A 72,089-nucleotide genomic window follows, 5' to 3' on the forward strand; every position below is an offset into this window, starting at 1 on the left:
AAGTTCACTTTATGCTTAAAACCAATGAGCCACTACCCAGATAAGCTTTCTTAATCTTGGTTGTGCATTTGTACTTAACGACGTTTTATCTTTTATTTCCCTCATGAAATGTTTTCCCTTTGTTGTTGCAGCCAGTTTAGTTGGGGATTATGCAGTATTTCAGGTAAAACTGAAAGAAAATGTATACAGGGCTTATATAGGAATCTTTTGAGTATTAGGAGAAAAGTAATGGCTATAAGATATATGACTCAAAACTTGATATGCAGTAAGAGAGATGATAAATGTCATTAATTGTGAAAAAACAGCACGTAAAGATACATTTCTTTAAAGGCTGAGTTAGAAGACATAATAAAAACATCCATAACCCTATCAACATATCCACATAAGATCATCTCAAAGAAAAGTGACAAAGCAAACTTCCTATATATTATTTCTTACAGACAAATCTCAATTATCCAGGTGAAGGATGCTTGCTTTTCTGCTATCCACAAAATCCAAGAAACTACCAAAACTGTTCTTGGTCTTCAACTTGCACATTTCACCACCACTTGTATCCTAAATTCATAACTGCTACCAGAGGGGAGGTGGGTGGGGAGATGGGTGAAATAGGTGATAAAGATTAAGGAATGCACTTGTGGTGATGAGCACCGGGTGATGTATGGAAGTGCTGAATCACTATACTGTATACCTGAAACTGATATAACACTGTATGTTAACTGTACTGGAATTAAAATATACTCAGTAACTCCAAGCTAAGAGAATACCACCTAACTTTAAAATTAGCTTAGGGAAAAAGCACTCAGAAGCTCAACTTGCTTCTCCCTCAAAAAATATATTCAGGGGGCGCCTGGGTGGCTCAGTCGTTAAGCGTCTGCCTTCGGCTTGGGTCGTGGTCTCAGGGTCCTGGGATCGAGCCCCGCATTGGGCTCCCTGCTCCGCGGGGAGCGTGCTTCTCCCTCTCCCACTCTCCCTGCTGGTGTTCCCTCTCTCGCTGTGTCTCCCTCTGTCAAATAAATAAATCTTTAAAAAAAAAAAAAAAAAATATATATATATATATATATATTCAGAAAAATACATTCCAAACATTAAAATGATTTGAGGGATTATTCCCTTGGCCTCATGCAATCCTCCATTAGCATGGACAATTCAGAGTTGCCTGTGTGTTCTCAGGCTACACTAAAACACAGCCTTGGATGAAGGATAATGACATGCCAGAGGAGGCCACATCAGATACATCAGAAAAAGGACATGAAATTTGTGAATAGGAACCACAGTTGAGAAAAATACCTCAAGCTCAAGGGCTTACAGGGCATATTCACTTAAAGTTACTAAACTAAGGCAATCTCGCAAAGATGGAAAAAGACAACTGGCCCCCAGGTAGGAGAGACCACGTGAAATGGAGTGCCTAAACCCAACCTAAACGGAATTTCTGGAACTGGCAGTTGCCATGGGTAAAGCCACACGCTCCTATTTTACAAAAAAAAAAAAAAGAAAAAAAGTTGTTAACGAGATTTTTATGAGATTTTAAAAAGAAAAGAAAAACAAAACAAAACAAAAAACCAGCTGGCAACCAATTCAGATTTAGAGGATTGTGTTAGCCAAACCAAACTACAGGCTAAATCAGTATCCCGGGCCACAATTTGCAACTTTTGGTCTAGGGATTCAGCAGGCAAAAAAGAATAAAGAGAAGAACACTGGACAAAGAAGTAATGCTGATTGATAGTAATTAAAATTAAGGTGAAAGAGTTATGCTGGGAATCTGCCTAGAACGCCGAAATGAGTAGCTTCCTTGAAGGTTTGAGAAGTGGGGGCAATAATAAACTCTCCAAGGAAAAGTGAATGAGAGCAAGGGCGGGAAGGCAGTTCTGACTAGCAAGTGCCTTAGTAGGTGACACCGAGGACGGGAGCCTTTCTCACCACATGCTACGGAAGTCTGCAGTGCTTCAGATCCCGCGGGGCTGCGCCTGGCTGAACTACCTGCAGCCGCAGGGGTGGCGGCTCCTCTGGGGCTGGGGCCAGGTCCAGCAGCGCCCGCTGAGTCCTTCTCTCGCCCTCCTCCGGCGCCGCGGAGATGGATTCCATCTCCTGAAGAAGGGGCCGCGGTGGCCCGTCCTCGGGCTCGGCCTCGGCCACCGGCCACCTGGCGCCAGGAAGCTTCCATTCCTGCAGAGGAAAGGAAAAAAAAAAAAAAAATGAGTGGAAGGAGCGTGAGCGCAGCGGGTGCCGAGGCGGGGAATTAGGGGCAGTGGCGGAAACCAGTACGAGCGGCGCAATGAGGAAGGTCCCCGCAGGGCAAGGACCGGGTTTGAGAAGGTCGCGGCCCTGTCACTAGGAGGGTGAGTCCCCGCTAAGCCCAGGTTTTGGAGATGGACCGGAGAGGCAGAGGACTAGGCAGAGAAATGGACCTCAGGGCAAGGAGCACCCAGCTCCAGAGTGGGAGAGCCCGGGGAAACGAAAGCGCCTCCTCAGCCTCAGGGGGCGCGCGGTGCAGATGGAAGTACAGACTGACCGCTCGGCTCCCGCCGGGAACCAACTGCAATAGCGGACCCCAAGGAAATCTACGTCTCCTTACCGACGGCGCCCGCTCCCGGCGACTACAACTCCCAGAAGCCCGGATGCTGCCCGCAGAACGCGTGGCATCACTGGCCACTTCCTTATCCGGGAGTGTTGGGGGTGGGGAGGGGGACGGTTAGCGAGAGGAGCTCAGAACGCGTGCGCTGACTTGGACCGAGTCTTCGGAAACTACAATTCCCAGCGTGCTGTGGGGCTTGGGTGGGACCGTCGCCCAGAAAGGGTGGAAGGTTGGGGAGGTGGGCGGACTGTAAGTGTTCTCGACTCCAGACGTTGCTGGGGCTTCCCTATGGATACCTTAAACCCATTTGGGTGTCAGGATTTTGTCAGAGTAGCCATAATTGACTGTCCTCCAGCTTTAGCATTGACCCGAGCTTTCAGGTGGCAGGAGGGTTCTCATTGACGGAAATAAACAATGAAAACACTTCGGGGTCGGGGAAGAGGGAGGAAGAGCTGGGGAGTATTGCGGAAACGTGGCTGGAGTGGAGAAAGCGCCCTTAGGAATTGCTGAAGCGATGTAGAGGATACGTCTCTCATAGTTTGTATAGTTTACAATAAGGTTTTCCTGAGGCAGGCCGATTTTTACCTACGTGACAGCTCCCTGAAGTAGGTTATATTACGGAAAGTAGTTGAGAGCCATGACCTAAAGCTGACTTTGCCGACTTTTCCAGTAAGATATGGATAAGTAAATAAATTTCAAAAAATTGGGGGTCTGTCTGGGATTGAGAAATATATTGATTGCTGTTTGGAACGACACAGTCTTTATACAACTCTTCAACTTAATTTCTCTACATTAATAATAAATACCTAATGTTTAAATAGCATTTGCTAAGTGCCAGGCACTATTCAAAATGTCTCATGTATTAACTAGTTAGTTAATTAGTTATTCACGATAACACTATTCCCGTTTTACAGCTGAGAACACAAAGTACAGAGAAGTTAAGTAACCTCCCTTGCTCATATAGCTATTGTTATCATTGATACTATTTTTAAACATGATTTTCTTATTCAAAATCCTAGCACAATCAGAATCACAACTGAGTAGTATGATTCCTGGCCTATATTTTTAAGCACCATGCTATATAATTACTGTATAAATGTATTTAATATTTACCTAAAAATTCCAGTTACTTTTAGAGGACCTAATAAGTCATATTAACTCATAATCAGAATTTTCCCCTGCCATATTATACAATGAAAATTTATAATCATAATAATTACTTTGGAATCAGAAAGAATCTTATGTGTTCTCTGAATTAGGAAACTGTTATAGTATGACAGTAAAGTTTTGCAGTAAAAAACTGTGTATCATGTAGAAGCATAGGTAAATTGAGAACATTTTCAGAAGTGACCATTGCTGTTGTTTTTACTTTGAAATTTTAGATAACATTTGGAAGAAACGAGGGTTTTTTGTGTGTTTCTCAAAAGGGAACATGAGAAATATAATTAAATATAAAGATATAATTAAAATTATAAAGATTGATAAATATTATTGTGCAAGTCCAATTAATTTTAATTCTTAAAAAATAGTACTCAGAGGAATAGCTAAGAAAGGCTGACAATACCAAGTGTTGGCAACAAGAACTCTAATACTTATTGGTGGAAGTGAAAATTGGTTCAAAGACTTTCAAAAAATGTAGACAGTATCTACTAAAACTAAACACAACCTACTACTACAGCACCATGACCAAGCAATTCCACTTCTGTATACACACCTAAAAGAAATAAGTGCATAGTCCACAAAAACTCACATTTAAAGCAGCCTTATTCATAACAGCCCAAAATTAGAAACAACCTTAATGTCCAGGAGAATAGAAAAATAAATGTGCTGTATTCATATAATGAGTATATATATGTATGTTCATTATATATACCTGGATGGATCTCAAAGACATCATATTAAGCAAAAGAAGCCAGACACAACAAAGTCCTTACTTGTGGTTCCAATTTCATGAAGTTCCTGAACAAGAAATAGAAGCCAGAGTAGTACTTGCCTCTGATGGGGGTAGGACGATTTTAACTGGGAGGAGGAGTGAGGTATCTAAGTGGTGGAAAAATTGTATCTTGATCTGGATAGTAGTTTCACTTGTGTGTACACATGTAAAAACAAAAAAATATACATTTATGATTTGTGAGATTTACTATACGTATGATACACCTCAATTCTGAAAAGAATTCTAAAATAAATATAGAAAAAATAAGATATCTGAATACTGCCATTGTCCGGCCACTTGAAAAATGTGATTTAATTATATTTATTTGTCCATTACTGATATATTATCCTAATGTGGATTCTTTTTTGCCAGAGTATTCACACAAAATCCCCCAAATACATTTACCCTTGACAAATACATATATACTTAGGTAAACACTGTGCCAGTTATCAATTTATTGCCTCTCAGCTCCAATTCACCCTTCAATATGTCCTCTGTAATAAAAGACAGAACTCTTTCAAGCATCTCCTCTGAGAGCGCCACCTTATGTTTTCCCAGCAGAGGGTGCTAGAGAGACATTGCAGGAGAGAACTGTTTTGGTGGGTGTTTTCTGCTACTAGGGGTTGGGTCAGCAACCTTGCAGCCTCTGCCTGGCCTGCAGTTAACCTTCTGGCCAAACCTCTCAACATGGAAACTGGCCCCAAGGCCCTCTGCTCATTCCAGCGCCCTGAGTCACCATTTACTTTGCAGCCAACAGCTCCCATGCCCTACACCTGGCACCGTTCTCTGTAGACCACGGCACAGGTCCCCTGTGCCCCAGCCTCCATTCTCTCTGCAAGCCCACCTCACTGGTTTCTGATCAGCTGCACTCCAGAGGGACTGCAGAACATCTGTGTCCAGAACAAACCAGCAAGCTCCTCTGCTATCCAATGAGTTGAACTATACCTTCTCCAATAAGATCTGAAACCAGCCTTGGGGGAGGGGAGGCCCTTCCAAGCTTCTCCTTTTTTGGATATTCTCCCTCAGCGCTAGAATACCATATATGGTTTCCTTATAGTCATTATTTTATCAAAGTTTATTCATTCTTTGTATTAAACTTAACCCACTGCGTAGTTTCTATTCCTGACTGGGCACTAAGTGATACGGGCACTGTAAACATTTTAGATCAGCTTTCCTTGACATACTGGATATGACCCAATCAAACTGACAGCAACAACAACAACAAAAATCCTCTGGAAAACAGGATGGAGGTTCCTCAAAGAGTTAAAAACAGAACTACCCAGGGCGTCTGGGTGGCTCAGCCATTAAGTGTCTGCCTTTGGCTCAGGTCATGATCTCAGGGTCCTGGGATTGAGTCCCGCATCGGGGTCCCTGCTCAGCAGGGAGCCTGCTTCTCCCTCTCCCTCTGCCCCTCCCCCTGCTTCTTCTCCCTCTCTTTCTCTGTCAAGTAAATAAAATCTTTAAAAAAAAATAGAACTACCCTACCGCCCAGCAACTGCACTACTAGGTATTTGTCTAAATGATACAAAAATAGTGATTTGAAGGGGCACATGGACCCCAATGTTTATAGCAGCAATGTCCACAATAGCCAAACTATGGGAAGAGCCCAGATGTCCATCGACAGATGAATGGGTACAGAAGATGTGGTGTATATATACATACACAATGGATTATTACTCAGCTATCAAAAGAATGAAATCTTGCCATTTGCAACAACTTGGATGGAACTAGAGGGTATAATGCTAAGCGAAACAAATCCATCAGAGAAAGACAAATGCCATGTGATTTCACTCATATGTGGAATTTAAGAAACAAAACTGATGAACATAAGCAAAGGGAAGGAAAAATAAAATAGGATAGAGACTCTTAACTCTAGGAGACAAACTGAGGGTTGCTGGAGGGGAGGTGGGTGGGAGGATGGGGTAACTAGGTGATGGGCATTAAGGAGGGCACTTGATGTAATGAGCACTGAGTGTTATATGCAAATGATGAGTCACTAAATTCTACCCTGAAATTAATAATACACTATATGTTAACTAACTTGAATTTATATTTTAAAAAAGGAAATAAAGGATACGACACAGAGTGCAAAATATACCACCAAAATAAGTAAAAAAAGATGTTCTGCCATATGTAGGATCAGAGGAGAACTAGAAAAATTAATAATCAGATTGTTTTCCTAGTCAGGTTAAAATGTATATAACTTTAGGGAACTGATTCCTTTTTTCCTTTTGTTAGTAATAATCAGAATTGAATAATAAAAATAGTACTATATAATATGAATTTCATGAAAATGAAACTAATTTTTTTACCTTTATCATTTTACTTTTTCTAGGAAAACCTTCATAACAGAGACAAAATCAACCAAACATTTATTCATATTTAATGTAAGCTGTTTTCAAATATTCAGCTTAATAATCCATCCATCGATCAATCAATATTTCAATCTAGTGGATATCTAATACTGTCAGGTACTGGACATATGTACTCAGAGATGGGAGGGATTCACTGTAAGTAAAGTACCAAGATAGGAATGAAGAGGCTCATGAAGACCCTAAGAACTAAATGAATTATTAAGGTCAGGATAAGATTTGAACAGGATGGAAAGATGCAATCTGAGTGGTAGGGACACAGCATAAGCTCAGGTTTAGAGTGAAAATAAACATGGCATGTGTTTTGAACCAAAAAAGAGAAAATTCTGTTGAATCTTAAGGCAAGGGTCATAAATAAGGCTGGAGAGCACCTTGAAAACAGAAGGAGAAAAATCTCAATGTTGGCAATACGTAACCACTATGAGGTTCAAGAAAGAGGAAATGATATCAAAAAAGGAATGGTGTTTTTTAAAATCTGATTTGGTTTTTAAAAGATCACCATGGCAACTCGATGGAAATGGACTATTGGGGTAAGGAGAGCAAGAGTGGAATTAGACACTGGTTAACAGTATACTGTAGGAATTCCGGTGAAAGATGGTGGTATGGATGAGCAGTGGATGTGATGCGTTACCGTCACATTCAGGATGTATCTTGAAAGTTGAGCTGACAGCATTCACCGACAGATTAGAGAACAGGTTTGAGATGAAGAGTCAAGAAAAGATGACTCGACTAAGTTTTTCACCTGAGGACCTGGGTCAATGGCAGCGCCATTTTCAGACATAGGGAATACTGGGGAAGAAACAAGTCTGAAAAAAAAGTCATGAGTTCTGCTTAGGACACATCAAATCCTCACTAAAAATAAAACCTCCAGCTTCTCTCTATGCACAACGACACTCTGGCACCAGATGCGTAGATTCTTCCACACAAAATAATTCAGTTTGCGGAATATACCAACGAGGTGTCCTACATGTAACCCAGTTCTGACACTAACTGCCTGGAGAGCCCAGGCCCCACAGGTTAAGAGCTCAGTCCTACAAGACTGTCCCCCACACACACTTCAGACACCAGTTCAAGTCTCATGTTGTCACCGGTACTTGTGGCAAACTAGTTATAAATGGGAGGTCCCCGTGTCTGTCTCCTCATGTTCTATAATTGGCTAAAATGGCTCACGGAAGCCAGGGACACAGTCTACTTTTGATTATTGATTTGTTATAAGTAATACAACCCAGGAATAGCCACATGGAAAAGATGCATAGGGCAAAGAATGTGGGAAGGGACACAGAGCTTCCATGCCTTCTCTGGGGGGCACCATTCTCCCAGCCCCTCAGTGTGCTTACCAAGCCAGAAGATTTCCAAACCCCTTGAATTAAGGTTTTATTACTAAGGCTTCATTACATAGGCCTTGTTGATTAGATCATTGAGTGTTAGGGATGAACTCAACCTCCAGCCCCTCTCCTCTTCCCAAAGGTTAGGGGCTTTCCAAAAGTTACCTCATCAACAAAAACTCAGATGTGGTTGAAAGGCACTTGCTATGAATAGCAAAAAAATGCCTTTTAAAATTTTTTCACTCTGGAGCTGTCTCAGGAGCCAGTGACAAAAACCAAACATAATAAAAGATGTTCCTAGAGCTCTTATCACTTAGGAAACTACAATGGTTTTTAGAAGCTTGGGCCAGGAACCAGAAAAAAAGGCCAAAATATGTGTTTCTTATTAAAGCACATCTACCAAAGGAGATACCAAGTGCCTAGTTGGATACTTAAGTCTGGAGTCCGGAGGAGAGCCTGGGGTTATAAATTTAGGAGTCGTCAGCATATAGATGCTTATAAAGTGGCATGGGATATATGAGCTCAATTAGGGAGTGAATATTGTGGCCCTGGGACACTTTGGCCTTTAAAGATTCAATGAGGAGGGGAACCAAGGGAGATGGAAGTCCAGAGAAGTGACTGAAAGCCAAGTGTCTTGAAAGGCAAGTGAAAAAAATGTTTCAGGAAAGGTGGTGATTGTCTCTACCTAACACTACTGAGAGGTCTAGTAAGTCTTGGACTCAGGACTGACCATTAGATTTGGCAAAGCAGGGGTCATCAGCGACCTTGACAAGAGGCTTCAGTGGAGTGAGAGCAGCAAAACTTAACTGTGTCGGGTTCAAGGAAGAGCAGAGAAAGAGGATCTGTGAAGACAGTCCTAGAGAAGAGTTTTACGGTAAAGGAGAGTAGAATGTGGTGTTGACTGAAAGCAGATACAGGGTCAAGCAACAGATGTTCTTTTAAGATCTGAGCCATTGCACATTGAAGGGGACAACCAATCCACAGAGGGTGGGGGGGGATGATAAAGCACGATGGGGGGGCAAGGGAAGGGGGAGATCATTGTAACAGCAAAGTCCTTGAGTACAAGAGAGGGTCTAGGGACCTGTGCACAGGGGGACAATGTCATTTCTCAGACAGGTATTTGGAGTGTTTGTCCATTGTAACAGACTTAGCTCAGACATTCTTCAGGCTTGCTCCCATGCCTGATGCTAGAGTGAGTGGCAAGCCCTAGGGTGTAACATGGGGTCAGTGCACTCTTTGGGGCATGAGACTCTTCTGGAGGCTAGGCACTCCAGGTCTGGGATCCAGCCCTCCCAGTGTTCAGCTTGGCCGTGTCCTCTGAGGGACTGCTATAGCCTTGGGGAGCACTCACGGAACCAAGAGATTTTTTTCCTTCTCTCAGCCCAGAGTTCAAGTCTAGCAGACATCCTAGTTCCGAGCAAACTCAAAACACCTTGTAAAATGTTGTTGCCGTTCATCTGTGATCTAACAAAAGGTTCACTATTTCTCTGAATATGTTGAAAGGAGATTGTCTAAAACTAGAAGAGAAGCCCCTGAAAGTAGAGTTGACATTTAGATATCACCTTAAAAATAAAAAAGATAATGCTGGGTGCAGGATAGTTCATTAGTTTATAATGGTCTCAAGAAACAATGGATTTATCTAGGCAGGTATCCCACACATGGGATATATATAAATTCAGGGGTTCTATTGCTAAGGAAAGAAGATAGGCATTTCTGCTAGACTTTAATGTTATATCATATATAACATTATATACTAATATATATTGTTTATATTTATATTATTTTATATTATATACAATATAATTATTTTACATATATTTTATATGGGATATATCATGTATATGATATAGTATATCCCATAGTAAAAACTATGTTGTTTCAGCCTCTCTCGCTCTTAGGTGTAACCACACAACCAAGTTTTTGTCGATGAGATGTAAGTGAAAGTGGAAAGTGTCCTGAAGGGAAGCACAACGTACTTCTTCCTGTCTTCCTCTTTCCTGGTGCCTAACGTGCAAATGGGATGGCAGAAGGTGGATTAGCCATCTCAGACCATGAGGTGATCTTGGGAGAGGAGACCTAGGGAATGAAAGGCAGATCTATAGAAACATCCAGAGAGGAGCTAATTTCCCTGAGGACTTCTTTGGAAAATGTCATGGCAGCCCTGTTCTGCCTGTGTCTGGACTTGAGCATGAGAAGTAAATATAGATCTATCATGTTTAAACCACAGTTCCTGAATTTCACTAAGCCATGATTATCTTCTGCATGCAACTGAACCTACCTCTAAACTCCTACAATACACAAATAATCCAGTTTTGTGGAGGAAAGTTGATAATTCCATTTCAATAAATTTTATATAGATCTGTAATCAAAAGTCATTAAAAGAATTTGAAAAACTTTCCAAGGGTAATGAGATGGTTGTCAGAGAATCAAATCATCAGCTTAAAAGAAATGATAAAATTTTAATTCCTTGAGGCCTTTGAAAGTGCTTAGAAACTATTCTGTTAGATATTACTCAGGTGAGCTCAGCAATAATTAACTTAACATCTGAAGATCCTTCCCAGGCTTGTTATTGGATTATTCTGTTGCGTTTACTTTTCCAAGGTTTGCATCAATACTAGAAACATGTTAGTTAGTTCCTAATATGGAGTGACAGTGTGCCAAACAGCGCCTAATGCTCCTAAAGTTAGTAGGAGAATTCATTTCCACAACCACTGTGTTCTCTTGAAGAGAAAAATAAAATCTGAAAATCCTACTTCTGAGTAGATTCGAGGCACCTTGCAAAACGTTCTTACCATTCATCTGTGATCTAGGAAAAGACTATTTCTCTGAATGTGTTGAAAGAAAATCTTCTAAAAACTAGAAGAGAAGCTCCTGCAAATGAGTTTGACATTCAGATATCACTTTAAAAAAAAAAATGATGGAACCATCTGGCAACAAGGTAATTCATCCGTACATTATGGTCTCAAGATATAACAGGCAACCACTCTAAATAAGCTATGTTTCATTCCTAGTGACAGCACTGTGAGGAATTATTGTCTTAATGTTTTACATAAAGAGGTTTCCAGAACCTCCACTGCTGTGCATTTTTCCCTCTCCTTCCCCATTACATGATTCTCCTCACCTCTGCCTATTTTAAAGTGAATTCCTCTTCCAGGCAATCCTACTTAACCTTTTCTGGAAGAGTGCTTTTTTTCCCCCAAACTGCCAGTAATGGCCCATTAATTAATCATGAAATCAATTTAGTAATTGGCAACAAGCATTTTTTCAAAAGAACTAAAATAGGATAGATGGAAGAAGTCCTCGAATACACTGCATGTTTGAAGGGGAAATATTCTTTTCTGAAAAGTTACAGCTGCGAGTTTCGTGGATCGCCATCAAAACGCATTTTATATGGGCCATTTATTATGGTCATAATCAGGGAAGGTTGAACAGATTGCCCTAGAAACAGTTACCCTCATTATTATACCTGGCCTTTCTCAGAGCAGAAATATTTTTTTTTCTTTTCCTCAAAACTCTGCTCAATAATTCACTTCTAAGAATCATCAGCTCCCCAAGGAGAAGAGCCGTCCCGGAGCTTTGGCACCACGTTATCTGCTGTGCGACTGGCAAGTGCAGCAAACACTCAGGAAAGTCCAATCAGTAAAGAACATCAGAGGCTACTGGATCACTCTGTTTATCTTACCCTTGGCTTCAGGACTCGATGAGCTTTAAGGTCTCTTTCCACTGTGAGACTAGATGTTCCTTTTCTCTTAGGCATCAGGGACAGGTTGGGGAATCATCAGCTTCTGAAAGCACTTTGTAGATGAATTCATCCATATTAAGTCTCTCCATGCTCTTAATAATCATCTAGGTGACTGTTTGTTGTTGCTGTTGCTGTTTTTTTAAGCATATTTCTCTCAGCCTTGGTCTTTCTGGGCTGGAGTCCCACATTCCCTCCGGCCCCTCCATTCATTCACATGTCACGCTCTTACTCATTCTTGAGAGCCCATCCACCTCTAATAAAATATATTCAGGGATCGCTCAACAGAATTGCATACAATTTTCTAAGTTCAGATGCCTCGTGATTTTCTACAAAGGCAAGAAAACGATACTTCCTAAAACTTCCTAAAGAAACCCAGCCTGTGATTTTTTTTTTTTTTTTTTTTTTTTTTTTTTTTTTTTTGTTAATTCCTCCCTGGAACATTACAGGCTACAGAACTCCTTATGTAAGACTTTACTGTATTTGATTGCTTAAAGCCAATTATTTAAAAATTTATCATTTGAAGTATTTGACTCCAGTGGAACTTATCTCTACTGAAGCTCTTCCATTGGTTTTAAGATCATATTTAAACATGTTACGTATAAGTGGTCCCATCAGGATCAGGACATAGAGAATCTATTTACCCTTACCATTTATTGTGTGATCTTGTTCTAAACGTCATATATAATTTAATTAATAATCGTCATTGTTATGATAAATTTTTGAAAGTTCAAATAAGTGATATTTACTGATTTCCTTTTGTCCACAAATCTACATACAGCTCAAACAGATGATTTAGTTATGGCTTCCTGTTCTCAAAGATCGCATAACCTGAGGACAGCGATCTTAACTGGGCTCAGGAGCAAACACTCTATCCACGTTGTCAGTACCTTTGGCATACTATATTTGATTGCAGATAAGTGTTTGAAACACGGTTAAGCTATATTATGTATTTTTAGATCCTTTGTGATTTATTTTTGACCACCCTCTCTGAGCTACAAAGAAGCAAGGCTTTCTGGTTTGGCATAGAGGCCAGGAGAGCAGGCGCCCTCTTCAGGTAAAACAGGGAAATGAAACTAGGTCAGTGGTGGGAAACCAAGAGGTCTATATTCAGAGATTTAGTACCAATATTTTAACTAAGAATTTCTTCTTTTTCTTAAAGATTTTATGTATTTATTTGACAGAGAGAGACACAGCGAGAGAGGGAACACAGGCAGGGGGAGTGGGAGAGGGAGAGGCAGGCTTCCCACGGAGCAGGGAGCCCTACGTGGGACTCGATCCCAGGACCGTGGGATCATGACCTGCGCCGAAGGCAGACGCTAAACGACTGAGCCACCCAGGCGCCCCTTAATTGAGAATTTCTAACAAGAGAGGAAATAGTCATTATTTCAGCTCAGTAAAAAACAACTCTCACTTTTCTGTCGCCAAAGAGTCTTGTCTCTCTTTAATCAATGAGTTTCAAATGCCCGATTATTTTAGACCTAAAAATAAAAGAAATATAATTGAAGTATATTTCATGTTATTTTATTGCGGCACGTTTTCTTGGTAATTTTATATATTTTGTGCTTTGGGGGCATTTTGAAATTATATGTGAATGGAGCAGTAGAAATACCTATAATGTAGATCTATTAATTATCAGTAGTTTTTGCAAACAAAAGAACTAGGGGGAGTGACTTATTACATTCAAAAATGGGTGGGAAAAAATTGCATTCCTGTTCTAGAGCCTCCTAGTAATGGTAGGCAAATGTTCATCCCTGTGTCCTGGGTGTCTCACTGGTCACTCTTTCTGCCGAGAATAAGCAACAAGGCCACTGGAGGATATCATGGAACACCATGGATTTTGGTGCCACCAGAATACTGTGCTCCTGGGCATCATGAATCTTCGTGACAAACCCAGGAAACAGGCTCAGTGATATCTGAAGAACTAACCCAAGTAGCTTCTTGGACTAAGTCCAACTGGCTAAAGCTCAACCCAGATAGAATAAAAATGAACCTAACTAAAAAGAGGAGAAATTGGAGATCTGACAAGAAACCCAACATTGTCAGGCTAGTGAGTAATTTTGTGGTAAATTGCTATTTTCAGAACCCCAAAGGAATGCATTGGTGAAAAATGCATTCTTTCACCTCTAACTCATCAGGAAACCAAGAGCCAGACATGAAGTGTAATTCTAGAAAGTATTGTCTCAAATTTACTCAGTTTAAAGTGAAAACATACAGAGAACAGACATGTTATCACCAACTAGAACCCCATAAAGCACTCACCTTGGTCTGTGTAGAAAGCAATCAAGTACAACCTTTATAGTGAAGTAAACACTGAACCAAGGGTCAAAAGTCCAGGCTGTGTCACTAAACTAGCTGTGCGGATTTATGCTTACCTCCTCTACTCCTCTTTTCTCCTTCATTTGAAATAGTGCATATATACCAAAATTATAGAGAGACTGCATGTATTTGTACCTAGGTTTGTCAGATCTTAACATTTGGACTTACTTCCTTCAGATTGTTTTTAAAAATATGAAACAGCAAAGACAGTTGAAGTCCTCCGAACGTCTCACTCTCCTCACCCCGCACTCTCTCCAGCCCCACAAGTGTAAGCACTGTTCTGATTCCTGCTATCATTCCCATGCCTGTTATTAAACTGTCACTTCAGAGGTACAGATCCATAAACACTACTCAGGATTGTGCTGTATGTTTGTAAATTCCGTACAGAAGATACGATGTGTACATACAAAAGTGAGCACGAATGCCAAGATTAAGGGCAGGCACTGTGAGGCCTCACTGGGTTCAAACAGCAGCTTACTGTTTCCTTCCCATGGGCCTTGGGCAAATTACTTAAACTCTCTATGCCTCCCTTTTAAACAGAAAACACAGTGGAACCTATCTTATAAGTTATCATGAGGATTAAACGCATCCAGAAAGTCCTGGTACAGTGCCTGGCACAAACTAAACACTAGGTGTTATCTGTTATTATTCAAACATTTTACAGTATTCCATTATATGAATAGATTCCAATTTGTGTAACTGGCCTCCTCTTGATGGACATTTAAATTGTTTCCAATTTTTTACTATTATAAACATTCTTCAACATATCTCCTGTTGTATGTGTGGCCAATTTTCGGTAGTGAATGAAATTGCTGGGTTTTAGATGAGCCCAACCTTGGCTCTAGCAGATAATTAGCATATGACTCTCCAACATGTGGTAAAAATTCTCACTCTTACCCCAAGTTCCTATATCCTCACCAATTTTAGTGTTGCCTGATCATCATTTCTGTATTTGTAAAAGGAGGAGGGGTGAATTAGATGATCTCTGGAGTCTTTTTGCATTTTATTCTCTGGTTTCCTTTCCATGCATTTCCCACTTTCTCCCTTCACCTAGAAATAAACTAGTCCAGTGAATAGCAAGCTTTTCTTTTGAGTCTATAAGCCTGCTGTTTGGTATTTTATATTCCGAACAGTCTATAAATGAAGACATCCAAAAATACCATTTCTGTAGTCTTGGAAGAATATTACTTAAATTGACAGTGTTTTCGCCAAGCATACTTCCAACACTGTTAAAACAGGTCAGTAGTTGCCAAACTTTTTAAAGCAATGGACTTCTTTTTTTTTTTAATAAAAATATAACCTGAATTTCAATATAAATGCTGCTTGCTCTTTTTTTCTTTTGCTTACCTCTAATACATATCTTACGGAGTGGCAAGAGCTTGTAATGTAACTGTCACTATTGCTTTGTTGAACTCTCTGAAATTAAGAAATACTACGATGCTTCAATTTGTCTTGTTGCTTTATCCATTAAATTTGCATATTAAATTTTATTTGATCATGTTTTTTTAAAGATTTTATTTATATATTTGACACAGAGAGAGCACAAGCAGGGGGAGCGGCAGGCAGAGGGAGAGAAGCAGGCTCCCCGCTGAGCAAGGAGCCCGATGCAGGGCTCGATCCCAAGACCCTAGGATCATGACCTGAGCCGAAAGCAGACGCTTAACCGACTGAGCCACCCAAGCGCCCCTTGACCAGGTTTTAGTTTTAGACTGGCATATAGTGTGCTATGCTAAAATCTTCTGGAAATCTTCATGTTAGGAAAAAAAAATGCCCATTATTGTCAAAGAGCTCCGATTTTACTACTACCTATAATTTCTGTGAAGAAAAGTAAGTTTCCAGCTTTGGAGGTTGTAATAATAGACCAATATTGCCACCTAATGGTAAGAAGTTGAATCACATCATATTTCAAGTTGGAAAAGTTCCGGGTTTTTTTAAGATACATGCAAAACTCTGAAGTGATCTCTTCCTATGAGAACATTACATTATAGCAGAGTTGGGGGGGAGGGTGCAGAGTAAACACTTATCAGACACGCTTTCAAGACTAGCTGATTGGGTTTCTGCTCCCTCATTGATCTGCCATCAATGAGTCCCAGAATTCTCTCTCATCTGCTCTCAGATGCAGTTACTAAAGATCTCCAAATTTCAACCAGCCCTCCCTTGTCCTTATATCAAGCCTGTCCTAATCTTAATATGTTAAGACAGCCAATTGGAGTCTGGAATCAGTCTGGAATATGGGTGGTTTTTGGATTACTAAAAGGCAAGTTCCTGCTTTGGCATTCACCTGTACCCAGGTCGGCATCCTTACCACGAGTCTCCCCAAAGCCCCATATTTCTTGTTTCCTTAAAAGATTTCCGTATGAAGCCAGAACCCAGTTGTGAACCTCTGCATTGCAGTCCAGGTGTCTAAACTGGAACCCCGCCACCACCTGTCAGAGCCTCCACCTGGAGGACTCATGGAAAAGGAGTTGGCTAAGTCTTCCTGATTCCAAGTCTTTGAATCAAGAATCTGCCACCTGTCCAATATAAAGCATCAGAAAGACTCATAGAGCCGGGGGTCAGAGTTCCTGAAATCAGAACCCTTGGATGGCTCTAGCTGAAATCAGACTCAAAGTACCCACCCTCCTGGGTGCAGTGATGGGGGCTGCTCTCCTCGGGATCCGGGCCCTGGGCCAGGTGTGTAACTCACTCATCCCTACCTTAGCAGATCAAGCCTCTTCACAGTGTCTTAGAGGTGTTTACAACAGGCAACAAACAGAACAAAAAATAAAATGCGTGTGAGGGAGAAGGAAGAAGAAGAAGAAAAAGAGAGTTAAAAGAGCAGTTGTCTCGGGCAGAAACCATGTTATATATTAATGACAACCCACTCACTCCAGAACTAGTCATTTCCTCTGTAGTGGAGAAATACCTGCTAGCTGATATTGAAGAGATAAAATGTAAAATGCCAACACGAGACTGCAAACACCATGTACAGTTCCATGAATATTCTATTGGTAGAACAGAATATACTCTACCACAGACATACACTGATCAAGGTCCATAGAAATATCTGAAATGTCAAATTAACAAGATGTCATGTTAAGTCATATTATTATAGGCAGAGATAGAAATTTTATATCAATTCCAGTGATCTCTGTTAAGAATTTTTTTTAACCACATCTGGGTTAAGTAGTAGAAAGCTGTATGATTGATTAGCAATGTCTTCCACAACCACACACTTGTCATACAGTTCCCTTTTCTGAAATTTCTAGAACAATCCCATTAACTCCTTCCTGGTTCTCTAGTTAGGTGTTTCTCAAGCTTTAATGTGGGTGTGAATCACCCAGGGGTCTTGCTAAAAAGCAGATTCTAATCCAGTAGTCGTGGGGTAGGGCCTGAGATTCTGAATTTCTAAGAAGTTGCCTGATGATGCCCACGCTGGTCCATAGAACTTACACATCTCCTTTCCAGACATTACAATAATTTCCTTTGTTAATCGTCCAGCAATGGAATTATTTTTATATCTTTTCTTATTGCTGGCCAGTCAGATAAGGAAGATAGTAGCCATTGCTATCAGGCCTTAATAATCAGAGAATTTGAAAATTTTATTATAAAAGTACAAATTGAGGGTTGCTGGAGGGGAGGTGGGTGGGGGGATGGGATAAATAGTGATGGGCATTAAGGAGGGTACTTGTAATGAGCACTGAGTGTTACATGCAAGTGATGAATCACTAAATTCTACCCCTGAAACTAATACTACACTATATGTTCACTAACTTGAATTTAAATAAAATCTTGAAAGAAAAAATTCACTATAAAAGATTCCTACATTTTATGATTTTTAATGTTACATATTTATATATAAGCATAGATATGTGAAGTCTGATTTGTCACACTTTCATTGTGAGAAGTTTCTCTTCACCACCCTTCCTAAGTCCTAGACTACAATGATTAATGTCCTTAAAATGACCCTAAAAGAGCCTGAAAAGGTCTAAAAGACCTTAAACTCCCTACTAAATTATCAAATAAATAATATTCACTATAGTTTTAGGACTTACTTTACTTTATTGCATTCTAATTCTTTTTAAAATGGTATCCTGAACATGATGTACATGGTAATTCCCAGTTGCTCCTCCACAATGTAAAATGCCTGAAAGTGAGGGATACTTGTTCACTTTTATAAAGAGTATTACATAAAAGGAGCATATATGAAAAAATCAGAAGATATAGATACTGACAAGTTAATCATTCTATATCTTTGCACATTATCCATTCTGAAAAATCCTAAGGACGATGATCCTTTAATCACAGTACCTCACAAGTGAGTGTGTGGGCCTTGTGCCCTACACCCAAGCACACTCTCCTTATGGAAAAATTCCCCCAGCTGAATCTTCCTCTTCTTCCAATTTAGAGTTGCTTAATCACATCACCAAAAGGATCATGAGGCATGTCCTCCTTAATGACCAGCTTTTCAGTCCTGTGTGGAGTCCAGGAGCCCACTTTCAACTCCAGATCCTTCAAGATCTGAAAATTCTGTGTCAATAAGTGGTTTCAGAAATCTCTCAACTTTGGTTAGTCTTTGCTTCAGTTTCTGCTGCATTGACTCATACTCAGCCAGGATCCGAGCAAACCTTGTTTGCAAGAGGTCTACTGACCCCTCCATTCGGGTGACCTTCTCTTCAAGATCTTTAGGATCACCTCCAGCATTTGCAATATTTAAATCCAGTAGACCATCTTTCATCAAGATTTGCTTTCCCTTCTCTTCTAGCATAGTTTTGGCATCTGGATACTCAGTGAGAGCTTCCATGAGGTCATCTTTGGAGAGACAGAACAGATCTGAGTAGCCAATACTTTTAATATTGGCTGTTCTTCGATTGCCAGCTTTGCTACCTTTAATGTTAAGGATACTGATCTCACCAAAGTAGCTGCCATCACTCAAGACCACAAACTGAGTGATTCCGTCATCTGCCACCACGGCGAGTTTGCCTTCCTTGATGATGTACATCTCTCGTCCGATATCCCCTTTCTTGCAAATGTAATCTCCAGGACTGTAGACTTGGGGTTGCAATTTCAAGACCAACTCCACCAAAAGACCAGCTTCACAGTCCGCAAAAATACGCACTTTTTTTAAAGTGTCTAAGTGAACGTTGATGGCAATCTCTGCTCTCAGCTTATCAGGGAGATACTTCAGGACTTCTTTCTCATCAACTGTTTTTTTGTTGGTCCACAGATAGTCAAACCATTTGATAACTCTCTTTTCCATATCTTTGCTTACATTTCGAAAACGCATATATTGCTTGATCGCATCGATTCTTGCTTGAAATTCAGCTCTGGCAGCATTCATGTTGGAAATCATAGAACCTATGTTACCAACGATGGTAGCAAAAATTAACACTCCAATTAAGAAATCAACCACCACAAAGACATATTCAGAATCCCTCACAGGAGGTGGTGTTTCACCAATTGTGGTCAAAGTCAGTGTAGACCAGTAAAGGCTGTATACGTATTTTCTAGCCAAACGGCCAAATTCAGGATCATTAACATCAGGATACACCCATGTATCATTTCCAAATCCAACAGCTTTGGAAATAGAGAAGTACACACATGCATTCCAGTGGATAATGATGACAATATACATAACAAGGTTAGAAATCCTGAAGATGTTTGGGTAGTTTGTTCTTGTTTCTGTTCTCTGGAAGAACTCAAACATTCGAGAGATCCTTAACAGTCTGTTTAATCTAATTTCTGGATAGTTCCACCCCAGCTTAAAATACAGTAGATCAGTGGGTATCACTGATAGAAAATCAAGTTTAAATTGCAAGTCTGATTTGTATTTCTCTATGAGTTTAGTTTCTTCCTTCACCAGCAGTCCTTGTTCTAAGTAACCTAAAATAGAAAAAAAAAAAAAAAACACACAATTTAATGTTTTTTCATTTTTATGCCATTATGAATTTTTCTAAAGTAACCCTAAATGACCTTCACTGAGTTCAGAACAAGAGTTCACTTCCAATAGGGGCGCCTGGGTGGCTCAGTCAGCTAAGCATCCGACTCTTGGTTTCGGCCCAGGTCATGATCTCATGGGTCATGATCTCATGGGGCATGAGATTGAGCCCCTCACTGAGTCCCGCATCGGGCTCTGCGCTCAGTGGGGAGTCTGCTTGAAGATTCTCTCCCTCTGCCCCTTCCCTCACTTGTTCTCTCTCTCACTCTAAAATAAATAAATAAATAAATATTTTTAAAAAATAGTTCATTTCCAATAAACATGCTTTTAACAATATAATAAGATATGAGTACTGATCAACATATGGCTATGGGAAATAATCTCTTGAAGAAATAAAAAATAAAATTTTGTAAGTGCAAAAAGTGAGAGCTTATATGCAATGTACTCATACATTGTATATATACAAATCTCTCTAGATCCAGTTCTCTACCCAGGTAAAGCCATTCCTTTTATGAACAGTGTTCTTGGAAATCTCTCTAAACACCCTGACACTGTACCTAACGCCTCACGCCACTCTCTTGTCAGAACCCCAGCCCCACCCTTGAAGTTTGGGTACCTGCCTTACTGCCTATTATGTGTATTCTTGCCTTGTCCCTTCAATGTGAAGAATAAATGTCCTTCAGAAGTTCGTTTTCTCTCTCCTTTTTGTCCCCCAGACTTCCTTAGTCATCTGGGATCTTCCCTTCTCCTACGTTGCCACAGTGGGCCTTGAATTTCAGCATTCTGATACATTTCACTGGGGAAAGAATTTGTTCCTCTACCTATACCAGCTACCAGAGCTGTGAGTAGGACACAACAATGGGAGCATTGCCCCAGCACACAGATATATAGAGCATGTCCCTATTTTACATAATGATTCTTTAATGCTATTCTCTGTACAGCGGTTACCTTTGCACACAGAGCGCAGTGTAGAAACAATAAGCTTATCTACTTACCAAGAATACGTAAGGGGAAGCTATCAGATCCTGCCCCCTGGTCAACAATGCCTCACCATGACCACAAAGTTGGATTAAGGATTTGTGTACTCTTACAAAATTTCTAGCACAGCTCTGCCGGACACAGTGATATCCCCCCATGCCTCTTCATGGTATCTCTCTGTTAGGTAGCAATTACCCTTTCATCACAGAGCTGGCAGAATATTTCTGTTCTCTTTACTCCTCTCACATGGCACTAACCCAATGGACAAGTTAATGGGAGAAAGCTACCAATCCACATTCAAAGGTTGCCTAATAAAGTGAATCGGTTGTAATGACCTAAGCTTGTGGGTAGGCATATGGTACTCTTGCTCTCAACAGTGCCTTTTCCTCTAAAATAGATTTTTGTGAGTTTACTTTGAAGAATACTTGAATTACAAAATTTCAAGTTATACTATAGAGATAAAAGCACAAAATTACAAAATATCCAAAGCTGAACATATTTACCTGTCCTTATTCGTACAAACATATCAAGAAGATAGATTATGTCTGAGAGGTAATCAAAAATGAGCCAACATTCTAGGTAATCAGACTGAAGTTCATCAAAACATGCTCTGTAAAAGAAAAACTTGTGTAATTAAAATGAAATGGGGGCGAGTTTAAGTAAATGTCCTCTCTGCATAATTTTTATCATGATAAGAGATCTAATGAACTAAGACTAAGAGGGTCCTTAGTCCATAGAGTCCATTTAATCAACCATGGCTTTTCTGAATCTAAGTGGTTGGATTTAGTTTTCTCCTGCTTCTGAATTCCAACATTCTTTCCATTATACTAGTTCACATTGTGAAGACATCAAATAAAAATAAATGGCCTCAAGCTAATGTCAAAATACATTGGGTTATACACATGGATAACCAAGTTCTCATTGACTATCTGCACCCAAAATGCTTCAAGGAATTGTGCTTGGTTCTGCATGGCTGAGATGTTTACTGTCTAAAAGACAGAGAACCATAGAAATCGCTTGGGAAACACATCTTGCTCTAAAACAACCTAGATCTTTGATCTTTCTCCACTCTTGGCAACATTTTTTTCTTAGAGTCCAAAAAATAAAAAAATAAAATAACAAAGTTTCTCCCAAAATTCTAATTAAATAGTTCAGCAATCAAAAGTTTAAAAATATCCCCCTACTCCCCATCCCAGTACTAGATTTCTAAGTATATTGGGAACCAAAGCACCTACTCCTGATTTAGGAAAACACATTGAAAATAATGTAACCTCTTTACAACCTGTGGTGGAGAAAAGAGGTATGTCCCGAAGAGCCCTTGACCAAACTGTTAAGTCAGGTAACTTAGAAACTAGAAGCAGGTCAAGATCCCCAAAAATATATAGATACCTTGCAATAATCATAGTCCAGTTGTACATAACAGGTAAAGTGATGCAAAAGAGCCAGTTGTAATACGTGTTTCCCGAGGGATCAATAATCTTGACTTCTTTCTTCTCCCTAGAAGCAATTAGAAATAAAGTGGGAGGTTACCAAGGAACAAGGACATTTTTATTTCACATATCAAATACGATTCTGTCCATCACCCACAATTAATGAAACAGAAGTAAGCTGGAGAAACTCACTCTACAAGGAGAAAACTAGCTTGGCATGAGTGTGGTAGACATAAGGAATTGCTTAGTGAGGACTGGATAGATAGTTAAAGTACTAGTCTTACATTAAACCTTACGTTAGACTTTTTTTTAAAGCCCTTGTTTTATTGTGATGTTGTGGACATTTCTACCAATCCAGCCACTGAAAAAGAATAGTGGCACAGATCATGCTAAACTCTGGAATAGTCCATTGACCTCTTTGGTAGGTTATGGGGTGAGAGAATGGGGTGTTGCCCCTCCCCTACCAGGTAACAGAACAATCAGGAACTATGCTGTGAGAGGGAACTCATGGCTTCATTCTCACCTGTATGGAAAGAAGAATATAACACAATCTAATAAAAAATCCTTGTTCATAAGCATCTATGAAGGATGAAGAGGCAACAGAGGGCAGAGGCAAGGAAGGAAGGAAGGGAGGAAGGGAGGAAGTAAGGAAGGGGGGAGGGAGGGGGGAGGGAGGGGAGAGGGAGGGGGGAGGGAGGGAGGGAGGAAGGGAGGGAGGGAGGGAGGGAAGAAGGAAGGAAGGAAGGAAGGAAAGGAGGGAGGGAGTGAGGAAGGAAAGGAAAGGAGGGAGGGAGGAAGGAAGGAAATATACGGTCAAATGGAAAATTTTTAAAATTTTCTAGTATCAACCTACATTAGGTTTTTTGGGGTTTTTTGTTGTTGGTGGTGGTGGTGGTGGTGGTGTTGGTGGTGGTGGTGGTGGGGTTTTTTAGGGTTTTTTTAAGATTTATTTTTAAGTAATCTCTACACCCAACATAGAGCTTGAACTTACAACCCCAAGATCAAAAATCACATGTTTTACTGACTGAGCCAGCCAGGCGCCCCAAGCCCATATTATTAAGGATTTTTTCCTTTGTAAAAACCTCAACAGCTTTCCAGCAGGCACAAATAAGTGAATACTATCTGGTAACGAGTTTTCTTTACGTTTAGAAAACAATTTTCCCTTTAGTAAAATGATAGCTTTGAAAATATCACTCAGCCTTACCCTCGTGAAATTCTAACCCTTAAATGTTTGTTTAAAAAGGATCTTTCAGGGGCACCTGGGTGGCTCAGTCGGTTAAGCCTCTGCCTTCAGCTCAGGTCATGATCTCAGGGTCCTGGGATTGAGCCCTGCTTCGGGCTCCCTGCTGAGCGGAGAGCCTGCTTCTCCCTCTCCCTCTGCTGCTCCCCCTGCGTATGCTGTTTCTCTCTCTGTGTCAAATAAATAAATAAAATCTTTAAAACAAAAGGATCTTTCAAATGGCTGGTATTTTGATAAGCATTTGTACTGCTCTCAAAACGAAGCATGGGTTTTGCAAGGAAATTTGCTTACTTTTGGAGTATTTGCCATACAGTATTTATAACTCAGAGATGTTAATAAAAGTATTAAATATTTATTTCAACTTAAAAAGATTAATGTTAAGACCCTAGAAACCCAATTTTCTTGAAACCCAAATATCTCCCAATGGTAAATTTATCTTAACCAGAGCTCGAGGAAGATAATTAACCATAACACTGAAAATTCTTGATGAGAAAACTAAGAATAAAGCTACCCCTGCTCATTTTAAGGAAATTAGAAAAAAAATTTGATTCACATTTTATAATAATGTATTTCGTCTTTTACACAGGGTTCCATAACTATAAACTTTCAGGAAATAACCCTGCATCCAAAATCCATTATAAATTCGTTTCTAATTTCAATGCCACTTACTCTTCTTTCTTATCTTTGCCTTTCTCCTCTTTCTTTTTCTTCTCTTTTTCCTTTTCCTTCTTCTTTTTCTTCTCTGAGTCCTTTTTATTTTCATTTTTATCACCTGATTTGCTGAAAAGTGAGAGATGTAGTTACTAACAAGATATGAAAATGTTATGGGCCAAAAAATCTGGAATCACTCATGCCGAAGTCAAACTTACCTCTTCTTTTCTTTTTTCTTTTTCTTTTTTTCTTTTGGTTCTCTAAAGAAGAAATAATATCTAAGTCACATAATCAAATTACATTCTGACTTCCATTCTTACTTACTTTCTTCACTCTCGAGCAAGAATTCTGGGCCTTGCGTTCAGAGACCTGCCCCCATGCTCAGGGACCACAAATCTGGTCTTCTAATGGAGAGTTCTACAAAAATGGACATGCACCCAGATGATAAAACAAACAAGCAAAAATTCCTGGGTTAGAGCGTGTGGAAAATTGAAGGAAATGGAGGTCGATAAAGGCATAAACCCAACAAGGGAAATTTAGGAAACAACAGCCCCCAAGGGTATAATTTCAAAGTCTCCATGTCCAAAAAAATTATTATTTAAAATTTAAGCTTCTTGATATCACTTAACTATTATTAAGAGCTTTGAGAATTTCAAGAAAATGCGATCAATTTTCTTTAGGGGGGTAATCCTGAATGCAGCAATTTTTTATGAGTAGTCAAAAAGCTCCACACAGTGGAATCCTAATTCTTAGAATCATTTACTGGATTTGAGATCACCTTTTTCTATATGCTATTTCCTCTGGAGTGGAGATTATGTGATTAGAGGCCTCTTTGTACAGCTGGCTCTCTATCAGCTGAAGAATGGATTCTGGAATTAGGCGGACCTAAGGTCAAAATAGGCTGCCATTGTTGGCTCAAATGTCTTGGGAAAGTTTACTATTCAGACATGAATGAACAGGCATCTGACTACCAGGAGCGTAGTCAGAGAGGTTGGTAAAGGGCGGGAGATAGGTCTAGGCCTCAAAGTATAGGTAAGAGTTGGAGAAGTTGAGAAGAAGCGTGAGGATGTTAATGGGAAGAAAATTTTCAGGTGCCAATGTACAAATGAATTTAGTCTGTATATGAATAGCCTAGCAGAAGCGGAATGCTGCTACTGAGGAGAAATGGGAAACAGAATGGATAAGGAGGTGGGGCTTGGAACCTAAGGTTGTCATGTACAAAGGGGAACGGAACATAAAAGGCTTGTCAGGGTACTGTTTAACATATATAGTCAAGACAGATCAGGAATGGATAATCAGGAGATTGAGAGCAACTTAACCCAATAAAAAGTCACAACCTCACGAAGAGTTTCTAAACCTGAGCCAGTTCTCAGAAATGAAATCACTGACTGAAGAATGAAATCACTGACAATATATGACTTTTGGGGCTTCCACTGGGTCTCAAGACCCACCACTGGGGTCATTTCTCCAGTTCCTCAGTGTAAAAGTGGAATATATATATATATATATATATATATATTTGGTCATTGGTAGAACCCTCATCCCTACTAGTGCCTTGGCTTATAGAGGAAGAGCGACTATAATGGGGGAGGGCCAAGTGGAAGCCCTCGAGCTGCCCCCCACCTGCTGCCTGAAAACAATACTGCATCCTGGACAGGAAAGAAAATGTAATCCTTAAAGACCTCATGTGTGCAGGGGTGGTGGTTCCCCCCCACCACCATTTAACTCAATGTCTGGTCCCTATGAAAACCACATGGATACCAGTGGCCGGCAGTAGACTACTGCAAAATCAACCACAGAGTAGCCTCAATTGCAGCTGCCTTGGCAAATGTGAAAAACGATGCACTCACGCAATCTAGACCATATACCTAATGTTCTGGGTCAGTCATGGTGAGTGTGTGATTTTTTATCACTGTCAGGGAAGAGGATCAGAAATAGTTATAAGATGGAAAGCAGCACACATTTATAGTCTTTTCCAGGGCTATGTTGTCTCTCCTGCTCAATGTCATGACACAGCCTAGAGGGACCTGGACCATCTGGACATTCCTCGGCACATTGATCCACTATATCAATGGCATCATGTAATAGGGCCTTGAAAGAGGATTAACTAACCATGGGACAGAAAATGACTACTGACCATGAGCTGGATTCTGTCAGAGTGAACAAGTTATAAAGTTGTACAGCAATCCATCACATGATAAAGTGGTATATCTGGGATCAAGCATGTGGCACGGTACCCTCCCCCCATGTAATCTATCACTGTTGTATCAGCACCTATTCCTCAACTCTCCACCATGGCCATATGTGGGGGTCTTACAGGAGCAGTTGATGGAGCATGGTCTATGAATGGGTCAGCCTGACATCAGGATGCAAGTCAAAATGGGCCATGTCTACACTATAGCCCTACTTAGAGGTGACCCTAGAAGATTATGGTAAAGTTAATCTTACCAGTGGCACAGCTTCAAGCAGTGCACCATCATCCACTTTGTGTGGAAAAAGAAATGACCATGTATGGGTCTGGGAACGAAGGAGTTTCAGTAGGAGTGACTCACATAGGGAATGTGTCCTTCTCATCTCATTTTATGGTCTGTGGATCTAGAGGTTTCCAGATGGATCACGTGTCTTCCAGGCAACACAGTTAGGGTCCCATTAAACATTAAGCTATGACTACTCCCCAGTCACTTTGGGCCCCTCGTGCCAAAAAACCAATAGGCAAGAAAGGGAGTCACCATACTGGCAAAAGTAACTGACTTCTTTCATCACAACTAGATAGTGTTGCTGTTATACAATGGGGGGGGGGGCGGTATATTTGGCACATAGGTGATCTGCTCTGGTGTCTTTGGTGTTCTCCAGCCCAGTTTTAGTGGTCAATGGACAAATACAGCAGCTATAACTCAAAAAGGGCATGGTGACCAGGGGCCCAAATCCTTTAGGGACAAGAGTCTGTATCATTCATCCCATAAAGCAAATCATCTAGACCAGCAGAAGTGCTGACCAGAGGTGACAGGATTCTAGAATGAGTAGGAAAGGAGGGCGTAAGCTATTTCAGTTAAAGCCTCAAGACCAGCTGCAGCTGTCAGGGACCTAGGTTTATCCCATTAACCTTCCTCCTATAAGATTCCCGAGGAAAAAAGATCAAGACTCCTGGAGGAGGTATATTCCTACATAGGGTGAATTTTCTATATGAAGAAAGCGGACCTGAACAGTGCAAGAAATGTGCTGTCTGGATGCAGTAATGCACAGAACTCTGGCACTCATTCCCCACCGGCCAAGAGTATTGGTTGCTGACAGCTCACAGTCTTCCTCTCCTTTGGCTGGCGTTGGCCTAAGGAAGCCACCATGGGGGCACCATGTTCAAAGCTATGTGCCCCCATCCTAGGGGCTCCCCTCATCCAAGACTGTGCCTGTGCAAAGGCCCAGTCCTACTGCCTAACTATGACACAACTCTGAAGGGGCCCCCCTGCTCTAGAGCTCCTCATATCAACTCTATCCTCTGAAGGCCAACTTCTCCCTCTGCCCAGTCCTGCTCCCCTAACTCCCTCCTAGGTATCATTCCTAAAAGCACTCCCAATAAACCTTTGCACACAAACCTCCCTCTCAGAGATTGTCTCATAAGGAACTTGACCTAAGACACATTGGCTTAGAATAGATACTGATATTTCATTTATTTTTGTCCACAAGGAGGGGCACTTGCATTTACACGCTAGACAATGGTTTTCTGTATGCATTCAAACACATACACATACATACATACATACATACATGCTGCTTCTAATATGGGTAGCCACATTTTTCAGAAGTAAATAAACCAACGACAAAAATAACAGAATACCATTGCTATTGTATTAGATAGTTTTCCTAATAAAGATCTCCTCTCTAGCAGCTTCAGATATATTCCTACCTTTTTACTGGTGGTCTTTAAAAGCAAAGCTTTGGTTTTTTATTGTAAATGTACTTACTGCTCCTTATTGCTGCTGTTGTTAACATTGAAAAGTGCAAGGGCACCGGGCGGGTACTGCTCCCTGGAAAATGAAAATCATCAGAGTCGCCATCAGTATAACGTCCATGGGAAGCAAACAGTCTTAAAGAACAAATCATTTTCGGTTACTAACTACTGCCTAGACATTTTTTTTAAATTTAGTTATTCATTTGACAGAGAGAGACACAGCGAGGGAGGGAACACAAGCAGGGGGAGCGGGGGAGGGAGAAGCAGGGAGCCCGATGCGGGCTCGATCCCAGGACCCTGAGATCATGACCTGAGCCGAAGGCAGGTGCTTAACCGACCGAGCCACCCAGGCGCCCCTAGACCATTTTTGAAAGTATAGAGCTCCATGAAGCTTGAGTTGCTAAACATCAGTGCTGTGAACCAAAGTGATTAGTACATACTTACTAATCAATGTTAACACCAAAAATCAGCATCCTCCATGGCCTCAAGTGAGCCACCTTGGATGCCGCCAATTGCCAGCAAGAGATCTAAGACTTAGACTGTCAGGGAAAATAGGAAGAAAATAAAAGACAAGTAAAAACAGAGGGAAAACTAAAGGTGGTCAGTGGGAAAAGAAGTAAGAGAGAGGAAAAAAGGAAGGAGAAAAAGCAAAGAAAAAGTAAGTATGTTGTACAGGGCGAGAACTCCTGATCCACACCAACGCCACATTCCTCCCACACCCTCCGAGTCACATGTGGGAAGTTTTCAGGAGAGCTTCATTTCCTACTAAGGACGTTTAGCTTTTCTTCTCTAGCTACACACACTAGTGCTCCACTTCCCTGAGAGTAGGGTCAAATGGGATTCAGCATTTTAGAGGATCACAGCCAACCCCTCCCAAGTACAATTGCTTCAGGACCCTGAAAGAAGGATCAGAAAGAAGGAGGAAGTCAGAGAGGACTGGGGCATGAGGTTCTTAAGGGACAGAGACAGGTCTCAGGGAAAATGACCAGCAGGAGCGTTTGTGACTTAAGGCCCCTGTGGACATGAATGATCATCAGGCTGTGGCAGTTTTCCAAGAGAGGAAAAGGGTAAGTAGCAAGTTACTCGCAAGATCCTGAGAAGTGGCTGGGTAGCAGGAATTTGCCAAGCCCACTAGGTGGAGGAGTAGAATACCTTTCTTTCATCTAAGTACTAGTTTAAAAAGATCTGGAGGGCTGGCGCCTGGGTGGCTCAGGTCATGATCCTGGGATCCTGGGATCGAGCCCTCATCGGGCTCCCTGCTCCACGGGAAGCCTGCTTCTCCCTCTCCCACTCCCCCTGCTTGTGTTCCCTCTCTCACTGTGTCTCTCTCTGTCAAATAAATAAAATCTTAAAAAAATAAAAATAAAAAGATCTGGAGGAATAGATCGAAGTGCTCACCTCTGTGATGGCCCCACTCTGTGTGAGTTATTTCTATAGGAATCCCCTGCATGGCAGTTTTCATTCTCTGATTCTTCAAACATGGAGACACTGTCATCATCATCATCATCCTCATCATTATCAGAAAAGGAGCTATGGTCCAACAGGAGGCAGAGATGAATTAGATCAATGTTTTAAACCATTATGAAGGAATAACATTTCTCATTAGGAGGACCATTGCTTCATCTTCTCTCCTTCCCTCTCAAACTAACATATAACCCTTTTTAATTAGAGTGAAATGAGAATTTTCAGAATACATGGAATTAGATAAGGTATATGCACATTCAATAAAATGCATGTAATTAAGAAACTACTGTCTAGGTCTTCCATATTTCTTTTATTTGATTCATTGATTAATGTTAATATTTATCAAATAGAAAGTATGAATCTGTGCTTTAGATCACAGTATACATTTGTATGAACAAACCTGTAATAACATTTCTTCCCTCAAAAAATAAATTCAACCACATTTATGCATGTTCTATTCATTTATAAGGTAACCATTTTATTTATTTTATTTAAGAGCAATTAATTAACATACAATATATTATTAGTTTCAGAGGTAGAGGTCAGTGATTCCTCAGTCTTATATAATACCCAGTGCTCATTACATCACGCACCCTCCTTAATGCCCATCACCCAGTTACCCCATTCCCCCCACCTCTCCTCCAGCAACCCTCAATTTGTTTCCTATAGTTAAGAGTCTCTTATCATTTGCCTCCCTCTCTGATTTCGTCTTATTTTATTTTTCCCTCCCTTCCCCTATGTTCACCTGTTCTGTTTCATAAATTCCACGTATGAGTGAAATCATATGATAATTGTCTTTCTCTGATTGACTTACTTCGCTTAGCATAATATAGGGTAACCACTTTAAATTATACTTTTAAAACATTTAGCATTTCACACTTTGTATTGTTTTCACATTCATCTATGGCAATGCTATCTCTGCAGATTTGAAATGTCCCATAAGAAAAGGCCTTGCCAATGATTAAGGAACTATATGGCATAAGTGCTTCTAAATAATGACCACAATAATATCTATGTTCATTTGTGAGACAAGTTATGCTGTTCCAAAGTATAAATAAATTGACGAAATTAAATAAATTACAAAGATCAAGGTCACAAATTAAAAGTTAAACTGAAATTAAACCTAGTTAAATTTAAGAATGGTGGCTGGTATTAAAAATGCATGGAAAAAATGCATGGATTTACCTGCCTGCTGCATTTTCCATCCTTCTTATTTCCTTTTCAATATCTGGAGCAACCACATTGGGAACGTTTACAAAAGAGTACCATGTATTGATAATATGTTTCCTCATGGTTAGTTTAATATCTGGGGAGAAAAAAAGCTTATTAGTAAAAAGACTTTATATATTTATATATATAACCAAAAGTTTCACTCTACCATTCATCTAAGGCTGTCATAATGATTTTATGTGGGAATTATTCTTTAATAGAATACAGATGTGGCCTAAACCCTTAATTACCACTAGCTAGTTTTTTGTGTATTTTTTTTTAATTCAAGAATATACCAGAGGTGCAGAATTTTTTTTTTTTTAATTTCGGATTTATCCCAGCTTTAAAATATTCAGGCAATGTAGGCATAAAACAAAACTATAGGGACCGTGCATACACATCAAACAAGTAACAATAAAAAGTAGTAAAATAAAATACCAAGACGAATGTAATCTGCTGTGAATGTCTACAAGCATTCAAAAAAAGGCGGGGGAGGGGGTTGGATTCTTGAGCGATATTCAAACTTTGGAGTGAAAAAGGTTGCGACTGATCCACATTTTTAGCAAGTCCCCTAAATTATTCTGATACATATCATGCTCGGCTTCCCGTGCTACCATTTCAGGCGTCAGGAGAATGCCAAGAACCAAGAGATCCTGAATTCCCTCAGGTATGTCCGATCCCGCGTGGGACCGAGCCCAACTTCTTGCTCTTGCAGAGGTGCGCACACCGCTCCTCGCCTTCCCGGTGAGGCTCTGCCCGGACCCCGAGACCAGGCGACTGCGCTCGGGCCCGACTCACGTTCACCCCCTGGTCTCGGGTGTGCTGCAGCCCCGTCGCCGGGAACTTGGAGAAGTTCCTGGTGGACAAGAACGGTGTGCGACCCTTGGCCTCAGAAGCCCTGCTGTCCCATGGGGCCCAGCTGTGCCTAGGGCGCCTCTCCTACCCCCGCTTGCTTGACAGTCACAGCGCTGCCCTCTGGGGAATTCATCCCTGATGGTGTTTCCTCCAGATGTGCATGGAGGAACGCCTGAAGTCCAGGGGAATCCCTCGAAATGGACACTGAGTGTGCATCCCAGCCTCCCCTCTTCCGAACAAGGTTCCTCACTCCCTTAAAGTGTCAGGTGTCAGCAGGAAAAAAAGAAAACTCAGTGTCTAGTCAGGGGCTCCAAGAACAGTGCCACTGTTTACCAGCTCTTGTGCTGAAGGTGCATGCGGTGGTCTGCTGGTGAAGGCACAAAAAGGGCCGACGTGCTGGCAGTATGATTGCAAGGTGCTGGCCAATTTCAACACCTCCCATACCTCCACCTTATCCTTCCTGGACAGCTGGTCATCTATCCATTACCACCACACACACCTACACACACACACACACACACCACGCACCTGGCCTACCCTCCAGGTTTTTATTATATGGCTTGGGGATTTTTCCTTTGTTATTTTTCGACCATGATTTCTGGATTTGGGCAACAAACTTGACTTTGTTATTAATAAGCAAAAACCAAAAAAAAAGAGAGAGAGAAGCAATCATTGGATGTGAAAAAATGCATAAAAGACACTTCATTCTTTATAGTAAAATACGTTAAAGAATGACTTGCTTTTCATAAAAAGTTAAATCTTCAAGTGAGGATAGCAGTCAATGATGCTCTATATTTTACTCTAGTATTCAAACAATGATGAAAATAACTAGCAGCCGGTAGTCAAAAAATAAATCAAGAATTTTTGTGATGTTAATGAAATGTATATATATTTTAAAATATAATTAAATTTGACTAAGAAACAGCACTTTTTAGGAAGAAAATTATTTTATTGACTCCTTTTCAGCATCAGAATGGATGTGACTAATCTGGTTATATTTATAGCATGTGGACTTCCTATTGGCATCAGTGAACACTCTCTCTGAGAGACTTCATGCCTCATGACAAGGAAAGGGAGAATATATGCTTGTTTCATCCATCACAAAATAGAAAAATTTATGTGAGTTAAAGGTTAAACAAGGACATAAAATATCCAATATGTCAGAACAAACCAAGCCTGGACCTTGTTGTACCTAAAGAAAAAAAGAATCCGTTCCCTTATCCTATAACTTCTTGGCCTAAGGCTTCTATATAGGAAAAAACATTTGTTTTTAATTGCACAATTACATTTTTAATACATATATCATATTTAATATATATATCACTCTATTGACACATATTTCTCTCTAGGAAAGAAAGGAGAAAATATAAATAGAAAAATAAAGATACTCAAAATTCCACTCCAGACCTTATAATTATTTATCAACATATTTTCCCAAATGCTTTTATGGTTTCCTTTTTCACATTAAAAATTTTAATCTACCTCCAACTTATTTTGGTGTAAGGTGTGATATAGAGATTTAACTTTATATTTTCTAAATGGCTAGCCAGTATTCTAAAATGGCACTTAATAATCAATAGTCCATCTTTTCCCTACTGATTTGAAATGTCATCATCCTAAACTTGCCTGTCAACCATAGAGATTTTGATAAAGATTTTATTTATTTATTTATTTATTTATTTGAGAGAGAGAGCACAAGCTGGGCTGGGGGGGTTGCGGAGCAGAGGGAGAGGGGGAAGCAGACTCCCCGCTGAGCAGGGCCCCGACTCAGGGCTTGATCCCAAGGATCAGCAAAATGATTGGGAAAATCTTATGGACAGTTCAGGCAAAATTAATTTGGAACATGAACTATGAATGCCCAGGAAGCTGTCCATTCTATTGTTTGACATCAGGCTCTAATAGGGGTTCAAATCCTGACTCTACCACTTACTAGCTGAATGAACTCAAGTGAGTTTTTTGAACCTTACTGAACCTCAATTTTAACACCTATACAGTCAGATTAATAGTATCTCTTTTGTATCAAATAACAGAAAAGATATGCTGCATACCCTCCATCGCAAATCCACACATGCAAACATAATTAACTGTGCGTCCGTGGTTCTCTGAATTTAGTAGGAATGATACCTATGAAACTTGTTTAAAACGCAGGTATCAGGGGCGCCTGGGTGGCTCAGTCGTTAAGCGTCTGCCTTCAGCTCGGGTCATGATCCCAGGGTCCTGGGATCGAGCCCCACAGCGGGCTCCATGCTCCACAGGAAGCCTGCTTCTCCCTCTCTCACTCCCCCTGCTTGTGTTCCCTCTCTCGCTGTGTCTCTCTCTGTCAAATAAATAAGTAAAATCTTTAAAAAATAAATAAGATAAAATGCCGATAATCAGGGTCCTGCTCTCAGAGTATGAATGAAGTACGACTTTGGGCACATGAATCTACAATTTTATCAAGCACCGTAAGTAATTCTGTTTCAAACCATTCCTGAATCACACTTAAAGAAATCGGACTTTATGCGAGGGGCCCCTGGTGCACCACCCCAGCCACATCTGTAATGCCGGGTAGAGCAGTGGGAGAGAGGAAATCACGGTCAGGAAAGGCTTGCAGGGTGCTGTTACCTCTCTGACATTGCAGATCTACAAATCTGAAACCTTTAGAATCAATTCCCGAGGACAAAATCCGCAAACAACTACTATAACAAAAAGTCAATTTCATAACTTAAGAAACACAGACTTTAATTTGAAAAACAGTCTATAAAATTCATTATATTAATAGAAAAAAGATGAGAAGAATCATCTGATAATTCCAACAGATGAAGAAAAGGTACTTGACAAAATTCAACACCTATTCATAATACAAAACCTTAGCAAATTAAGAATTGAAAGAAACTTCCTCAACCCAATAAAAAACATGTACAATAAACCTGTAGCTAGCATCATACTTAATAATGAAAGGCTGAACATGTTCCCCCTGAAGTCAAGAACAAGGCAAGGATATTTTAGAGGTATTCAACATTGTCCTAGCTCTCTTGCAATAAGCCCCCAAAATATTTTAAAATAAAGAATAAAAGTCATCCATATTGTGAAGAAATAAAATTATCTTTATTTGCAGATGACATGATAGTGTATTAGACAATCCTAAAGAACCTACAAAAAAATTAGAACAAATAAGTAAACTTGGGAAGGTCTCAGGACAAAAATCAATGTAAAAAATGTATTTTCCTTCTGTATGTTAGCAATGAATAATTAGAAAATGAAATGAAAATGAAAATTGTACATAGCAAGCAATTAATGTCTATGTCCATTTCGATGAATGAATCTTATTTACAAAATTCTCTGCCAGATGCTGTAAGAAAGAAGCCCAAAGATGAGTATGGCCTGAAACGGCTTACAACTAGTAGCAGAGAAGAAGACAAGAGCACCACACTAAACACATGGTTTGGGCCCACGAAGGGAACTAAAGTAAATATTTATAATTGCCGATAACCTCTTCAATTTCCAAGATTATTTCTTCTTTGTTTCAAAATTAGCAGACATTTTAATAGTATCATATTATAAGAAAAGAATGATAGCTGGAATATTTCTTAAACTCTAGGAGGGTTTTTAAACTCTATTTTTTAAACTCTGGCGGGGGGGGGTTAAAAAATTTTAAAAAATCCCTTGCAGCTAAATTATGAAGAGTTTCGTGAGGAAGATGGCACAGTACAGAAGCATGGTCTACAATCAGGGTCCAAGCAGAAAAATGGTGAAATCAGATGGTTCAATAGAGAGAAATAATATCAAAGGCATTGGAAAACCTACACAGGGAAACTGAGAAAACCCAGAGATGAGTGGTAACAGGGCCCTGCTCCCTGTCCTAGAGCAGGAGAAATGCAGGGAAGAGGGAGATGATTAGAGCGTAAAGCCAGGGCTTCCAGGCTGGAAGACAGAACCACTGTGGGAGATGCCCCCAGAGGCAAAGACTGAGTGGGAGAAGTGACTTCACCCCTCCTTTGCCCTCCATCTTCCACAAGTGCCTCCCAACAGCTGAATCCAAACAAAGCAGTGGAGCCTGGAAACATAGGTTGCAGGGAAGAGGAGGCAAGGATCCAAGCTCAAACGGAAATGAGTGCATGAGCAGGTTGGATTGAAAAAGTGGAAGTGGGCTGGTAAAAAGACCTTTCTTTCTGGGTAAAGGGAAATTCGTGAGCAAAGTCAGAAGGGTAGGAAGGATGCTGTCAGGAGAATATAGATTCATCTAAGTTAACTAGAGGACACAGAGAACCTGGGGGAAATAAGTATGGGGAAGTAAGAGGATTTTGGCAAAATAGGTGCTCATTCTTCATTCCATAGGAAATAGTCATTGAAGATTTTAAGGCATGGAATGACATTATCCCAATGTACTTTAGGACAATTAATCTGTTAGCAGAGTACAAGACAAATTGAATTAGAGGCATTATAAATTCTTGCCGTGGAGTCTCAGCTTGGCCTTTAATGCTGCTCATCAGTCGTCTTCCTATAACCACAGAAGCTAGTCTGAGCCTCCTCCATTAGCTTAATGCCCTACTTCCAACCCCACCCCCCAAGAGATATCCCCTACTTTACTAAACTCTAGACACATTGGTCCATTCACTGATACAAATTGCTGGAGGAATGAGCCACGTTTGAATTACCACACAGCATCCAGTGAAGATGTTTGCACAGAGCAAGCACAGGAGAGTATCTATGGAATTGACTCCAAGCCTGGGAGAAGAAGTTGAGGCTGTCAGAAAACTGGGTGGCTCAGTCGTTAAGCGTCTGCCTTTGGCTCAGGTCATGATCTCAGGGTCCTGGGATCAAGCCCCGTATCAGGCTCCCTGCTCTGCGGGAGGCCTGCTTCTCCCTCTCCCACTCCCCCTGCTTGTGTTGTGTCTCTCGCTGTCAGATAAATAAAATCTTTAAAAAAAAAAAAGAAAACTAAAGTAAGATGAAAAAAGCCACTTGGTGGCTAAAGTCCTTCCATTCTCTCTTCCTTCCTCCCATTCTCCCTTCCCTCCCACCGAAAATGTTTATTCAACATCTACTAGCAGCAGGAAATGTGTTAAGTGCTATGCTATAGAGATTAACAACATGATACATGCTTAAAGAAATGCATAGTATGGTTAATAAAACAGATAAGATATTTAATAGATAAGTAACACATTTGATGGAGGCTATCTTTCGAGTCCCAATAGAAAACAAAGATACACTCAAAGTGGGGTAATTCCTCAAGAGGTTTATTTCCAAATGGACTGTTTACAAAGGTGTTCATGTAAGGGGAACACAAAGCACAGTGCAGTAACCAGGGGCTACTAATGGCCAGTTACCACCCCTAGGCTCCCAACACAAGCAGAGGGAATGGTCACCAGCCCCGCAAGGAGAGGGAGCTGTGCAGAGTAACGAGTCATGAGGCAGTGACTTACCACTGAAGGACACAGTCGGCACAGGGCAAGCCCACAGGAAGGCTGCCACCAGGGCATCCAATACTTTGACCTCATGGCTCCCTACTCCCCCGCCCCTGATGGGATTCTACACTGGGTGACCTCAGAGAGCATGTAAATGCTTCCATAAAGGGCAGTTCTCTCCTCCAGAATACAGAATGGGGAAGGGGTGTGTTATAGATTGAATTGTGTCCTCCAGAAATGATATCTTGCAGTCCTACCCCCCAGTACCTTAGAATGTGATCTTATTTGGAAATTGGGTCTTTTTAATTAGGTGGGCCCTAATCCAGTATTACTGATGTCTTTATAAAAAGGAAAAATTGGGACACAGATACACCCTCTGTTACCACCCCTTTGCTTAAGTTGATATTTTAACATGCTTTTTGAATTTATGTCACTGCATTGTAAGTAACTGGCCGCACCCAAAGGCACACTTTTATGGAGAAGACCACACTGATAGGAATGAAGCAGGACAAACAAGCGTCGCTTGGGGGCATCTGCTGACACACCCACTATGGAGATACACAGAACACTGAGAGGATGGAGGGTTGGAATAATGCATCTACAAGCCAAGGAATGCCTGTGGCTACCAGAAAGTGGGAAAGAGGCATGGAACGGATGCTTCTAGTGCCTTCAGAGGGAGTATGGCCCTCGTAATACCTCGATTGGGTGCTTCTGGCTGTAGAATGGGGACAGTACATTTCTGCTATTTGAAGCCACCCAATTTGGGTTAGTTTGTTATAGCAGAGTCCTAGGAAACTAATACAGGGTGGAAAGGAAGCCAGGGGGTCAAACAGCCAATATCCAGCACTTAGAGGTAGGTCAGGGTCAGAGATGCCCTGGCAGCCAGGAGGAAATGCACCTAATCTTCTGCAGGGGCTGAGATAAAGCTTCCCAAAAAGGCAAGGCTGGGGCAGCCTTGGAGACAGAGCAGACATCTGCCAAGCCTATTATGATGTGGAACAAGATTCTAGGCAGAAGCTGTAGCGAGTAGGAAAAAAACAAACACGAGAGAGAGCACGGTGCCTTCAGGTAACCCCAGCAGACCAAAGGTTTTCACACCCCAGTGCGACAGATTTAGGCAGGATGAGAACAGGCAAGTGAGAAAGAACTTCTGTGTGCTGTCCATTCCCTTTATCACTGGACCACTTTCCGACCATAGGAACAAAGAGAGAAAGGAAAGAAATGTTTGTTGAGTCTCTGCTATGAGTCAAGCCTTACGTTAGGTCAGCACATTTAATCCACATGAGAATCTGAGGCATGGCCTTCTGTTCTTCATTTCACCGGGGCGGGTATGAAGCGCAGAGAGGTTAAAGGATTTGCTCAAGTTCATATGACTTTTATTGTGGAGCTGGGATGTAAAAACACCACAGCAAAGCTCAAGCCCTTGCTGCACATCTCAGAAAACGCATCATATGGGAACTCGGTCAGCAGATGCCCCCAAGCGACGCTTGTTTGTCCTGCTTCATTCCTATCAGTGTGGTCTTCTCCATAAAAGTGTGCCTTTGGGTGCGGCCAGTTACTTACAATGCAGTGACATAAATTCAAAAAGCATGTTAAAATATCAACTTAAGCAAAGGGGTGGTAACAGAGGGTTTTATCTTCCAATGATAGCCCTTAAGGATCCCCAACTCACCCCCAAATAATACCTTTTAAAAAAACAGTAGATTTAAAATAAGTTTCTAGCCCACCTTCTCACCTAAGCCCCTACTATGTAGGAATTCTGAATCTACTGCTGTCCTTAGGAAAAATACCAGAAAGGATTTTTCTATAATTTCTCTCAACTGAGCTCCTTAAGGGAAGGAATAGTTTTTGTTTGTGTTTTGTCTGTGTATCTGCAGCATTTAGAGCTGTTCCTGGAACCTAGCAAGTACCCAGGGATGTTTGTGGAAAGAATGAATGAGTAAATGAAGAGACAAAGGCCTGAGGCCGCAGAGCAGAAAATGGTGATGGAATGATTCCTGATCATCTTTGCTTTGCCAGGACTCCGAACTCTTTACTGAAGTCCCCTTCCCTGTCTCCTCTCTTTATCGCTTCCTCCCAATCCATAAATCCTGGTGCCATGAGTTACAGTTGTAAGGACACTCGGATCCGATGATCCTGTGGCCACTAGAAAGGTGGTGTGGGTATGGATCTCATTTTTTCATCAATCAGTAAGTTCTGGGCCACCAAAGCTCCTGGGTGAACCAGACAAATGCCATCTTGGACAAATCTGCCGCAATGACCTGAAAGCTTCTGTGACCTGAAAGCCTTCTTGAGCACAGCCCCTCACCCCACATTCTTTCTTTTTGTTTACCCACACCCTTAAGCATGCCCTTGGCATAATGTCCTTGATCTGCTGTGGAGATAAAACTATGACACACCTGTTCTTTTTTTTATTTAAATTCAATTAATTAACATATGATGTATTATTGGTTTCAGAAGTAGAGGTCAGTGATTCATCAGTCTTATATAACACCCAGTACTCATTCCATCACATGCCCTCCTTAGTGCCCAACACCCAGTTACCCCATCCCCCCACCCCTCGCCCCTCCACAACCCTCAGTTCGTCTCCTATGATTAAGAGTCTCTATGCTTCGTCTCCCATCCAAGTACTAACCAGGCCCGACCCTGCTTTGTCTCCCTCTCTGTTTTTCGTCTTGTTTTGTTTTTTCCTCTCTTCCCCTATGATCCTCTGTTTTGTTTCTTAAATTCCACATATCAGTGAGATCACATGATAATTGTCTTTCTCTGATTGACTTATTTCACTTAGTATAATGAACGCGCCCGATCTCATCTGATCTCAGAAGCTAAGCAGGGTCGGGCCTGGTTGGTACTTGGATGGAGGACACACACCTGTTCTTAAACATTCCCTTCCCAGTGGTCCGCCGACAGCACTCCCAGCCTCTAGGGCTGTAGAAGCAGGTCTCAGGGGAGGTGGGGCTGCGGAGATGTGCTGGTCTTTCGGCCGCCCAAGACACACTTCTGCCCAGAAGTCTCCTTAATAAGCCATTTCTTGTCAAGCTGGACGTGTCAGCCTTTTTCTTTGGTCTTATGGCTGCTTCAGCCTTTGGAGGTCATTTCGCATGTACCTCCTCCTCAGAGAGCAGCTCCTGAGCGTGGGACCTCTGCCGGCCCCAGCACCTGTTCTCACAGTGTCCTTTCATCTGTAGTAATAGTACCGCATAGGATATATATTCCAGATCATACATAGAGATTAGTATTGTGCACAGTCCCACACTCAGCATCTTGCGCTGCTGAGGAATTGAGGTGCTCAGACTTTCGCCCATTTTCTTGCATCAAAGTTCAACCTCACCTCTAGGCCAGTATCTCCCAATGCACATATCCAGTTCTGACCGCCTTCCCTAGCTCCTCTGCTACGTCTCATTCATTAATTCATTCCAAAGGTTTTCAATACCTCCCACTAGCCACACCCCTTTCATTTAAACCCTGAAGTATTCCCTTCAGAGTCCCGTGTCCAGTGTGCCTCCAAACAGATTTCCACTTCTTTTCCTATCAAACCAGCTCTTCTTCCTGACTTTCCTATTTTTGTTCGCAGAATTGCTGTTTGAAATTTCAGTCACTTAAATTCACTTAGAACTCAGAGTTAGTTATCCGGGATTCTTTCCTTCCTGCCCAGGAACTTGATCGAGTCTTACATATTCTGTTTTGCGATTATTCTTGCCCGGACTCCCACCATTTCCTTCTAATCACCACCAGGATTTGTCAGGTGCTTGTTACCCCTTGTCTTAGACTAGTCTGTTAGCTGGTTTATTCATCCCCAACCTCACCCTCCCTCCAATTCATCCTGCAAAGTACTCCCAAATTAATCCTCTAAGGAGCATATACTATCATGTTCTTGTTCTAGAACCTTTCAGATTTCACCCTTGTCTACTGAATTATTACCCTTTTTTCTGCAGCAGGGTCCCAACCTCCCTTTCTCCTCTCTTCTCCCTTCCTTCCTATTCTTTTAATGCCTTCCAAAAATATGTCCCATAGGATGAAATACTCTGCAGTCATTAAAATAAGAAGGCATTTCTGTATGAACAGGTATTGAAAGTCCTCAAAGTTTTAATGTACTACCAGGTCCAGGAAAAAAGGATGTATGTATTCGTGTGTGTGCGTGTGTGTGTGTGTGTGTGTGTGTGTGTATGCAGAGAGGGAGAGGTGTAACAAGAACGTGGTACCAGGGATTACCTGCCTCTAAGAAAGGGAACTATGGGTGGGACTGGCAGTAGGAGTGCAAGAGGGAATATTTTGTACTTTTTAAATTTTGTATCATGTAAATTAATGAACGGATACGCATAGGGACCCTCATTTCAAAAGGCAAAACAGTATAAAAATTGTATCATCCATAGTTCTACCATCAGGAATTAATTGTGACCTTCTGTCTTTTGTCAAATTCATGTCCACGCCTTTTATGGCGTATGAAAAGCAATAAAACTTCATCCCTAAAGATAAAGCCCTGTAAGAAACTGTCACCTCCCAGTCCCATTCTTGTTGTCCCCCTTGCCTACCTCCCAGAAGCAACCACCACTGTAAATTTGGTGTGTATGCTAGCAGCCCATCCTCCCTCCTTTCATCTGGTTACATAAACATCCATAATCACTGCACAGTTTGGGTCATGTTGTTTAAGCATATAGAGCTGTGGCTTCATCTATGTATAATTTCACAACTTGCTTTCTTCACTCAAAATTATGTTTTGAAAATTATTTATGCTAACACATATAGAGCTATTTCATTTCATAATGCTGTTTGTAAATATTGCAGTCTCTATATATCACATTTTGTTCCCTTTTTCTATGTGTGTTTCCTCTTTCTATTAAGGAAAGATTGGTTCTTTCCAGTCTTTTGCTATTGTGAACAGTGCTGTAATAAAATCCTTGGCATGCTACCTTAGACACCTGTGCGGGAGTGGTTCTCAGGTCTATAACCAGAAGTGGAATTGCTCATTCTAGTGTCAGGTTAGTAGAGCTGGCCAAAGTGCCACCCAAAGTTGAACATCATTTTATATATTCTGCCAGCCACATACAAATGTGCCATATCCCCACCAGCCTGGCCAGCCCTTCATGTTGCCAAATTTTAAGGTTTTCCCCAATTTGATGAGTGAAAACTTATTTGCGCTGTGGCTTTTGATTCACATTTATGAGTAAAGTTGCAAAACTCTCATGTGCCTATTGGTCATTTGGCTTTCTTTGTAAATTTTTCTTCAGTTGGGTTCTTTCATCCATTCAACATGTAACGTATATTTATTAAATGCCTGCTAGGCACCAGCATTATTACTATCCCCTAAGTGAATATGCACCCCTGGTTCTCTATTAATTGTATTTTACTTTTACCTTGCTGAAATCAAGATAAAATTCTGTCATCTACTAATGTCATTGGTGTAGTTTACTAATCTGTAAGTCCCTTAAATCGCATAGCAACAAATATGTGTTTATCAGTTTATGGCTTACAAAGCAATCTGACTCCTGTAATCTCATTTAACTACCATCACTGCTATGTTGTGATCTATAATAGGCTGTATTATATCACCCAAGCAGGGAACTACTTCTGGATAAAATTGAAAACTGAACTGTGAAATTCATTTTGCAAGGCTGATGTAGTACACAGACTTTAAAGCATCATCTTTAAACAAGGACAGTTATGGGGCATCTGGGTGGCTCAGTCGGTTAAGCATCTGCCTTCAACTCAGGTCATGATCCCAGGGTCCTGGGATGGAGCCCCACATCAGGCTCCCTGCTCAATGGGGAGACTGCTTCTCCCTCTCCCTCTGCCTGCCGCTCCCCCTGCTTGTGCTCTCTCTCCCTCTGTCAAATAAATAAATAAATAAATAAAATCTTTAAAAAATAATAAAAATAAACAAGGATAGTTCCATGTTATGCAGATCAGAGAACCCACACCACTTAATTATTCGCAGATGGCCAAAGATGATTCAGCATGTAGAAGGATTCCTGTATGTTGGTGCTTTCTAGAGTGGAATTCTGTGTGAATGTTCCAAAAAATTATTATAAATGATATATTTGGTTTTTGTATGTTATTTGTTATACTGACTCTAATAAGTAAAATATGTACCTTTAAAAATAAATGATGCTCTCTTCTGCTCTCTTCTCCATCAGGGCAAAGCTTTTCTAAAGAAGGTGCTCTAATCTGCTAATGCAACTAGTAAAATTCAGACTTCATAGAAAAGTGCAGAACTATATGCACTAAACTGTAAACAACAGTTACCTCTGGAGTACTCTATTGTTCTCTGTGTTGTTTGAATTTTATATAATGAACATGTATTAATTTTATGATAAAAGGATAAATTTTGATATTTTTTCTCAAAAGAACACTACTTAACTTGTAGAAATGTTCATGATACAGTGTTATGCAGAAGAAGCAGATTGTTAAGCAATATTTATAGTATCATCTAATTTTATTAAAAATTGTGTATATGTGCATAGAGAGGATAAATGCCTTAATGTTAAACATGTTAAGTTTTTAGTGGAAAGATCATTAGTATTTTTACTTTCTTCTTTGTGTTGTTCTGTATTTTCTCCTAGTTTATTTTTTAAAATATTTTATTTATTATTTATTTAAAAGAAAGAGAGGGAGAGAGCACACAGTGGGGCTGGAGGGGCAGAGGGAGAGGGAGAAGCAGGCTCCCCATTGAGCAGGAAATCAAGTTGGCAGCTTAACCAACTGAGCCACCCAGGCACCCCTAATTTATTTTTTTAATGGGAAAAAAATGGTAGTGTTTTTAAATGGAATTTTTTCAATAACAAAAATAATTGACATCAGCACTTTTCCTTTAAAATAATGTTTTCCAGGGGGCCTAAGTGGCTCAGTTGGTTAGGTGTCTGCCTTCAGCTCAGGTCATGATCCCAGGGTCCTGGGATCCAGCCCCGCATTGGGCTCCCTGCTCAGCCAGGAATCTGCTTCTCCCTCTGCCCTTCCCCCCTGCTCATGGTCTCTCTCACACACACACTCTCTCTCAAATAAATAAAATCATTAATTAAAAAATATATAAATAAAATAAAATAATGTTTTCCAGGGGCGCCTGGGTGGCTCAGTTGGTTAAGCTGCCAACTCTTTATTTCGGCTCAGGTCATCATCTCAAGCTCGTAAGATCAAGCCCTGCATCGGGCTCTACACCCAGCAGGGAATCTGCTTGAGATTCTCTCTCTCCTTCTCCCTCTGCCCCTCCCCATGCTTTGTGTACTCTGTCTCTAAAATAAATAAATACATCGTTAAAAATAAAGAAAGAAGGGGCACCTGGGTGGCTGTCATTAAGCATCTGCCTTCGGCTCAGGTCATGATCCCAGAGTCCTGGGATCGAGCCCCGCATTGGGCTCCCTGCTCCGCGGGAAGCCTGCTTCTCCCTCTCCCACTCCCCCTGCTTATGTTCCCTCTCTCTCTGTCAAATAAATAAATAAAATCTTGAAAGAAAGAGACAGAAAGAAAGACAGAAAGAAAGAAAAGAATGTTTTGCAGTCCTTGCCCAACCTCACTGCTCAGTTGCAGAGCTAAGGTTGTGTCTTCATATTCGACGATGCTCCCAGAGTTGTGTAACCACGCAGAACAGGCTTTGCGGGCTCCACCACCGAGAGGCAGCCGGGGCCTGCCAGCAGCCACCTCCTGCTTGGTAAAGACATGGGTTCCACCCCGGCTCTTCCCCAAATTGCCAGTGAGACCTCGGCAGAGATCTGTCTGAGCTTCGGTTCCCTCCGCTGGGGCGGGGCGGAGGGGGAGGGGGAGGGATGATAGTGCCCGCCCTGCCCATTGTAATGGTTCTCTATGGAGAGCTAGTGAAAACAACGTATCAATATATATAAAGCAATAAAAATAATAAAATATATATAAAGCAATATTGAGGGGTTATACAAATGCAAGTTGATGATATTATTATATAGCCCCCAAGCTCACAGAGGCAAACGTCAACTTTCTCATGGAGACAACAAGAGTTAAATGATGAAAACATCTTTCTTTAACCCCTCCCCCCTTGAACTATCCCTTTGAGAGGTCAAATTTGTCAGAACAACTATTTAATAATTATCTTTATAGGATTAAAAGCAAGCCGTAACTCCCATGAAAATGAAAACAGAGCTGACACAACACTGTTGCTGTATCTGTCCTTAGCATGCACAGGGACCTGTCAGGCTCGCTAAGTCACTTGCTAACAACTCATGAAAAAAACACAATCTTTTCTCAGGGAGAAACAATTTCACCAAGGAGGCCATAATTGCCATACTTATTATCACCACCTTCACAATCCAGACAATTCACAAAGTAGCCATCATAAAATAAAATCCCGATTGATCAAAAGCCAAGAACAAAACCATTAAATAACCAAATACATCTTCCAATACTTCTTTTTTTAGCCAAAACATTTTACAAGAAAACAGTGATATAACAGAGTGGTTTAATGCCAGAAAATGTAAGCATGTAAGAGCAGAAAATTCTGTTTTGTTCACTAATACATTCCCGTTGACTAGAAATGTTTTTCAAATAAATTTAAAGACTTGATTTTAACTCTAAAATCATATATATTATGGTGTTGGGGCATTGCAAGACCCTAGATCATTGAAAAAAGTTTTCTTTTTTCAACTGGGTGGCACAGTTGGTTAAGCGTCTGCCTCTTGATTTCAGCTCAGATCATGATCTCAGGGTCATGAGATCAAGCCCTGCATCCGGCTTGGGATTCTCTCTCTCCCTCTCCCTCTGCCCCTTGTCTTTCTCTCTCTCTCTCTCTCTCTCCCTCTCTATAAATAAATAGATAGATAGATAGATAGAGGATAAAGACATAAAATCGGTGTGTTATACTAATCCAGGGTAAGAATAAAGACTTTCTGCAATCGTTGGAGGTTTTAATGTGTTATCTTTTCACTTTCTCCTTTGATTCAGAAACTATTCAGAATTCTAAAAACTGACCCCCCAAAATTAATAAATTCTGATTAACCGAAGGTTTCCTTGCCTCTTATGTTAGGATAGCTCACCCCAATATCTGTTTCACAGTGGAATTCCTCAGGAAATGCATACTGATGAGAGGTATTTGTGGAAAGTCTTAGAGTTCCATCTTCCACAAAATCTACTGTAATTTCACCATCCATGAGATATATATGTATATATATATATATATATATATAGACTATATTTTAAATCATTCCTTTGGCCCTAAGCACTTACTTTATTGTATATACATCTATGTTTGCATGTGTATGTCCCATTTCCTGGAGGTTCTCTAAGCTTCTGAAGGACAGAGAACTTTTTCTCTGTATATGCCCTGGGACAACACAAATACAAACTTTTTATGGAAATCATAAAAGTGAATAAACATATAAAAAGGCAAATAAATACTTAGAGTCCAGCACTTCAGGTCCCCTGGACTCTAATTACATGGAGATTTTGTCAGTCACAATGAGTATTTGAAATTTAGGATAATTTTTTTCCTTCTTTTCTTACAAATTTATACCTTTACCCAAAAGGAACACATTAAGAGTACTGATATTTTTACTTGCAAACAATTTGCAGATAACAATCTAATCTGCACTTACTATTTTTGCTTCTCAACATTTGTTGAGCTCAAGCTGTGTAAACAGAAGCACCATGTGGCTTGCTGAGGTGTAAAGGCAAGAAAGAGAAGAGAAAGGATGGATTATTGATTAAGACAGGCTTCCAGCCTGAGAGAAGTTGGTAAAGAGAACCCTGTAAGTAGTAAAAATCTAATAGGACAATTTTGTGTGTGCATAGGCCAACTCTATACAGTTGGGAGATTCACAAAAAGCTTTCCAAAGCAGGGGATATGTAACTGGATCTTGAAGGATGAGTAGGAGTTTGCCAGGCAGCAGAGGAAATGAGCATTCTTGGCAAAGGAAACACCATGTGATAAAGGTAAAGAAAGAAGGAAAAAACAAATATTTCTAATGGCTGGAATTAGAATGCCTGGGTGCCTGAGGCCCCCCTCAGCACTCACGTAATATGGAGCACTTAGCATCAGTGCACTGACCCATTCTTTTATTATGATCCATTTACAGCAGTGTCTTTCCCACCAGACTTGAGAGCAGGCACCAAGGAGCACTGACTTTTTTATGTCTACAGAACTTTACATAATGTCTAGCGCATAATAATGCAAAAAATTGTTTTACTTTTGTTACTTATTTTATTGCATAAACACTAGGTCTACACCACATGTAGTGGTAATAAACATCTACACTCCATCATCATTTTAATGACTATATTTAAATAGCTATTTCTATGACAGTACAATGTGTACATTTATTATTCCCAGTTGCCTTTAGAATAATTTTATCATGTTCCCTAGAACACAATGTGTTTTAAAAAGAGATTTCATCAAATGTATGAATTTTGGGAGACTCATATGCTTAATATATTAAAACTTTTAAAATCATATGACAAGGGACATCTCATTTATTGATGGCTTTTAAAAATCTACTTTGCATATCTGTAATTTTCTTTAAGCTATGCACATTTCCTATTAAATACACTCTACGCATTTAAATTTTTTATTTGTAAATAAGATCTATGTTTATTGTATTGACTAGTTATTACTGGTTTATAGGAGAACAATTAATTTATATATTTATTTTTGTAGCCTATTATCTTATTGAACATTTTATTGGTTTTAATAGTTTTAAATTAATCCATTGAAGTTTTTTTGAGTAGACAATCATATTATCCACAGGTAATATTAATTTTATCTCTGCAAACTGTATTCTTTACTTCTGTTTCCTGTGTGACTGTGTTGAGTAGAAATCATAGAACAATGTTAGATAATGTATCAGCACCCTTTGTCTGTCTCAGTCTCTAGAATTTCTCCTATTTTTGCCCATTGATTTCAGATAAATTGTCTTTATTATGTTAAAGGTTTTTATTACTAATTTCCTATTTTATCAAAAATAGATGTTGAAATTTATCAATTACCTTCTCATCAACTAAAGCCATATGAATTAAAGCTAAATTGATTTGTTCTTTGGAACATTTGTACATTTAAGGACCATTAGGTATAATTATAATCACTTGTCCCACATAGAGTGGCCAGAGAACGTAGGCTGTGTACTTTTTTGACTACATTAGCGTAGTTCATAGCATAGCTCAAAATCTTCACACAGCGGTTGTCTGCTGAAGGGGAGGTACATTATATTTCTTCTTTAAGGGGATGTAGTACCAGCTGTGGAAAGTTTGGTTAGCACCACAGCCAAAACTTAAAATATGGCAACCCAGTTCCTATGTACTCTTACCCAAAGTGAAAGGTTCTGGCATTATATGGATTTATTCCTTTGACCTATTGATAGGGACACAATAGGACAGTGCCTGGAACACAATAGGTACTAAATAATATTTGTTGAATAAATTAGTAAGTAAAAAATATTCAAGTTACAAGTGGCATTTTTTGGAAGTAGTTCTTGGACGCTTCTTTCAATTTTGCCTGTAATTTTTCTTCAATTTAATTTTTACTTCTAAAATTAAATTTTGACATTTGTTTTTGTAGAAAATAATCTATTTTATCCATACTTTTTACACATATTGACTTCACAGCCCAAAAAAAAATTACCTCCCTGAAAAAGAGAAAGATCTATAATCGCTGTTTTCCTATCTTCACTTAAAGACGTATTTGACGATTCTTCCCCGCCAACCCTACCTCTGCTTTTTTTTTTTTCATTACTAAGGGGTAGGGTCTTTAATTTTAAACTTTACTTATTATTTCTAACTTTGACTGTGGGCAGAGAATGTAGCCTGTATACTTTTTTTTGCCTTACTGAGATTATTTTGCGATCAGGGTTTATAAACATTCCAAGTGTAGAGAAAAGAGGGTGTATCCTCTATGGTATAGAAAGTATAATCAATAACTATTAGGTCTTCTATTTACAGTTACTCTGATACTCCACCTCACCCTATCCTCTTTTGTCTGCCTGCTTGATCTAACAAAGACATGAGTGAAAGAGGTGTATGGAAAGAATGCTAAGCAAAGGAATGAATGTAACTGAACAAATTAAGGGGTATATAAACAAAAAGATCAAAATGTAAAAAGCCAATTATAAGACATGTTTATTGATAGGAACATTTTTAAAACTTAGTTTAGTAATGTCTAACTTTCTAATATAGAATGAAATGACAAGTATTTATAATCCTGTAATCTTGGCACTATAAAAAATGATAAAGAGTAGGTTTTTTTTAAGATTTTATTTATTTATTTGAAAGAAAGAGAGTACAGTTGGGGTGAGGAGAAGAGGGGAAGCAGACTCCCCATTGAGCAGGGAGCCTGATGCAGGGCTAGAAACTAGGACTCTGGGATCATGACCCTAGCAGAAGGCAGATGCTTAGCCGACTGAACCACCCAGGTGCCCCTAAAGAGTAGTTTTTAAATTTATAAAAATAAAACATGACAGTAATGAAAAGTCTAATTAAAATATACATGCCTATCATGGAGAATTAAAAGAAGGTAAGGTGATTTCAGTTCTGGCTCTGTCACACACCAGTAGTATTTTGCCTTTAGGAACCCACTTAATCTCTTTAGACCACTTATTTATCTCTAAAAGGGGGATGTGCAGGTTGCTATAATAATGGTTATAAAGTACCTACCACTTAAGAAGTTCTCGATGGGTTCATATTTTCAGGAGTTAATTTTTTATTAAAATTTATATGAATTTGGGCACCTAGGTGGCTCAGTCGTTAAGCGTCTGCCTTCGGCTCAGGTCATGGTCCCAGGGTCCTGGGATCCAGCCCCGCATCGGGCTCCCTGCTCAGCGGGAAGCCTGCTTCTCCCTCTCCCACTCCCCCTGCTTGTGTTCCTCTCTCACTGTGTCTCTGTCTGTCAAATAAATAAATAAAATCTTTAAAAAAAAAGACTTATATGAATGTAACGGTATTCAATCTTCAAACATTTTAAAGAGAAAGAAAACCCAGTATATGATACTTCCTTTGCAGAAAGACACATCTGCCAAAGTTATTATTTCTGAATTCTAAAAATGAACTTGAAATTTGCAAAAAGGAGGTAGTATTTACTGTGTTGTGATATTCAGATTAGTAGAATCATATTACCAGGTCTTTATTTATTATTATTTTTAACTAAAAATGTATTTTAGTAGAATATTCACTTATCTGTGAAAAATACAAGCAATCATCGGCTGTAAATAGAAAACATGTAAGATAGAAAACAAAGCAAATGCTGATACTTTAATAAATCAAAACAGAGTTATAAGCCTATGTGAAAATACAACGGTAATTATGACTGGTTTCTTACCTTTAGTTGCTTAAGCAATATATCTGTGTCTTCTAGAAATGGAAGTCAGTGGTATATCCAAAATAAACAGGGATATAGTGTAAATCTTGACATTGTCAAAATCCAGGTCCTAATTTTTTTATATAATAAATATGCTGATCTTTTTCCTTTCTGTAAACATGTGCAAACGGCTAGTTTTCCTAATCATTCCCAAGGAAAGAAACAGTTCTGTGGCATTGTCAAAGGAGGATTTTCATGGGTCAGTATTGGATTTGCGGATTTATATATGGATGAAAATAACAGCAACCAAATCACCATTATCCTTAGCTTGACCCGGACCTTATTAATATGTATAAGAGTTAGGGATAAAAGGGGGTTGCTCAGAATTACACCTCTTAACAAATCTGAAAGTGAAGTTAGCCAAGGGGAATACTGCCTAATGGATTTTATTAAAGTTACACTATCAATTCACCGAAGGTTATAATCTTGAAAGAACTGTATAGGTTTTTACAATGTATGATTAAATTTCTAAATACAGTGCCATCATATTAAAAACTATTAAAATATAAATAGAGTGAATTATTTATTCATTGATCTGTTTACTTAGTATTTTGTGAAAGAATTGCATGTGTGAAACATATCTGGTCAAGAGATAAAACAGCATGAGTCTGAGCTTGCCTGAAAGAATAATTCATACTTTAGCTGTGCAAAAAACATTAAGATACGCCAGTTAGCACCTAAGTGTTATTCTAATGACCCCAAAATAAATTTCCCTAAGAATTTTTAGTGCAACGTTTGACAATTTACATAGTCTCAAAACTTCGGCTTGTGACCGAAAATTCATGAACAGCATGAAATAAATACGGTCTCCATTTAGCAAAACTGCTTTCATTTCAATCTATCAGCTCCAAAAATACATCCTTTTTTCTCCAATACTTGAACTATTTGTCCTGCGGACTAATTAGCTGTTGAACAACCCAGTAATGTTTACTGTTTCTGTTGAATGACCTCAGCACCCAGTGGGCTCCAAGGTTCTCAAAGGGGAGATACCCCACGGCACCTGACAGAGAAAATTAGCAGAGTACTGAGTCCTCTCTTCTTTTGGAAAGTTGGCTTTTGGGCTCTAGAATTTTAAAAGTAATATTTAATTTCTAATTATAAAAGAAAACATGTTTCACGAAATGTGGGTTACTATAGAAAAGAAGAAAATAAAACTGAAACGTTTACTCATATTCTTATCATAATCAATATTAACATTTTGGTTTATACTCTCATATGTATAGTTTTTATATAAAATCATTCTGGTTTTATTTAATATTATGTTATCATTTTTATATTACTAAATACATACCTAAAGTGTCCTTTTGAAGACTGCATCAGATTCTATCATATTCCATTATTACATAATTTACGGATTGATTTCCATTTCATTGGACATTTTTCCTCTGATCTCAATTTTTCAAAAGGAATGTTCTTATTTTTAAATCATTATGTATATCTGTGATTACTTATTATTTTCTTAGGAATGAGATTACTAGATTAAAGTGTATTACCATTTTTATTACTTATATTGCCAGAATAATTTCCAGAAAATCTGGTTACCTGTTTGACTATATAACATTAAGTAAATGACTGTCATTTGTAATTGTTGACTTCCTCCAATTTTTCAATCAGTATGTTACCAAATATACTATTTTAACTTACTTTTTGTAACTTAGTTAAACACATAGCCTTTAAACTGCCAGAATGGGTGTTTTTGATAAATCCACTCTGTAACAAACTTCCTCCAAACTAACCAATGTAGTCATGTAGGTCGCAATTTAGTCTTATGCTAAAATGTTATGGTGTCAGTCTCTTTAAGCAGAGTTACATAATCTACTTAGGAAAATAAGCCCCTTGTTTTGCATAACATGGAGGTGTCTTAAACCCATCTCTATGAAATTAACTGAAAACATTCCAAAAAGCACAGAATGGTAGTAAATGTTAAAATCACCCATATAAAGGATAGTAAATAGTGAAGAGACACACAAAGAGAACTTCTCAAGACAGAAAGGAATTTAACTTTTCTCTGAGCTATATGAATATTTGAAATCCTAACAGTCCTGTGAGGTAGATACTATACGTACTTAATTTTATGAAGGAGGAAATGAAGGTTTGGAGGTGAATTAATTTTCCCAGGGACACAATGGCTAATATTGTATCAGTTAGCTGGGATTTACACCCAGATGGGCTTCCCAGAGTTAGCAAATGAAAATACAGTGTAAGTATATCCCAAATATTGCATGAGACGAACTTACACTAAAAAATTATTTGATGTTCATCAGAAATTCAAATTTAACTGGGTGTTCTGTATTTTTTTCTCTGGCAACCCCGCACCAAGTCCTATCTGACTCCAGAGCACCACACCACCCTAGTATCTGGAAGGTAAAAGCATGAAAAATCAGATCAGGTCACCCATTTCAGAAAGGTGTCTCTAACAGCAACAGCAGAAGCATTGTAAATGGGAGAACACGACTGTTTGCACACGCCTGTAAACCCCTTAGCATATTACCTGCACATAAGTGCTCAAAAATGATAGTTTTTAACTATTACTTTTTGCATTTTTAGTATGCTCTTCACATCTAAGAAATTTTCTCCTTGAAATATTTTAACTGTCTTAATCATCCAATTTGCATCTATCAGTCAGGAAAGTTCTCAGACCCTCTGTGGACCTTTTTAATATTCTTGGGAGTAAGGTTTTTCTGAAAATTGCTACTTGTTGTCTAATACGGAAGACTCTTTTGTTCTTAAATCTAGTCTTCACTTTGCCCCTGCCTCTCTTATGCCAATTATCGCTACCCACTTCTGCGGGGAGGTGAATTCTGTGACACCATGCTAGATTTAAATGCAGAGGTTTCCAAGTCACAGGCCTGAGTTTGAATCTCAGCTCCATTGTTCACTGGCTTGCGATTTGGAACATGGTAAGTGAACCTTCTGGGCCTCGGTTTCAGTTTTCATAGAACGGACATGATAATACCTTGCAGATTTGTTATGAGGATTAAAATGAGCTATCGTAATATGAAGAATTTATTTTACAGTTCCCGAAGCATAGTAAACACTTGATAAGTGGCTGGTATTATAATTTTTAAAAGACAAATAGCAGAATTAAGCTTTATTTTATAATAATTAGTTTGCTGTCATAAATTTCCTGGTTTCTTTTAAAAGTTGAAAAACATTTTTCTGGTTAGGAAATATACTAGGTTTAATTAGAGCAATCTTTTTCTAGTCTTATTTTTTTTTTTTATGTTATGTTAGTCACCGTATAGTACATCTTTAGTTCTTGATGTAGTGATCCATGATTCATTGTTTTCGTATAACACCCAGTGCTCCACACAGTACGTGCCCTCCTTAATACCCATCACCAGGCTAACCCATCCCCCCAGCCCCTTCCCCTCTAAAATCCTCAGTTTGTTTCTCAGAGTCCATATAAGTGAAACCATATAATTGTCTTTCTCTGCTTGACTTATTTCACTTAGTATAATCCCCTCCAGTTCCATCCATGTCGATGCAAATGGTGGGTATTCATCCTTTCTGATGGCTGAGTAATATTCCATTATATATATGGACCACATCTTCTTTATCCACTCGTCTGTTGAAGGGCATCTCAGCTCTTTCCACAGTTTGGCTATTGTGGACATTGCTGCTATGAACATTGGGGTGCATGGGCCCCTTCTTTTCACTACATCTGTATCTTTGGGGTAAATACCCAGTAGTGCAATTGCTGGGTCATAGGGTAGCTCTATTTTTAACTTTTTGAGGAACCTCCATACTGTTTTCCAAAGCGGCTGTACCAACTTGCATTCTCTAGTCCTATCTCTTATGTGAAAGATAAAACTAAAACAAATACAACTAAAAATAAAACAAGATGACAACATTGGGAATTTGTTCCCATATATAGCCATGGAATATTCATTTTCTCATGGATTGTTTCTTATTTGAAACTTTCTAAAATGATTTAATGAATTAAATATTTGGAGCAATAATTCTGATAAAAATTTCTTCCTCCTGCCAACTTAACTTCCAGTTGACATCATGAAACTTCATAGAACTTGTGATTATAAAATAGCTCTTGCCCCAATGAACCTCAATGCGAGGTCATCACGCGCAATGGTCCAGAAAGAATTCTTGAGACATTTACCATGCTACTTAGTAAATTCATTTAAGTAGCACAGAGACAGGTCCCTCGGGCAAAAAGAGCTGCACATTTTGCCGTGTGAGGCTGGTGGTTATTGACTTAGTAATCAAAGGGAAGGGGGGGCATGCAGGGAGTATCAGATTACAAAAGTTTCTTTGAATTTCCACTCCTAAAACTACTTTTGTAAGATTCCTGTGCTGCTTATCATTCAGTTCAATATTAACTATTGGTGAGATATACAGGCAGTGGGGAGACCCTTAAGGAATGTAGCAAACAGCCCATATTTGTTCCTCATCCAAACTGTGCAGGCTTTAGGTCAGCCTTTCGGGCTGAGGGTAAACATTTTCCTGCTTCTGTCTCTCATCAAATCACTCAATCAGTCTCTCTCTCTCTCTCTCTATCTCTTTCTCTCTCCTCCCCCCCCACTCTCTCTCTCTCTCTCCATCTCTTTCTCTCCCCCCCCCACTCTCTCTCTCACATAAAATTCTTTACTTCTTTGGAATGATTTGTTTTATCTCAAAGACATCTTTCTTTACCAGCTCTCACACTCTTTCTTGTACCTTTCCCCTCCCAAACCATAATTAAGGATGGACTGAGTATTACCGATTCTTGGGATAATGCTCACTAGCTGTGTAGTCTAGAGAAAATGACTTAATCTTTCTGACCTTCAATTTCCTTATCTGTAAGATGAAAACGTAATGTCTACCTCGTTAGGTTTTTGTGAAGATAAATGGAGCAAGGTTATAGGGTATCACACACTTTCGGTACACACGGTAACTGTGCTCTCACTCTCCCCTTTCCTCTGAGCTCTTGGACGGCATCTAAACCAGAGCTCTGCAGCACAAGGCTGAGGCCTCCCCTGTTGTCCCACATGTTGTCATGGGACTTCTGGTACCCAGGTATGTGCAGCTATTAAATAGCTAACTTATGTAAAGCTGTAGAACCATTATTTATATCTTGTTTCTAAATAATTTATTATATAATTCTAGTAAAGTAGTAAAGTATGATCAAATGAAATAATTCATTTTTTTAATGAAAATCTGTATTTTATGTGTAGAACACTCAACAGTGTGAACTACTAATCCTTCATAAAGGCAGAGAATTCATTCAAGTGTTTATTTGTTCGTTCAATATATAATTCCTGAGCACCACACTGTGCTAGGCACTGTTTGAAGGTCTGGGAGCACACACAAGCCTTTTCCTTAGAGACAGTAACCAGGAGGGAGACAGACCAAAGAAGAGATGTTTACAATACAAGGTGATCAAGAGCTGAGGAAGCACTTACAAGGAACCCTAAGATTTGGGGAGAAAAAGGAGCTAGACTGGAAGACTGCCAGGGGAAAATTATCTCTGCTGAAATTGAAGGTAAGTAGGCATGTTGTTTTCACACATCAAACCTACTAGGATATTTTTCTGATTTATTGAAGCTTAAAAGGGTAAGAGTGTGTTTTATTTTGTTTTGTTTTGTTTTCCCTTCCAAAGTGTGATTAGCTTGACCTAGTCCATCTATCAGTGGATTTCTTTTCCTGGGACCTGCAGTAACCTTGACTGATGGAAAGAACATAGCCACATTGGATTATCTGTTTAGTAGGCTACTTTTAGTCTGGTTCGGGTCTTGCTTTGTCAGCGCCCTCTAATCTTTATAATCCTATTTAAACTGCCTCTAACTATAAATGCTCATTTGCATGACATTGACTCCTGTATTTTCATTTCAAAAATCATGTGATTCCAGGGATTCTGGCTCTTGACCCTAAATTATTAAATATTTGATAGTCTATCTTCCAGCCCACCAAGACTTTTAGGCAGAGTGGTCAGTGATGTCTCCTCAACATTTATAACCATAATAATTAAATGTCATGTAATTAACTGTTTAATGTTTGTCTTCTCTGTAAGAAATGTATCTCCATGGAGCCAGGGCCTGTGTCTGTGTTGTTCATTACTGTATCTCTACTGTCTACCGTCATTCTATAGTAACCGAAATTACAAGACCCCCTCATAAATTATTATGCAATTTTTTTAAAGATTTTATTTATTTATTTGAGAGAGAATGAGAGAGAGAGAGAGCACATGAGAGGGGGGAGGGTCAGAGGGAGAAGCAGACTTCCAGCTGAGCAGGGAGCCCGATGCGGGACTCGATCCTGGCACTCCAGGATCATGACCTGAGCCGAAGGCAGTCACTTAACCAACTGAGCCACCCAGGTGCCCAATTATTATGCAATTTAAAATAAATAAAATGTTTATTATTATGTCTGATTTTAACTGGCCTCAAAAACTTATAGAATTTTGATTAATCCTCTTATATATAAGAAGAAGTTGAGTAATAGAATTTTAGCACCTGATAATAGTTGCTTAGAATATTGGAAATAATAGACTTTGGAGTTAGACTAATGTAGACTTGCATCCTTGGTCTTGGGCAAATTATTTAACTTCTCTGAGCCTCTGTTTTTTTCATCAGTATAATGGGAGGGCTTCTTTGTATCAGGTTATGGTAATTAGAGATAATCTACATTAAAACTCTTCCCACAGTGTCTGGCACAAATCAGGTCCTTGTTATATAACTATTAAGATTATTATTATTTTACTGAGAAATAGTTCCTGAAGCCCACTATTAGTAATTTGCTGTTAGAGTATCGAATTTCTAGGTAAACAACATAATTAGATATAGAAAGGCTCCAAAGGATTCAGAGTAGGAATGAATCTGTCATGGAGAAGTGTGTGGTTGTACCAGAGGATTTTAAGTCTTTTAGGTAAAGATGAAATTTCAAATTTTGTAAATTTGTACCTTCAATATGCTAGGATTTTTGTAGAATCTACAGTGGGAAATATGGTTGCTTATTGCCCTTCACAAAACTGGCTTTGGATTCAGCTTTCAAATCTTCTATATGATAACTAATTTTTTTTAAATTTGGTCAATGTGCCACTTCTCCCACAGGCCCACCCCTAACAGTAGCAGGACTGAGGCAAGAGAACAAATAGATGCCTATATACCACATGCCTAAATATTTAAAACCAAGCTAATGAAGTAGTAAATAAAATGTGTTTTGTCTTCACCTTGAAAAACATACCTTTGTAACAACAACAAAAAAAATCAAATCTGTAGAATAGATTGTTTTAATGTGATTGAAACTTGGCAAAATGTCAAAGACAACTGGATTTAATTATTGTACATGTCTGGGTGGGTCTATTGATGGGCCAGGGATGTTCATATAAGTAATAAAATAAAGATATACATAAATGGTAAGTTATTATATATTACATACAATTTATTTTTCTGCCTTATAATAATCAAGATTTTACATTATCTGTGTTCTATTGATAGTAGGGCCAGGTTCGATAATACTTTTTTTTTTTCTTTCTTAAAGCCTTTACTTAAGACATGATGGAAAAATCTTAAATTTTACGTACCATGTTCCAACATTGCATTTGGCTCCTATAAGTTACCTGTACTATGGACTTAGCTTTGGCTCATGACAATGTAGCTTGATTCCAAACTGGACAAAAGATATGAAACAACTGTCTTCAAAATACTAGACAACAGCACAGGAGTGTGATACTTGAGAGAAGGGGAGAAAAAGAGTTGAACCCTGCCCAAAAGCAATTTCTGAACTGTGACATAAGAACAAGGAAATAAGGCAGAGCCCAATGGTCTGGCTTAGTTGAGGAATCTGAAATATGATCTTGGAGACCAAAGTGGCTTGAATTGCAGAACAGGGTTGCAGTGAGGAGGAAGCTGTGCAAAGAGCTCCAGAAATCTGCAAAGGGGTCTTCTCCAGTCTTTGGTGGAATAAAATAAAATAAGATGCATCTTTATGTCATTTACAAGAAATGGCTTTTTAAAAAAGATTGTATTAAAAAAATTAAAAAATAAAAAATAAAAAAGATTTTATTTATTTATTAGAGAGAGTGCGTGAGCTGGAGGGAGAGGGAGAGAGAATCTGAAGCAGACTCTGTGCTGAGTGCAGAGCCCAACTTGGGGCTCAATCTCCCCACGACAAGATCATGACCTGAGCCGAAACCCAGTCCACTGCTCAACCAATGGAGCCACGCAGGAGCCCCATTTACAAGAAATGTTTTAAATATAGAGGTAAAGGGATAGAAAAATGTAGAACATGTAAACTCTAGTACTAAAACAGTTGGCTTAGCTATATTAGTATCAAAGTAAATTCAAATAAAAAAATATTACTAGAAATAAATAAGAACATTTAATAATGATTGAAGTGTCAATTCATTAAGAAGACATAACAATCCTACTTGTATGTGCACCTAATGACAAATCTTCAAAAATTCATGAAACAAAAACTGGCATCACTAAATTTATAGACAAACTCACAATTGCATGTGATTTTAACACTTTATTCTCAGTAATTGATAGAACAAATGCAAAATTCAGTAATAAACTAGATTTTGAGTAACCAATTTAACCTAATTGACATTTATACTATACCCAACAACTGCAGAATTTATATTCTTTTAAATTTTACTTGGAACATTCATCAAGATAGGCAATATGCTGGGCCAGAAGTCAAGTCTCAATAAATTTCAGAGGACTGTAAGTATAAAGAATATATTCTGTGTTCAAAACAGAATTAAGTCAGAAATCAATAATAGAAGGATATCTGGAATATCTCCAAATATGTGGAAATCAAGCAACATACCCCTAAATAGCCCATGGTCAAAGAAGAAATCACTAGGAAAGTTTTAAAATATTTTTAACTAAATGATAAAAAAAACAACATCAAAATTTGTTGTATGCAGCTAAAACAGTATTTGAAGGCAAATTAGTTTTAAATGCTTGGGTTAGAAGGAATAAAGGTTTAAAATCAATGATCTATGTTTCCACCTTAGAAATTAGAAGAACAGTAAATTAAAGTCAGTGTAGAAGGAAAGAATTAAAAATAAAATAATAAATATACATATTAAATACAGTAGGAATACATAATAATAATAATAGCAGAAGCTAATGAAATTTTAAAAATTAGTAAAGAAAATAAATAAGGGTAAGAGTTGGTTCTTGGAATAATTAATAAAGTTAAAAACCTCCTAGGGGTACCCGGCTGGCTCAGTACGTGGAGCATGAGACTCTTGATCTCAGGGTTATAAGTTCAAGCCTCACATTGGATACACAGATTACTTAAAAATAAAATCTTTAAAGAAAATAAAATATGAATTGAAACCTCCTAGATAGACTAATTGAGAAAAAAATAAGGGATCACAAAGTCTCAACTGTAGACTTAGCACAGTCCACCAGTGGGCCAGTTGGAGATTTTTTGATGCTCTTCTTTTGGTTACATAAACACCATGCTTTGGAGCACTGGGTGTTATGCACAAACAATGAATCATGGAACACTACATCAAAAACTAATGATGTAATGTATGGTGATTAACATAACAATAAAAAATTTAAAAAAAATAAACACCATGCTTTTGGGGGGAATAAAAATCCCCAAAATTAATGTCACTCAAGACAGTCTATGGTGCTATAACAGGGTAATACCCAAAATCATCCAGAAATAGGCAATGAAGGAAAATATAAAGTTCTGCTTAGGCAACATTTAAACTGAGAAAACAAGGATCCTAAATAAGTTTAAATATTTTTTTATGAGTGTTTTTCTCCTTATTTTCAGAACTGAAAAACAAGAATTACAGCAAAGTGCCTCCTACCTAAAACAGTCCTTAATAAGAAACTGGAATCCGGGGCGCCTGGGTGGCTCAGTTGGTTGAGCGACTGCCTTCGGCTCAGGTCATGATCCTGGAGACCCGGGATCGAGTCCCGCATAGGGCTCCCTGCTCAGCAGGGAGTCTGCTTCTGCCTCTGCCCCTCCCCCCTCTCATGTGCTCTCTCTCTCTCTCAAATAAATAAATAAAATCTTAAAAAAAAAAAAGAAACTGGAATCCAATTTTTATAAGAAATTATCTGGGTGGTACATGTTTAGTGGGTTTGTTTTTTAAAAAAAATATCCAATTAGCAAATAGGTTAAGAGCACAGACTCTGAAGCCCGACTTCATTAGTTAGCATCCCAGTTCCCCCACTTGCCATCTATGTGTCCATAAACAAGTTACTTAGTTTCTTTTTTTTTAAATTTTTTAATTTTTAATTTTTAATTTTTTAAATATTTTATTTATTTTTTTGACAGAGAGAGACATAGCGAGAGCAGGAACACAAGCAGGGGGAGTGGGAGAGGGAGAAACAGGCTTCCTGCGGAGCAGGGAGCCCGATGTGGGGCTCGATCCCAGGACCCTGGGATCATGACCTGAGCCGAAGGCAGACGCTTAACGACTGAGCACCCAGGCGCCCAAGTTACTTAGTTTCTATGTGCCTCTCTTTCCTCATCTGTAAAGCAGGGATTAATAATATTATTGCCAATCCATTATGAATGATTTAAAAAGCAAATATTTATAAGTGCTTAGAATAGTGCTTGCTCACATAAATGCTATATAGGTGCTAAATAATTAATAAATAAGTACTACTTTGGATCACATTTACAATCATCATCAATGTTTAATAAAGGCAAAATTTTCAAGTCTGATGTTCAAACAAAACTTTTAAGTAGAAATCTGAGTTTTAAGGCTTATTATCCAAATTTGGGATAAATCTCCCTCCCTTCCAATTTTCACCTATTCTTCCCACGCTATTCCTTCTCCATGAAGTTGTCCACACGTGAAAGCATGTGCCTGAAAGCATGTGCCTTGTATTGTTGAACTGATTGTTCTTAACTCTTTATCAGCCTAAGAACAAGAAAAGCAAGATTGAGGCCACTGCCATGATACTCTTAGGTAATAAAGTTAATTGCACTGTTTATACTACCTAGAGCAAAGGCAAGGTGAGCAGAGGAGAGACTTTTCTTCATTGTTGAAGTCCCAGGGCACAGAGGCATCCCATTTCTGCGGCAAAGGTTTTAGCAGGAATTATACCCATTTCATATGGGATAATGACCTACTACCAAGCCTTTCACTAACTAATTGGTTAAGTTACTTAACCTTACTCTTTGCCTCTGATCCCTCATCTGTAAAAAGTGAGGCCATTAATAGACTAGGTTGTGAGATATAATGAGTGCCTACATACGCATGGCAAAGCAAGAATATCATAAATGTTAGCTATTACTATTTTGTGGGAATAAGTCGTTTCATTTTGAGCATTGCTTCTGCTTTAGGATTTATTGTAAATAACTGCAAGACTTAGAGAAAAAAGGCTTTTGGGGGACATGAGTTTGAAGCCGAGGGACCGCGGGGGAGAATCTGATAGCACCAGAAGGGCAAAATCTGTTAGAATCAACTTTAGCATGGTAATCAGAGCAGAATCCCAATGGCCAGCAACTTCCTTACAAAGCCGCCAACATTTGCAGCAGGGCCCTCAGAAAGACATTTTTGGAGCTCGGAAGAAGCCAGAAGGGGTGCTCAACACAGCCTTTACTCCACTAAATTGCCGGAGAGTTGGCTCGGCGGCCTCCACGCTCCGAGGAACACTGAGAAGTGTCCACCGCGCAGCTCCAGCCGCAGACCCGAGAGGCAGCTAGCGCTCCCGCCAGTCCCACGAGGGACCAGGACCTGCAGCTGCGGTCCCAACCCAGAGCACTAGTTCCCAGCCTCAGACCTCGGGGGCGTGGCTCGCGCGGAGGTCCATCCATCCCGTCGGCGGAGGCTGTCCAGGGGCGGAGTCAGCGCTCACTCATCCGGAACCCTACAGCTCCGCCCCATCGCGGGCCCTTGGGGAGCAGGAGAGGCCCGGGTGGAGGAGGAGCGAGGGCCTGCTCCGAGAAGCCCCGACTGGGGGCCATGGGGGGACAGGTGAGGCTACCGCCTGGAGAGCCCTGCCAAGAAGGTGAGTGTGGGACCTGGCATCTGGGTGGTGATGAGACCGGGTGGGCGGTCCCGGGTACTTGGGGAGAAGAGAAATGAATACACCGACTCGTAACGCATTCATTCGTGTGTGTATTCATTCAGTCTTTCGGCCAGTCAATAGCTACTTACTGGTGCGGACAATGTGCCAGGCTCTGGGAAAGCCTGAGTCGAACAAGATAGACATACGTGGCTCCCACTGTGGTCCAGGAGGCAGACCCATGTAAATTACAGCGTGCTGAGGGTCGGCACGGGGAAAATCAGGGTGCTGGGGGGGGAAGATTCCCAAGTCTTGTCTGAGAAAGACTTCCTCTGAATCAGACTAGCTTCCAGAGTCCGCGGTCGAAGTCACCCGGTGGGCAGAGGGCGTGCCCCGGGACGGGCGGGAGTCTGCGTTGCGCCCTGCGTTGGCTCAGCGAGGGTCAGACACTGTGGAAGGTCAGGCGCCCTGGGCCGCGGGGGAGGGCGGGTGGGCCCGCCTGGGCCGTCCACATCTCTCCTCTGTCTTCGAGATGAAAACTTGTGCAACCCTGCTAGCCTCGCGTCTGACTCGCTGTGCAGTCACTTCTTGGCTACGTAAGGCGAGAGCCCAACGGAAGAGGACACGGGGAACTGGGCGCAGTCAGTGGTAGGTTTGTTACTGCCCGCTAGGCTGGGGTTTCGGCCCCCAAGCGAATCCTGAAAAATCGCTGGGCCCGGCCACTTGCCCTTTGCCAGGTGTTTACAACACTGGCGGCCTTTCCAAAGTCACAGCGCAGAAGGCGCGCGTGAGCCAGGATAGAAGTAGGGACGCGAAACCTGGGAGCGCGCGGGCTGACAGGAAGGGTGTGTCTCAACTGAAGGGACAGTTTTCGCCTTGTGAAGGCGAAGGCTGATCCCTAATTTACCTGGTAAGGACGTGAAGAGGCAGGAATGAGGGGCGTGGCAAGAACGCCTTTCCAAAGTTGCAAACAGCTTCCCGGGTTTCCTCTTCTCTTGGCTCCTCCAGATTATTCTTTGACGCAGAGAGTTTAAACTAAAAAAGGGGGGGGGAGGGAGGCTGGGGGGGAGTTGGAGGGGGTGTCAGTGAACTGGTCAAAACTATGCCAGCAAGAGAGAGAAGGGACGCAAAGAAAGAGAAAATGCCTGAACAATTCACAAACTACTCAAAAGCTGAAGTTTTGGAAATGGTTTATACTAAAGCAGCTGGATCTGGAATTATTTCCTAGATAGATTGCATGACCTTTGTCTAAATAATTCCTAAACCAGTAAGTTAGACTGTTAATAGTATATCCTCCCTTATTTACCCGAGGATGTGTAAGTAAGGAGGGTTTGTGAATTACACTCGCTTGTTTGAACTTAGATGTTTTCCTGCTTTACTCGTGCATTTAGTTCCAACAAGAGGTATTCAAGCTCAGTGCTTAATACCTGTGATTAATTATAATTAATTGTGTGGGAGAGACTTGAAAGAAATCAGAATCCTTATCAACAGTGGGAAGAGATCAGGCTTTAGCGTCAGTCTTCTCAACTATAACTTAACCTCCTTGAGTCTTCATCTATAAATCAGAAATAATTTGTACAGTTTACAGTTGTCAGATTACATATGAAGCACATGGCTCAGAGCCTGACATGGAGTAAAGGCTCAGTTTTTCATGTGTTCATTCATTCATTCATTCAAATAACAAGAGTCCATGTGCCAGGCACTGACGTGGGTGCTGCTATGTACGGATTTGCAAGACAGTCTAGTCCTAGATTCTAGTAAGCCTCCCATGCAGCTTACTGTGTAGAAGGCAGATAATATGCAACAAATGAATAAAAAGGACATTACAAGAGTGGTAACTGTCATGAATAATGTACCGAGAGAGTTGAGGATGTTTAGATTGGATACTCAGGGAAGGTCCCTTAGAGAAAGTTCTATTTGAGCTGAGATCTAGATGACAAGGAGTCCATCATGAGATCTAAGGATAGAGCATTCCAGTTGGACTTTCGTAAAGAAAAAGTTAACCCCATACTTTGGTTTTTACTCTTAAAACCATGGATGCTTCAAAAGACTTCTAATCCAAAATTTTCTTTTTTCTTTTTTTTTAAAGATTTTATTTATTTATTTATTTATTTGAAAGAGAGAGAGAGAGCATGAGTGGGGGGAGGAGCACAGGGAGAGGGAGAAGCAGACTCCCCGCTGAGCAGGAAGGACAATGCAGGACTCAGTCCCAGACCCTGGGATCATGACCTGAGCCAAAGGCAGATGCTTAACTGACTGAGCCACTCAGGCACCCCTTAATATTTTTTAAATCAGTAGTGTCTTCTCAATTTTACTTTGGTTAATTGAAATAATGGTCTTCTTACCCAGCCTTAATGGCATTTATAGTAAAGATATTACTATGACTTGATTTCCATACTTGCTCACAATCATTCCTCATTCTTATTCTGTGCCAAATTTTCTCTAAATTATTTCTCATTCCTATTCTGCTCCCTTTGTTCCTGTTTGATAATTCTCTAAAATTGTCAGCTTCATGAGAACAAAGACCTGTTCACCTGTCTTGCTGGTCATTGTCTCTCCCGTACTTAGAACAGGGCCTGGTACTCAGGAATTGCCCAATAAGAATTTGCAAAGTGTTGGGCGCCTGGGTGGCTCAGTTGTTAAGCGTCTGCCTTCGGCTCAGGTCATGATCCCAGGGTCCTGGGATCGAGTCCCACATCGGGCTCCCTGCTCTACGGGAAGCCTGCTTCTCCCTCTCCCACTCCCCCTGCTTGTGTTCCTGCTCTCGCTATCTCTCTCTCTGTCAAATAAATAAATAAAATCTTTAAAAAAAAAAAAAAAAAAAGAATTTGCAAAGTGTTGAATAAATGAATACCTAACATAGTGCCTTGCATGGTAGGTTTTTAACAACTTTTTTGTTGAATAGATATATGGATGTACAATGTTGTCATAAAGTCATAATGAAGTTGTGAGAAGAAGTTTGTTTCATCGGCAGCATTAAGTAACGATGATGTGCTGATATGATGGAAAGCCACTGAGAAGTTCCTTTTCTGAAGATTTTATTTATTCATTTATTTGAGAGAGAGAGCGAGGGCGAGAGAGCATGAGCAGGGGGAGTGGCAGAGGGAGAAGCAGGCTCACCACTGAGCAGCGTACCCCATGTGGGACTCCATCCCAGGATCATGAGCTGAAGGCAGATGCTTAACGGACTGAGTCACCCAGGCACCCTTGAGAAGTTCTTTAGAGTGCGAGGGCAGAGAAGGCCTTTCTAAGGAAGTGATATTTTAAAGATTTATTTATTTATTTTAGAGAGAGAGAGGGAGTGTGCATGAGAGGGGGGAGGGGCAGAGGGAGAGGGAGAGAGAGAAACTCAAGCAGACTCCACGCTCAGCACAGAACCCAATGGGGGGCTCGATCTCTGAGATCATGACCTGAGCAGAAATCAACAGTTGGATGCTTAACCAACTGAGCCACCCAGGTGCCTCAGGAAGTGACATTTTAAAGTGAGACTCAGTGAGGAGTTAGCTCTACCTGCAACTGTCAAGGCTAAGTAACAAGTAACAAAGCTTTGAGGTGAGAAGGAATTTAGCCTATGAAGGGAACAGGACCAAAAACAAAAAACAAAAACCTAAAAAACAAAACAATTGTAGGGAATGTGGTTAGAGAGATAACTGGAGGCAGGATTCTGTAGGCTCTTGTAGACTGTGGTAGGGATTTTAGATTTTTCCTAAATGAGAAGGGAAGCCATTGTGGAATTTTAGAGGGAGAAATGACAAGATTGGACCTACTAATCTAAAGACTCATTTCACCTGATCTTGCCCCCTCTGCTCTATCTTGACCTCATCTGAGGCCATCTCCCTTCTACCACGCCAGTCAGCCTCAAGCACATTCCTGCCTCAGGGTTTTTACATTTACACATAGCAGAGAGGTTTGTGCACTTAATTAAAAAAAAAAAATTCCTTTATGCTACTTTTTCTGCTTTCCATGGCACTCAACATATTATGTAGTTATTAGTTCACTTGTTTATTTTGTTGCCACTCATTAAAATAAACATGAGAGCAGGAATTCTACTTTATTTACCGTTGTATCCCCAGCTTCTAGAAAATGCCAGACAGACAGTAGATACTCAATAGTTATTGAATCAGTGAGTGAAAAGACAGCTAGTGTTATTTCAGAGAATGAGTGAGACAGAGGGAGATGCAATTTGATGTCAGAGGTGAGCAAGCGTCAGAGCATGTAAAGCTTTTAAAGAGTTCAGAATTAGGAGTTTAGATTTTGTTATAATTGAAATGAAAAGTCATGGGGAGAGGGGAGGGAAATTAATTAGGGGAGTGACATGATCTAATTCACACTGGCTGATATTTGGAGAATACATTTCAGGGGACATAAAGAAATTCATTCATATTTTTTTCTATGCTAATAGGAATAGGCAGGTATATCCATCAGCTATTGCTATGTAATACACAGCCCAAGACTCAATGGCTGAAAGCAACAATCATATATTCTTGCCTATGTGTCTGTAGGTCAGCTGACGGTTGACTGATCTAGCCTGGGTTCACCTGGGTGTCTCTGCCTCAGGCTACATGGGCACCTGGGTTTGGCTCCTTCATGTGGGATGAGCTTGGATCTGCTCCATGTGTTTTCATTCTGGGGCTCAGGCTGAAGGGGCAGCAGCTTCTTCTGGAATCTCTATTCCTGACGAAGGGGCAGCAGCTCCTTCTGGAATCTCTATTCCTGACCAATACAGAGGTGCAAGAGAGTAAACTTAAGTACATCAGTGCATTTGAAGCCTGTCCTCATATCCCCTCCACTGCTGTCCCATTGACCACCAGCTCACTTCCAGCCTGACATCGGGGGAAGAATATTCTGCCCACATCAGGAAGGGTAAGGGAGTAGCTATTTGCTGAATAATAAGCCAAACTAACACATAAAATAGACGGTGAGATAATGATTTCCTGAAACTGGAAATATCTTGTAGTGATTTAAAATGCAATTTTACATAATCATTGACTTCTTAGGAACCAGCTTTCCTACTATATGTAATTAACCGAATAATTTAAAGTATTACTCTCTTGTACTTGAAAAAATTATTCAAAACATTTCATCTTTGTATAAACATTAATAATAACTTTTAGCTGGCTTTATCTGTACTTTATGTTTTTACTTTTCTGAAATAAAAATACTGGCCTGGGAATTGGGTTGCTACTTGGCTGTAATTCTGACAATTATATGGCTTTGGCAAGTCACTTAATATCTTGGCATCAGTTTCTTTTAAAACGTTTTTCGATTACAAGTGCCCATGAGTTTAAAGCAGGTCTATCAGCAACATTTATGAGCCACTGGGATTGTAAGTAAATTACTCTGGGAACAAAGATTGTGTATGATCAAATCACAAAATTACAGAAAGCATCTTCAGATTCACTGAGTCAAACTCCGCTATTTAAAAAAAAAAAAACAAACTCTATTTTAGAGATGAGGAAACTGAAATCAAGAGTAAATATTCAACTTGCCCATGATTAAAGATAGTAACAGAGCTCAAAGTGAGGAGAGGTACATAATCCTATAGGAAGTTTAACTTTACTTTGAAATTTTTAGTTTGTGTGTGTGTAAGTGAACTTTCACACTTGTACATGGAAGATACGTATTTATTAAGTTCAACAATACGAAACTGCTATTTTTATGGGGTCAAAAATTGTCAAATATCATTAATTACATACATTTCAACATAATTAAGAACTTCAGCAGTACTGTTTGTGAAAGTAAAAACATTGTACATAACTCAAGTGTCCACCAACTGTAAAATAGAAAAATTAAATTGTGAGGTAATCATACGGTGGAATTCTATAGAACAATGGGCAAAAACAAATCCTACAGCCACATGCATCAACACTGATAAATCTCAAAAACAAGCAAGTCCCCAAAGAATACACACTGTATGATTTACATTTTATAAGAGGCAGAAGCAAAATGAAACAATGTATTATTTGAAGATATAGTCATATAAGGGAAATCATTTTAAAAAAAAAAGGTATCTTACACAGGAAGTCAGGATAGTCGTCTCTTCTGAGAGGTAATGTTTATTTCTTAAATTAGGTGGTTGACACATTGGTGTGTACTGAATTTTTCTTTATAACTGACACATTTTCTAAATATTAATTACTCAATATTTAGAAAAATTAATAAGAATGATACCAAAGAAGTAATGCATGCACCCTGCTGACAGGAGTATAAATTGGGACCATCACTTTAGAGGGCTATTATAGTGTCTATTAAAACAAAACATAATGAATGTAATAGATTTTCTCTATGTTGAATAAAGCTTAAACTCCCTGGATAATTACATTGCTTACTAGAATCTTAAGAAGCCAACTGAGATATCTCTGATTCCTCTGAAACACTCCAGACTCCCTGCCCACACGTTCTACTTTGCCCATCTGTCTCCTGCCCCACCACTCCGCACCCCCCAACCCACCCTTCACTCCCCCACTCCCTCCTTCAGTCACATCTGCTATAGGCTCTCTCCTCAACAGGCACCCAACATAAAACAATTTAAGTTCTAAGGTCAGAAGCTAGACAAGATTTTTATTATTTTTCCTGCCATAAAACTTGCAGCATTAATAGCTACTGCTCACAATAAGAACTTACAAAATGCAACAAAGATTATTTGCTTTCCCTTATCACCCTCTGCCCCCACACCCCCTAAAATGTCGGAAACATTTTGCTATGTCAACAGCTCAGAAAGAATATTGTTTCAATGGAATGAGACCTGCCTACACTGTTTTCAGAGATGAAGTTTTGGAATGGTTATGTTAATTACATAGTAAGTAACACCAAAGCAGCCGTGGAATTCGCTGGGAAGTCAAGTCAGATGTTTTCTCAGGAATTAATGTAATGGAAATTCTTACTATAAAAATCACTTTCCATTCTTGAGGTTTTAAATGAGATGAACAGTGACTGGAACAAGATTGCTAAGGGCTGGCTTGTTTGAAAATAAGCAACTCTTAAAACAACCTGCCTGAAAATTCCTCAATGTTACAGAAAATCCCTAAAGTCGTATAATTCTCCTTGGAATATTTAGAAGCTTTGAATTAGAATTTATTCTGTATCTTTGAAACAAAGTTGATTCATTTTCAACTTACAGAAATAAGTGAAATAATAATCATGAAAAGCTTGAATGCAATTATTTTACCTTTTTAGGGAGCTGAACTTTATCATGTTTCTTAACTTTGTAAGTGGTGAATTCAGATAACTGCATAATGTTATGCCAGGGAGGCAAAGATCCAGTTACCAAAGTTTTGTCCCTAAGACATCATTTGGTCAAACTGTCTTTTGTTGTTCATATGCCTTCTTAAGATTTTTGAGATGTAGGGGCACCTGGGTGGCTCAGTCGGTTAAGCATCTGCCTTCGGCTCAGGTCATGATCCCAGAGTCCTGGGATCGAGCCCCACGTGCGGGCTCCCTGCTCAGCGGGGAGCCTGCTTCTCCCTCTCCCACTCCCCCTGCTTGTGTTCCCTCTCTCGCTGTGTCTCTCTCTGTCAAATAAATAAATAAAATCTTTAAAAAAAAAAAAAGATTTTTGAGATGTAAAACTAATTTTTTTCATTGAATTCTAAAATTGTAGTTGATTCATTTTTCTTTGCCTTTTTTGTTTAGAATAATTCAGAATGGGAAAATTGCTTTTTTAAAGAAAAAAATGAAACTGAAAAAAAATGAAACTAATGTAACACTGTATATTAACTATACTTGAATTAAAATGAAATAATGGGGCGCCTGGGTGGCACAGTCAGTTGAGTATCCGACAATTGGTTTCAGCTCAGGTCATTATCTCAGGGTCATGAGATTGAGCCCTGCATTGGGCTCCACGCTTAACACAGTCTGCTTGAGATTCTCTCTCTCCCTCTCCCTCTGCCCCACCCGTTCTCTCTCTCTGTAAAATAAATAAATAAATCTTTTTAAAAAATAAAATAAAATAAAAGGAAATGAACTATTGGGACTTCATCAAGATAAAAAGCTTTTGCACAGTAAAAGAAACAGTTGATAAAACCAAAAGACAACCTACTGAATGGGAGAAGATATTTGCAAATGTCTAATCAGATAAAGGGCTAGTATCCAAGGTCTATAAATAACTTATCAAACCCAACACCCAAAAAACAAGTAATCCAATCAAGAAATGGGCAGAAGACATTAACAGACATTTCTCCAAAGAAGACATACAAATGGCCAACAGACACATGAAAAAATGTTCCACATCACTCGGCATCAGGGAAATACAAATCAAAACCACAAAGAGATACCACCTCACACCAGTCAGAATGGCTAAAATTAACAAGTCAGGAAATGACAGATGTTGGCGGGGATGCGGAGAAAGGGGAACCCTCCTACACTGCTGGTGGGAATGCAAGCTGGTGCAGCCACTCTGGAAAACAGTATGGAGGTTCCTCAAAAAGTTGAAAATAGAGCTACCCTACAACCCAGTAATTGCACTACTGGGTATTTACCCAAAGGATACAAACATAGTGATTGGAAGGCGCCACCTGCACCCCAATGTTTATAGCAGCAATATCCACAATAGCCAAACTATGGAAAGAGCCCAGATGTCCATCAACAGATGAATGGACAAAGAAGATATGGTGTGTGTGTATATATATATATACACACACACACAATGGAATATCACTCAGCCATCAAAAAAAATGAAATCTTACCATTTGCAACAACATGGGTAGAACTAGAGGGTATTATGCTAAGCAAAACAAGTCAGAGAAAGACAATTACATGATTTCACTCATGTGGCATTTAAGAAACAAAACAGGATCATAGGGGAAGGGAGGGAAAAATAAAATAAGACAAAATCAGAGAGGAAGACAAACCATAAGACTCTTAATCATAGGGAACAAACTAAGGGTTGTTGGAGGGGAGGTGGGTGGGGAGGATGGGGTAACGGGATGATGGGCATTAAAGAGGGCACTTGATGTAATGAGCACTGGGTGTTACATTCAACTTATGAATCACTGAACACTACCTCTGAAACTAATAATACACTCTATGTTAATTGAATTTCAGTAAAATAAAATTTTTAAAAAATAAAAGGAAAACAAAAGTTGAGAAGAGGGTCAGAAAATCTTGTCACAATGTCACCTTGCTGGGCAGCTACCTTTCCAAGTGGAGAACAGATTTAAAAGGTCCTTATATTGGGCACCTGGGTGGCTCAGTTGGTTAAGCGACTGCCTTCGGCTCAGGTCATGATCCTGGAGTCCCGCATCGGGCTCCCTGCTCGGCGGGGAGTCTGCTTCTCCCTCTGACCCTCCCCCCTCTCATGTGCTGTCTCTCTCGTTCTCTCTCTCTCAAATAAATAAATAAAATCTTTAAAAAAAAAAAAAGGTCCTTATATTGTCTACAGTGGGTTCATTTTGTGTTTTAGTGTTTAGATTTAAAATTCTAAGACACTTAAAATAATGGATCTGGTTCAGAAGATTTACATGTTTGTTTGAGTCCTATTCTAAGAAAAGCATATGGATGTTTAATTCCTTTTTTTTTTTTTTACTA

At 39.8% G+C, this 72,089-nt stretch overlaps 3 protein-coding genes across 9 annotated transcripts in view; 1 reads left to right on the forward strand and 2 right to left on the reverse strand.

Annotated features, from left to right (window-relative positions):
• Window positions 1-2,650, reverse strand: part of NFXL1 (nuclear transcription factor, X-box binding like 1) — a 74,715-nt gene extending 72,065 nt beyond the window's left edge. For 3 of the 7 annotated variants that reach the window (XM_032400311.1, XM_032400308.1, XM_032400315.1), the window contains exons 1-2: window positions 2,510-2,568; window positions 1,918-2,163 (exon numbers count right to left, since the gene is read on the reverse strand). In XM_032400311.1, the coding sequence (XP_032256202.1) occupies window positions 1,918-2,161 (244 nt within the window). In that variant the 5' untranslated portion in view covers window positions 2,162-2,163; window positions 2,510-2,568. The other 4 variants (XM_032400313.1, XM_032400312.1, XM_032400309.1 and 1 more) reach the window with 3 other exon arrangements.
• Window positions 2,651-18,281: 15,631 nt separating this feature from the next.
• CNGA1 (cyclic nucleotide gated channel subunit alpha 1) lies at window positions 18,282-50,784 on the reverse strand. Its single transcript, XM_032397852.1, has 9 exons — window positions 50,596-50,784; window positions 31,072-31,192; window positions 29,821-29,952; window positions 28,436-28,498; window positions 24,695-24,736; window positions 24,495-24,605; window positions 22,545-22,652; window positions 21,659-21,765; window positions 18,282-20,122 (listed from the first exon to the last, which is right to left on the reverse strand). Exons 2-9 carry the CDS (start codon window positions 31,176-31,178, stop codon window positions 18,708-18,710), a joined length of 2,085 nt encoding a protein of 694 aa, XP_032253743.1. The 5' UTR covers window positions 31,179-31,192; window positions 50,596-50,784; the 3' UTR covers window positions 18,282-18,707.
• Window positions 50,785-62,471: 11,687 nt separating this feature from the next.
• NIPAL1 (NIPA like domain containing 1) overlaps window positions 62,472-72,089 on the forward strand; it is a 21,699-nt gene continuing 12,081 nt past the window's right edge. Inside the window, exon 1 of the mRNA XM_032397866.1 lies at window positions 62,472-62,567. Within this exon, the coding sequence (XP_032253757.1) occupies window positions 62,522-62,567 (46 nt within the window). The 5' untranslated portion in view covers window positions 62,472-62,521. The remainder of the gene's footprint in view (window positions 62,568-72,089) is intronic.

This window comes from Phoca vitulina, unplaced genomic scaffold (genome assembly GCF_004348235.1).
Source record: "Phoca vitulina isolate PV1807 unplaced genomic scaffold, GSC_HSeal_1.0 scaffold3, whole genome shotgun sequence".
NCBI classification, from domain to species: domain Eukaryota; kingdom Metazoa; phylum Chordata; class Mammalia; order Carnivora; family Phocidae; genus Phoca; species Phoca vitulina.

Excerpts from the sequence above, each read along its gene's own strand:
- CNGA1 (XM_032397852.1), bottom strand. The coding sequence starts at position 31,178 with ATGAGGAAACATATTATCAATACATGGTACTCTTTTGTAAACGTTCCC. Across the intron at positions 22,653-24,494 it reads GGCAAAGATAAGAAAGAAGA|GGAGAAGAAAGAAGTCAAGA; the intron begins GTAAGTGGCATT and ends AATTGCTTCTAG. Across the intron at positions 20,123-21,658 it reads GTTTGTACGAATAAGGACAG|GTTACTTAGAACAAGGACTG; the intron begins GTAAATATGTTC and ends TTTCTATTTTAG.